Below are 68040 nucleotides of genomic sequence, written 5' to 3' on the forward strand. Positions count from 1 at the left end.
TCACTTTAGTATTAAATCTTTCCACCTTACTATTTACATTATCCTCACTATTATAGCTGGCACTATAAACGGACTGATTGCTTAGGTCGATGTATTCGTTCCAATCTGCCAATAAAAGATGATCTTTTGAGCACACAGGATGGTGAGGAGATGAGAAGGTTTAAAGAACAACAACAAACTAAACAAAAGATGTATTTTGACAGAGGCACACAACAGTTGCCAGAGCTATGTGAAAGAGACAGTGTAAGATTCAAAGATAACACAATTACATGGACACAAAAGGGATTGTAATAAAACAAGCGCAACCCAGATATTACCATATACAAACAGAAGGAGGTAGAGTAATACGGAGGAATCGACAGCATCTTCCAAAGGAAAAAAAATTGAATTAGCAGGAATATTCTAACAATGAGCAGGAGAATGTTGTGGAAGAAAATTTAAAGGAACAACAACTACAACTCAGGAAATCTGCTCATCACAGGAAATGCCCTGAAAGACTGATTGAGTCATGTTAAAACAATTAGAAAATATGAAAATTCTTGGGTATTGGCTATTGTACATAATTTGAAATAGTAAAATTTAAAATACTAAAAATATGTTGATACCAAGTTTTAAGAAATTACAGTCTTTTGAGTTATAAAGAAAGATGTAATGATAGTTGATGTTGATCTGTGAACTCGACAGCTAATAGTAATGTCTTAATTTACATACAGGAAGTTGTAAGAGGATTTAGTGTTTTGGAAGAGGTTGTTGTACATGTTTAGGACTGTTCAAGTAAAGAGTTACTCTTTTCCAAACAATGTGTCGCTGAGTTATTGGAACCCGCAATAAAAACAATACATCTGGCGGGCTAGCTTCTTTGTTCGTGAGACTTGTGGTCCGCAGCGAAAGACAAAATTCAAAAACCCGCGCAGACATTTCCTGTTCTGTTTTCGATCCGGTCGTCGTTTCGATCATATCAGGCGAGGATCCACGCGTTGTCGTGTTAATTAGTTGAAATCTAGAACGAGTTAAACATGTCTGGTCGTGGTAAAGGTGGAAAGGGACTTGGTAAGGGTGGCGCAAAGCGTCATCGTAAAGTTTTGCGAGACAACATTCAAGGTATTACAAAGCCTGCTATCCGTCGTTTGGCTCGTAGAGGTGGTGTGAAGCGAATTTCTGGCTTGATCTATGAAGAAACCCGTGGAGTGCTGAAAGTGTTCTTGGAGAATGTCATTCGGGATGCTGTCACCTATACTGAGCATGCTAAGAGAAAAACTGTCACCGCCATGGATGTGGTATACGCTTTAAAGAGGCAGGGTCGTACTCTGTATGGCTTCGGAGGTTAAGCAATAGTCGAGACTTAAAAAATAATCCAAAGGCTCTTTTTAGAGCCGCCCACGCTTTCTATTTGGAGAGCTTTCCTTTTGCGGTTCTGTAATGTCCATTAAAATGGCAAAGTTCCTTCCACCGTAGTAAGGATGGAGTTACACTACTTGGCAAAGGTGTTATCTAAGGAAGCGGATACTTTGCGAGCGATTCAGTTAGTTTATAGTAGTCCCGGCCATTTTAAACGTTTTAATTGTTAAGGAAAACCTCCACCCACCCCCAGATTTGTAACGTTTTAACCCATTTCTGGAACTTGGAGTAATTGCGATCTTTTTCTACCCAATCCTTGTGGCAATTTTCTGCCTTCAAACCATTCCTACTCTGCGGCGTTTGACAACTATAGTGGTCAAGAACAGACTGGTCTGTACAATTTCAGGCTCATTGCCATAAACGGGACTGTGGTTCTGAGAGAATAAAATGCATCAACCTCACAATTCTGTAAAGATTAATGGAGCGCTTTTGAGAAAATGTGGGTGGCTCTGAAAAGAGCCGTTGGTTTTAAGCAGAATTCAGGCAGTTTATTTGGAGCTGGTATACTTGGTAACTGCTTTGGTGCCCTCGGACACAGCGTGCTTGGCCAACTCACCAGGTAACAGGAGCCTCACAGCAGTTTGGATCTCCCGGGAAGAAATAGTGGAGCGCTTGTTATAATGAGCCAACCGAGAAGACTCTCCGGCAATGCGCTCGAAGATGTCGTTCACAAACGAATTCATGATTCCCATTGCCTTAGAAGAAATGCCCGTATCGGGATGAACTTGCTTCAGTACCTTGTACACATAGATGGAATAACTTTCCTTCCTGGACTTTCTGCGTTTCTTTCCTCCCTTCGCCTGGCTCTTAGAAACGGCTTTCTTAGAGCCCTTCTTAGGAGCAGGAGCAGCTTTCGGCTCAGGCATTGCTGTTAAAGCGTAGCGATGAGAAACTAAACAGCGAAACTCCCCGGGTTCCTCATTTTAAAGGCGGCCATGCAAATAGCAAGCGCCGCAGAGTTAAAACGTGGCCACCAACGACATACGAGCCGCTGTTTCCTTCATTTCAGACACGACCGTTAAGTTATGAATGAGTCAAAATTCGCGCGCACTTTTTTATTGGGCTCTGTGTTTTAAAAAGTAGGCTACATGTTAAGTTTGTTCTTTCTATTCTTTTTTCTTTTCTATAACGTTTCAGTATCCCTGTCAGCTTTACGGCAATCGTGGCAGGTAACAATACATGTTGTAAGCCCATCAGAAGAGACGAAACAAAGTAACTTGAACGTAATCGCGAGGCATACAATTAGTAGAGAGGAAGGGAAAAGGGTCAATAGCTTGGTAATCCGTACGCGAATGGGAATTCCTGGCATTTGAAAAAACGATTTTGAGTTTAACAATGTAGGAAAGTAAACTTTTTTTTTTTACTAAAGTAATATGTGCCCTCTTTTACCGTTTCAACAATAGCTGTGTAGCTCTACTCCTCTATTTATTTTTGTGCCCTGAGAAATCGCGAAAATCGTTCACGTGGGGACTACGTAAGTGCAGAATAAGGCAATGTGTATGCAGCACTTCGTGTGTTATGTTCCTCTGTGTTCCGCCTTGAACAAAATATATTTTATCATTTTTACATATAAAATTAAAATATCAGTTCAATAAAATCTACATTATGAGAGATATAAGGTGTTAAAGAAAATTGTGTGTATGTACATACCTGTATGTAGAACACAGGTATGATCAAAACAATAAAAACAATAATACTCTTTGATCGGAGATGTTATTTTTGCACTGGAGGCGTCGTCCAAAGGGTAGGACGTCCCTGGACCCCCCCTTAACCAAATGACGTAAGAGCAAATGCAAATGAGCGGTCCGTTTGTTCAGCTCGTCGCGCCCGAAGGAAGCCTTAATAAAAGCGCAACGTTGGCTACTGCGACCATTCCGTTGTAAGTAATTACTGTGTACAAGTCAAGATGTCTGGAAGAGGAAAGACTGGCGGTAAGGCACGTGCTAAGGCTAAGACTCGCTCTTCTCGAGCTGGTTTGCAGTTCCCTGTCGGCCGTGTTCACAGGCTCCTACGGAAAGGCAACTATGCTGAGCGGGTGGGCGCTGGTGCTCCCGTTTACTTGGCTGCCGTGCTCGAGTACCTGACCGCTGAAATTCTCGAGTTGGCCGGGAATGCTGCCCGTGATAACAAGAAAACCAGAATCATCCCTCGCCATCTTCAGCTGGCTGTGCGTAACGATGAGGAGCTCAATAAGTTGTTAGGTGGCGTGACCATCGCTCAGGGTGGTGTGCTGCCCAACATTCAGGCCGTGCTTCTGCCCAAGAAGACCGAGAAACCAGCTAAGAGCAAGTAGATGAGGGCGACTCGTTCATTAACACCAACGGTTCTTTTCAGAGCCACCTATCCGTTCAGACTGGAGCCTTTTCCATTCAGATTGTTTCTTGGTCGTTCAGCACTTTTTTTTAATGGGCTGTATATTGTAATCATTGGTATTTTATTTTATATTGCTTTATCTGAAGGGTTTCTTTAGCAAGTAGGTACTTGCCTTGTACTGTATAACTCCCATTTTATGTTTCGAGAATAAATCCACATCATCCATCTGTTCATGCTGGAGCCCTCTCCGTTAAGATTACTTAATGTAACAGCAACTTTTTATAGACTGTTCTCACTGGTAGTTTATCATGGACGTGGGCGCCTGTTTCTCTGTTGTTAATTGCTGTGTAAAACTTGCTTTTTCTTTTTGTAATCCTTTTTAAGGACTTGATCTGAAGGACCTCATGGTCCAGCCTTGGAAATCTTAACAGTATTGCAGTAGTGTAGCTTGGACTAAAGCTTGTAAGTGAACACTTTAAGTCCTTAGCACATTAAAGATACAGTTGTCCTTTACTAATGCGTTGTTCCACTTGTTTGGAACGCTTGTCTTTGAAACATATCTAAATGAAAGGTAAGTCTTTCATTCAGTTGTTTACTGTAGTAAAGGGTAGCCATTTTGGGATAAATGGCTGGCTGAGTTTCTAAAGGTGAATATTTTTCATTTTTTGGTGTGGCAGTGATTTTCATGTAATTTCCATTTTGTAGAAAACATACCTTGCCAAAGACAAAAACACCTGCTGTCCTCAGTCATGGATTGCAGTCTTCCTAGTCATTAGCTGTGTTTTCTCTTTGGCCCTTGGACAAAAGGAGCAGGGCCATATAGACTGGGACTTTCTAGCCCTAAAACAGATCTACTGATAATATGTTGATTAGCTAGAATATCTGACTTTTTTTGGTATATGGGAGTCTCATGTTGCGGGTTGGCTACACGTTTCCACTTGTCTTTTGGAAGCCTCTTCAACCTGCCACCTTTGATAATGTAACCAAGATAAGCAGCGTAAATGAGGACACGTGCATCCATGTTATGAGTTGTATATATATGGTGCTTTGTATGCAGTAACCCGTTTGAGTCTTGACTTTCTTTAATCAAGTAAGACCAAGGTGGCATGACAATCCAAGACTGCATAACTGATTAGCCAGACTGGGAACAGCAGAACAGTTTGATGTAAGTTTCTTGTAGTTAGTGACCTGTTTAAGGCTTCTCCAGAATGATGCATTGCATTTGCTGACAATTGTTCTTGCAGATGGTCAGAGGACTTTCTTTTGGCACATTTGATCCCTTTGTCCACTATATACTTGTGATGATCACAGTTCTCTTTCCAACTGTCCATCCATCCATTTCCGTAACCTTCTTATTCAAATCAGGGAAGCAGGGCAGCTTGTGCTTATCCCAGCAGCCGTGGGTGACAAGGCACGAACAAGTCTTGGACTGGGTTCCAGTCCATTGCAGGGCAAATACAGGCATTCTCCCAGTCAGTAGAACCAATTGAACCTCTCAAATTAACTGAAAGGGCACACCTTGGCACTGTGAGAGGAAACCGGAGCACCCATGAAGAAACAGAGAGAAAATGAAAACTCTGGATGGGGAACAAGAACAACTAGGGCTAGAACTTCCAGAAAAACAGCCTCCTAAGGAAAAACGTCTGCTCTGTCCTTGCATATACGGTTCCTCTGTATTATGAGACCAGTCCACCATGCCATTAATGTGAATCCACAAGTTTTTGTAGCTTTGTAGCACCCCCTCATACACTTCCTGAATAGTGCTCTGGTCGTTCAGCCTCTTTGATGCAACCAACGTCAATAAACTGTTCCTTGGTTTTGTTGATGTCAAGTCAAAAACAATTCTCTTTGCCTCATGAAACATGACCTGGTATTATATGTATAGTCCGAGGTGTCCACTGGGAAGAGATAAGGACATAGGACTGTTCCTTGTCGGCTCCACTCATGCTCTCATCTGCATCAGTGACACTGTTCCTCATTGTTACAAACTGTATTCTGTTGGACAGATAATCCATTTTCCAGCACCATTCAAGATTTCCCATGTGTACAATTGAAACAAATGTTAGTTTCACATTGTTTTCTTTTTTCCCTTTAACTGTATTTCAGAGGAGCAATACAATGTTCAGTATTGCAAAACAACACCTGCTACTTTACTCCTATTCATGCAATAATCCCATGCCGAACTGCAAGAGTGTGGAGCAGTACAGTGATATATACTTCTACGGTACATGGTTCAAATGTTGCTCCAAACACAGTCAGTACAGAGGTGACACAAGTCCTTCATGTCTTATTCATTATTTGGTCCTAGTTTTCAGGCTGTCCCTGCATGTCAATCTGAGTGTGGCTTGCAATTGAGTATCGCCTGGCAAACTTTCTATTTTCACCTTATGCTTGAAGCTCCAGGACACAGCCTCTGTCTTTACTCTCTCCATAACCGTCAAGTTGCACTAAAGGTGGTCAGGAAACTGCAGTTTAGATTATAATTGATCTCCAAGGTAATTGGATTGTGTGACTGTCTTCAATCCTATCTTTACACTTTCTTATCTTAAGTTAAAACAGATGGACCAATCTATCTATTTAATGGAAAAGCTGAACATGGAAGCAGGAAGCCTGAAATAAATTTAGTCATCTAAAATGTTGAGGTGTCTTTCATTTTAAAAATGCAATTGTCATTTTCAGTAATCAGAGCTAAATTATGGTTATCTGTAGCTGACTGGATCCGTCTAAAGATAAAATTTTCTATAGGCTATTTTATTATCAGAAGTGTAATACAGTTTTATGCCCAGGAATTTTGAAAGGAAGTTATTTTCTTTACAAGTGTCTGAAATAAGCCTGACAAAAATTAGGCAAACTACTCTTGTCGGTGTGTTAATTTGATCTTGTAGAGACCTCGGATTTTAAGTGGATTTCTGGATAAATTACATAAACACTTCTCGACATCAACATTAGATCTCTCTATTTTCAATCCAGTGCGCCTCCAGTTTAAAAGAAGGTGCAGTTACCGAGTATTCGAAAGGAAATCATTGTTTGTCTTGTAAAGAGTGACAGCTCGTCCTTTACGCGGTGCCTTTTTCAACTTCTGACCATTTAGCGGTACCTTCTTTTTAAATGATAGCACCAGATCTGCTAACAACACGTTTCTCTCGGTGTCTCGTGGTTGATCTTTCCGATTTTTTCCTCCTAAATTAGGGGGATTTTGTGAAAACAGAAAGCACACTCGTCAGGTCTCTTGTTACGTGAAACGCGCTGCTTGAGTCTGCACGGTTCTCACCAGTCTAATATGAGCGGCTGAGACGCGTCTCACTGGAGACTTTTACAGAGAAATCTTAGTGTGTTTGTTTGCAATGGCAGAAACTGCTCCAGCAGCGCCCGCTCCGGCTAAAGCGCCCAAGAAGAAAGCGAGCTCGAAGCCAAAAAAGACTGGTCCTAGCGTCTCTGATTTGATCGTCAAGGCTGTGTCGGCTTCAAAAGAGCGTCACGGACTCTCGTTGGCTGGGCTCAAGAAGGCTCTTGTCGCCGGTGGCTACGATGTGGAGAAAAATAACGCCCGCGTGAAACTGTCCGTAAAAAGCCTTGTGAGTAAAGGCTCTCTCGTGCAGACAAAAGGTACCGGGGCTTCCGGATCCTTTAAAATCAATAAGAAACAGTCAGAACCCAAGGTGAAGTCCACCAAGAGAAAGGCGACACCGAAAAAGAAGCCAGCGGCGAAAAAGCCCACTGCCGCCAAGAAAGTGAAGAAACCGGCAGCGAAGAAATCCGCGGCAGCCAAGAAAACTGCGAAGAAGCCTGCGGCAGCCAAGAAAACTGCGAAGAAGCCTGCAGCAGCAAAGAAAGCCACCAAGAGCCCCAAGAAAGCGAAGCCGGCTACAAAGCCCAAAAAGGCTGTTAAGAGCCCGAAGAAGGTCAAAGCAGCAAAGCCTAAGGTGGCCAAAGCAAAGACTGCAAAGAAGGCAGCACCCAAAAAGAAGTGATCCGTTTGCATGGCCCGATAGTTGTACACAAACGGCTCTTTTAAGAGCCCCCACACTTTCGAGAAGAGCAGATCTATTTTTAATGCGTTTTTGATCCATTTTAAAGGTCTGATGGCGTTTTTGCCGCTCTTGTGAAATGGCTGTAGCTTTTTTAGGGTTTGATTATTCTTCACTTGCACTAGCGTCGAGACGGCAGGTTTCAGCGTTTCAAATAGTTGCATACAGTTTACGTAAAACGCCGAGAATGCGCATAAGGCAAGGAGTGTGGATGGTGGGGTTCCTTTAACACTAAAGCAGGCTTTATCACTTGTATGTAGAAATACTCCCATCTTGCGTGTGCACTAAAAGCAGGGCCTCTCTATTACTTGGTAGTTATACATGCAACTTGCTTGTGCAACGCAAGAATGGCAGGTTTACCGTAGGGCACATTAAGAGGACTTTGTCTCTTAGTAAAGAGTTGTGGTGGCTCTTAAAAGAGCCTTTGTTGTTTGTGGACTTCTGTAAATAGATGTTCATATTTAAGCGCGTTCTCCGCGAATGCGGCGAGCCAGCTGGATGTCCTTCGGCATTATGGTCACCCTCTTGGCGTGGATGGCACACAAGTTGGTGTCTTCGAACAGACCGACCAAGTACGCCTCACTGGCCTCCTGCAGAGCCATGACGGCGGAGCTCTGGAAACGGAGATCAGTCTTGAAATCCTGAGCGATTTCTCTTACCAATCTCTGGAAGGGCAGCTTGCGGATGAGCAACTCGGTGGACTTCTGGTAGCGACGAATCTCTCTCAGAGCTACAGTGCCGGGCCTGTAACGGTGAGGCTTCTTCACGCCACCGGTAGCAGGAGCGCTCTTACGAGCTGCTTTAGTGGCGAGCTGTTTACGGGGAGCTTTACCTCCAGTAGACTTACGGGCTGTCTGCTTCGTTCTTGCCATTTCGACAACTTCAACACAATTACGCACTCTATAGGAACAGAAAATGAATAGAGAAACACTTGCACGAAGCGCTTTATATTAAGATCCTCTCGTCTTCTGATTGGGTGAAACGTATAGGGGCCGGGTTCTCTTTTAGGCTCTGCCCAGAAGTCTCCTTTCGACAGTCCATTTTAAAAGCTCGGCGCGCAATTTGAACGGTGCTTTTGTTTCCGTCTCTTCATTTTTTAACGGCTTTTGCAGTCAGCTCTTCATAGAAAGCCAGCGTATTGAACGCCTTTTACTCGCCTTTATCACTGTGATGTTTTTTGCCAGCCAACCTTAATTGGAATGTCTTCCCATACATTTTGTTACGGATATAACGCACTCAAAGAGCGCAGTCGAGAGAGAAAGTGAACACAATTGAGTACAGTTGTTAGATTAGTAGCAATTTCTGAATATGAATGTAGGAAAGGAATGTGAAAACGATTCAGAAATACGCAAAGTACACAGTGTTCTCCTATAATGCTGGAGCACGGGAAAGGCGCTATATGAATAAAATGTATTATTAAGAAATGGACAATCTGAAGCTTAAATCAATGTTGTATTAAAAAAAGAAAGCGTTTAAAACCTTTTCTTCTTAATCCTTTCACAGAATGAGTGCTAGAAACTATTTTCAACATCACTTTCAATAAGGGAAGAACATCCATCCATTTTTCAAACCCTCTTAACAAGGGCAGGGTTTAGCCATCGGCTGGAGCCTATCCCAGCCGTCATCAGGCACAAGTCAGGATAAACACCTGGGGCCTCAGGTATAGAACCTGGGGGCTGTTCCACGAAGCGAGCTTATAAAATCGAGGATTATTTGTAATAGCCTCGCTTGAGTTAGCCTAACGGTTCACTTCAGGCTCATTGAGTTCCACGAACAAAATTCAGGTGTATTTAATCTCCGCTAATTCAAGCCAAGCTTGATAAGCGAGGCTCGTGCGCGTCCACGCGATATAAAAGGCAGCCTTGTTAATCGATGCTGGATAAGTAAGAATGGAAACTAAGGAAAGAGCTGCGTTTTTTTTGCAGGCGGAGCAATAATTATTATTACAAGCCTATGAGGACTACAAAGCTATAATAACTAGAAAGGGGAACACGAGCTGTATTATCAAAGCTCGTGAGGCTGCATGGCAGAAAATAGCTGACAAGTTAAATGCGTAAGAACATGATTTTAGTAACCTTTGTGTTAAGGATGTCAAACTATTTAACAACTAAATGAGAACAGTTTCAAGCCTTCAAAATGTATAGTCATTAAAATTTCCTTTTACATATGCATTTTGTTACCAGTTGTAAGGTACTTTAAGGTTATTTTAACACATTGATAAACAGGACAGCATGTTAATTATATGGGTTCATCTTGGATAAAAAGTGATATATAATTGTAATTATTAATATAATTATTAATAATGCTTGGTTTCAGGAGCAACATGAGTGGAACGAAAAGGTCCTGGCAGCAAGCGAAGAATGCGTCATTATTGGCATACGCTCCTGCTGCAGTATTGCCACATTATGCAAAACTGCACAGGCTACTACAATGTCACACGCTCTGTCTGGTGTAACTCTGAGATGCCGCAGGCAGTTAAACCTGGATTTTAACTGTCCAAATGTTATTTCAATGCGTGCCCTTGTCTTACAATGGGCATGGTTGAAATGTCTTTCTGCTTGTGTTGCAGGATTTGTATGGGGTGTGAGAAGAAACGGTAGACATGGGTATCCTCTGTCACCAAGCAGCACACCAGGAAAAATTCCTATAATGGAAAGTAGACACATTAGACTGTAATTTAATAAACTATAGTATATTTGTGAATTTTAGTTGACTTGCCTTGTCTGAGGCTTTGAGCCAGTGAAGACTCATGAAAAATTCTGGCATCATGTACTGATCCTGGCCATTTTGCCACAATGTTTGAAATTAGATGTTCAGCAGTGCATACCATCTGAAACATTTTAGGAAATGGTAATGACATACATTGCTAATGTTGGACGACTACACTTTCACCTCTTGTATATAAATGTGAGATATTATCAGTACTTACCTGTACATTAATACTGTGATCTGATTTGCGGTTTATGTAATCAGGCTCTGTTGGACCTGCTGGAGCCTTTATCCTCACGTGTGTACAGTCAATGGCTCCAATGACGTTAGGAAAGCCTGACAAATTAAATTCAGTTACTTATCAGGTAATGATTTATGTGCTGTAAATGAGTAGATGTTTAAAGATTAAGCACCATTAATTCCAAAGAAAGTTTCCTTAATGGCAAGAATTCCTCGGTGGCCAGGAAAGGTAATAAATATATTTAAAAAGGACTTTAATGCAACGCAAACCTTCCTGATTTCACGGCACACTGTAGCTTTGCTTAAATGTTCAGCATCCCCCACACTGTACAGAAATGAACCACTGGCAAAATAACATAAGCGATACACAAAGACTGTGCAACCGTAAGGGCTTTAGAGCGACGTGTGTTTTAGAAATGTAAGGTTCCAATAACTGACACAAATATGCAATACTGTGTCTACTAAATCTATAGCGCTCGTATAAATAATCATCCACAAAATGCAACGGATCTATCCTTGGCCGAAGTAATTGTGGAACCTGTTGCCTTAAAGCTCTACGAATGAGCCTCGCTCCCTCATCAACTGGATTATGAATAAATGGGCACGCCATGGTTATTCATGTAAAAGCCTTCAATGCACTCCTTGTCATTTTATACTTTCTAAGTAATTAGAATCGCCTGCATGTAATCTGTAATAATTTTATATTGGAGGGTCGATGTGTGCGAAAGAGGGAGTGAACAGCATCAGAATAATCCCAGCCCCGCAGAATGTCGTGCTGTGACATCACATGGCTTGTCCAATCATATTCATCAAGCTAAGCTAAACTTCACAACTAACCTGCCACGGAGCAGGCTTGTCCAAGAGCATATGTTGGCATAGTAATTAAGCGGAGCTTCAGGTTAGCCTCGTTCGTGGAACCGAATTTCGAGAAATTAAACCGGGATTATCGAAATAAGCCTGGATTTTGAGGTTAGCTCGCTTCGTGGAACAGCCCTCTGGTCACACTCGGCAGCGTGCATAAGATGGGCTTTATAAAACGTGGATTTGGGATTGAAATTGCCTACAGAAGTTACAGAAAGTTTCAACCATCCTTATGTCCTACATGGACTTTTTTTGATTTTGGCATTTTAGTGACTCCAGGCTGTAGAACGATGAAGTTAATCGAAAATCTAATTTCACTGCATTTCAATGTCACATCAGTCATATTCTGATGTCTGTCCATCCATCCATCCTAGGGTTGCCAGATTAGAAGATTAGAAATATGGGACACTTTTAAAATCTCTCTCTATATTACACACCCAGGCCAATATTATATTGTCCCTGAAAGGTCAGTATGGGACAGGGGACAAAATGATCAAATATGGGACATGTCCCGTATATAAGGGACATCTGGCCACCCTAATCCATCTGTCACATTTTCTAAACCTGGTTGTTAAAACCTGATAGGGACCAGCGATTGTGTGATTTCTTCATGATGTACTTTGTAATATCAGCTCAGTTTCAACAAACAACTCCAAGTGGGCAGCTGTAGGATTTCTAAATTGGTGTATAAAACAGTCATCCTCATGAAAAATGAAACAAATAACTTTAATGATATTCAATTGACATATTTAATTGTGGCAAAATAAGGACTTTCTTATTAATAAGAACTTAGGAAATGTACACACAGCATAGCATTTGGGTACAACTCAGTTAACTAATTTCAGAGTTAGTGAATTTTCTGTTATGTATTTCCTTCATCAAAGAGACAGATATCACGTTTGTTTTTTTAAATATTTATTAAGAAAGATATGTGTGACGTGAAGGAGATTTGCTCAGCCTGCCAAACACGCTGCAGCCATGTGCACTGCCGTTTAGAATCGCTCATTGCAATACTGACGATCTGTTTGCTGATAGGAACTTCGTTCATGTGTGTAACAGAGGAGAATACCTTACACCAGTGTTACTCAGCCCTGTTGGTGTCGCTACCCATCAGGTTCTGCCTTGGTGAATTGTGCACCATCGTCAGAGCAGGGGGGGTTGATCGAGCACGAATATTGAAGTGATGATCCTCCTCAATCCACTACAACCTAATTCCATTATAAACAACAGCAACTTGTGACCTGTCGGTAGAGAAACATAGCTGTACTGTAGACAACATAATCAAGTTGAAATAACCTCTTTCATGCTAAATTTGAAACCGTGAACTAACCTGTATTTGAAATTGTTTAGAGTATTCCTGTATCTGTTTAAAGGATTGACAACGTGCAAGTGAAAATTGTTTTGGGAAAACAGATTATAATGTTTGTGGATTTATCCATCCATCCATCCATCCATCCATCCTCTAAGCACACTTATTCAGGGCAGTGAGTTTCAGGAGCCTAACCTAGAAAGAAAATGGACATAAACAGGAACGTCCCCTGGACAGGGTGTCATTTCATCACAGGACAAACACACACACACACATTCATTTGGGCCAATTTAGCAATGTCACTTCACCTAAACCGCATGTCTTTGGTTTGTGGTAACAAGCCCGCACCAACACGGGGAACACCCGGTACACTCTGCCACTCCAGGGATAGAGCAGCTGATTGTTTTCCTGTTGTGGAGGACACAGTGGTTACTGTTTGGTGACTTACATCTCCAGGCATGAGAATTCTATTTTGATGATCTTCTGATGCCCTCTTCTGGACATTCAAATGAAGACTTATTGTCATTGGATGCGTTTACATGAACTCACAAAACAAGGATGAGGTGAATAACCCAGTTAAAGTAGAAACCTGGTTTCTTAAAAACGTCTTTATATGCATGACTTACAGACTTCTTCTTTGGCAAAATGCTCTGATGTCATCAAAATGTCTCTCTATTATAAAAGAAAATCTTGAGACGAGTCTAGACTATTGCCAAGATATTTTATTAAGTCCCGCCCACCTCTGAACCATTTCCGGTTAATGGCCCATGCCCACAGTCCTCTCACCTCTCATCCATATGAATGCTTTTGTCAGACACTGCTCTTGCGCTCTTATAAATTTTTACGTTTTCCTCACTTTAAGTTCCCTATTAAAGAAGACTTATTATTGTCCAAATCTTATTGAGGAATTTCAAGCCAAAGGTTTATCAACATTAAAAATGAGTACATGGGCAATCCTAGCAGCTAGAAACGATAAAGTCAAACAAATTTATGTGAAAATTGTTGATTGGTTACACTGCAATTGGTTAAATGCTTATAAATGGACTATGCTGACACAGTTGGTGGGGATGGTGCTGAAGATGAAAACATCAACTTAAAATATCACGAAGAATATTTATAACCGTTAACACCGTCTGGTATTCCACCGACCAAATTACTATTGAAAGAAGGATGTATCGTAATGTTATTGTGTAATTTATTTTTAAGTAATGGGCTATGCAATAAGCCAAGATTAGTTGTATTCATAATTGGTCGAACAATTCTGACATGTAAAATTTTAACAGGTGCTTTTTAAAATGGCAAAACTGCAGTGCCACAAACTGTCCATATTCAATGTTTCGAAAGAGCAGAGCTGAATTTTATGTGCATTAAGTGTATTCGAGATCGAGATTAAGTTATTTTTATAAGCACCGCTCTGTGCATATTTTTTATTTAATCTATAATCTGTTTTTATAGATTTAATACATTGTTCATCTAAAGGTGTAATTGTAATTAAATTATTCGTATTTATGCCCCACTGCCTAGATTTTTTACATGCATTGAGGTTAGTTATTAGAGTAGTAATGCAGTGCACTTTTGCGGAAGACTTTGTTAAAGAATTACCATGTCCTAGTACAGCATTAAGGAAAGGGTGAGGAGTAGAAATAGCGAGTCAAGAGAGACAAATTACTTTAGAGATGTTTTTGGAGAGGACACTGGCACCAAATCTATTTGTATGCAGACCATCCCGCTTGAAGAAACGTGGCCTCTCTCAGAAGAGGTCCCAGTTGTCTATGAACCCGATGTTTTGATTCTCATAGAAGCCTTTCAGCCAGGTGTTTAATCCCAGCAGACGACTTTAATACTCATTTGATTTTCAAACAAGAGGTAAGGGACCCGAGATGAAGATTCTTGCAGACGGGGTCCTCTCCTTCGTGGCTTTGATTACTGCCTTGAGATTGTCTGACTGTCGGTGTCTCACATCATTTACCCCGGTGTGTATTACAATGGATCACACTGCCCTGTTCCTGTGCTTCTTGAAGACTGTTGGCGCACGTCTCATAACGTCTCGGACACGAGCACCGGGATAACAAGAAACAAAAGATTTCTGATTAGGGCATGCAATGTTTAGATTTCTTACGATTGAATCACCAATCACAAATACATAATGCAGGGTTGAAGGCAAACTGGGGGTGTGGAGAAGGTCGAACCGGTTCTGGGTAGAGATGCTTGCCTGTGCAGATGGAGGTGTTCTAGCTTTAAACCCCCACCTGCATAACTGAAACAAGCCAAGGTCTTCATTGTTGGTGTCGATGCTCTTACGACGAGGTGCAGGGGTGAAGCTCACTTGGCCTTGGAGGTGAACAGTACAGCATGGAGTCGATTTTACCGAAACTCGATGTGTTGTGTCGATTTCAGATGACGGAGATGATTTTTGCAGCAGCCGAGCCTTCAAATCCCTCAGGTACCTCCGTCTGGACTGGACTTTCTGGATCTGGTCGTCGAGAGCCTGGAGTTATTCGATGATGTGATTTATCTCACTGTCGGCCATTGTCTGCTTCTGCTTGCACTTCTGCTTCGTGCCCTAGGAAAGAATGAGAGACAGAAGTTACTATAGGACTACAAATGAGGCTTCACCAGTGTGTTATAAAGCCTGAGCAGAACCTCCATGGACTTGCACTCCACACATCAAGGCGCTATATAACCTGACATTCTGCTACCTTTCTTAATGGCTTCTTTACGTGGTCTGGAAGTTGATAATGATGAGTTCACTATGACTCCAAAATCCTTCTCATAAGGTGGACTCTAAATTTTCAGACCTCTAATTGTGTATTCAAACCTCACATTTTAACTTCCTACATATAATACTTGACATTTACTGACATTAAATTTCATCTGCCAACAATCTGCTGAAGACTGTCTGCTGTCCAAGTCCCTCTGCATTCATTAAATGGTTCTAGATTATCTGCCAAAATACCCAGCTTGGTTTAATTTGCAAACTTCATCAGCTTGGTATGTATATTCATATCCAAATCATTTATACAGTATATATTAACAATAGCAGTGGCCCCAGCACTGCTCTCTGCTGGTCACCACTATTAACATCAGCCAATTCTGATGAGATTCCTCACACCATCAACCTCTTCTTCCTGTGTCTGACCAAATTCTGTACCCATCTGCAAACATCACCCTTTACTACCATTTTTTTATTTTGATTCCCAAAGTCTCATGTGGTGCCTTATCAAATGCTTTCTGAAAATTAAGATAATAATAATAATAAAGAGTCAGTTTACTTTTAATTCAACTTTTTGTTAAAGATATGTTGAAACAGTATGTCCAGATGACACAATGCACATACTGCAGATCTTTGGTGGCTCAGGTCAGGAAGGTAAAAGGAGGATGGATGTTATTTTAACAGCACTTGTAGGACTAAACATAATGTAGCGTGGACTGCCAGAATGGATTCTATTGCTCCTTCCATGGATCTTTTACGAGGCTTGGTATCCTTAAAAAGGAAGCTTACTTTGGCCACACTAAATGGAATTCTGGAATCTTTCTTCTTTCATGGAGAACCGAAGTTCTGCCTTTCACACTCTTTCATCTCTATGTTTTTAACCTTTTTTGATTCATGTTAATTTGTGTCATGGTCATCAGCTTTGGCTTTTTGGGCAGGTTTTGTATGAGTTACGGCTGCTGAATTACTGGCTGGTTTAGCTGATTAGTCTTCCAATATTGCCTCAGGACTATTGCATTTCTTGAAGTGGCATTTATCATATTGGAGAGTCCCTTGAAGGGTTTTTTGTTTGGGTGAGTTTCTAGTTGGGAGAAAAGTTTGATGGAGTTCTTCTGAATGAGCTGTGCTGTTGAATTGGTGTGGATTTTGTGCCTTGGTGTGTCAGGTTGTTGGTTACACACCATGGTGAGTTGAGTGTCATTCTTAAGGCTTTGTTTTGAAGGCACTGACTCTGTCAGATGAGTTCTTTGGAAGTGTATCCCCATAATGGTGCTACATACAGTAAATTAGTTCTAATTATGCTTCTGTACAGAAGTATTTTATTTGTGGTGTTCAGGTTACTTTTACTACTCATTAGTGGGTCCAGTAGGTTTAGTGATCTTCTTGCTTTGGAGATGGTTTCTCCACATAAGACCTTGCCTAATATAACTCCCAGATATTTTTCTTTATCTTGCTATGGAGTGGGACTACCAAACATTATGGTACCAAGTGGTGATTTATGTCTTCTACTAAACAGAATTGCTGTTTTTCTTTCTGGCTTGATGCTGACTCTCCATTTTTGAAACCATTGCTCCAGGGCTGTGACTGCCTCTTGTAGTGACAACTCAAGTTTGGGTTGACTTGTAGAGGACTGTAGTATCATCTGCGTATTGAGCCAGTGTTGCGCTGATTGTCTTTGGCATATCACTGACAAAGAGGTTGAAGAAAAATAATGAAAGTAGTGAGCCTTGTGGAGCTCTGGCAGTTACTTTCTTGGTTGATAATCTGATGCCATTCAGCTTTACCTAGAATTTTCTTCATTTAAGATAATAGGCTGTGAAGTGAATTAGGTAACCTGGAACACCTGTTTTAATCATTTTGTAGATAAGTTCTTTGTGCCACACTTTATCAAACACTGTGGATACATCAAGGAAGATTGCCCCAGTAGATCTGTTAGTGTTGAAACTTTCAGTGATGTATTCCAATACTCTCAGTATCTGGTGACTGGTACTGTATCCTGTTCTGAAGCCATGTTGTTCTTCAATGATTATCTGTAGCTGTTCTGTATATTTCTGAAGTCTTTTCAGTATTATCCTTTCAACTGTAATCCATACCACATGCACTTGAGTGCGAGTCATCCAACTGAAGATAAACATGTCTGGGCTGGCCAGTACTTGGATGGGAGACCATCTACTAAAAAGCTTGAGTTGCTGCTGGAAGGGTTGTTGGTGAGACCAGCAGGGGGCTGATCTTACATTGTGGTTTGTATGTGGATACCAATGCCCCAGTGCAGTGATCAGGTCACCGTGCTGTAAAAATGGCACCAACCTTCAGATGAGATGTAACTCTGAGTTTCTGACTCTCTTTGGTCATTCAAGATTCCTGTGCTCAAGATCTTTCGAAAAGAGCAGAGTGTATCACGATGTTCAAGGCTAAATTGCCCTCCATGACCTAGTCATTCAGGACCCCTAATTATCCCCTGTCTCTAATTGGCTATCTCTCAAATGATGTGGCCTATGTGCCGCTCCAGTTTAAGGGCTGGAAGATGAAAGACACTTCAGATGATTGTACATTTTCCCCATAATAAAAATATTTCTCATTGCTAATCTTTCCATTCACTTTACAAACCGTTAATCCAGTTTGGGGTCATTGAGTGCCAGAAAGTAGCCTGGCAGCACTGGTCAGAAGATGTGATCCCTGGACGGGTTATAAGTTCATTCAGTTTGGAGTTTTCGATGAACCTACCATACATGACTTTTGAATGGAGAAATAAAATAAAAATATGTAGTGCACTCAGAGAAAAAGATGCAACTCCATTCAAGTAATTCCCACCTGTCTGGGTTTTGAGCCCACCCATGAGCCTGGAGATGTAAGTCACCAAACAGTAACCACTGTGTCCTCCACAACAGGAAAACAATCAGCTGCTCTATCCCTGGAGTGGCAGAGTGTACCGGGTGTTCCCCGTGTTGGTGCGGGCTTGTTACCACAAACCAAAGACATGCGGTTTAGGTGAAGTGACATTGCTAAATTGGCCCAAATGAATGTGTGTGTGTGTGTTTGTCCTGTGATGAAATGACACCCTGTCCAGGGGACGTTCCTGTTTATGTCCATTTTCTTTCTAGGTTAGGCTCCTGAAACTCACTGCCCTGAATAAGTGTGCTTAGAGGATGGATGGATGGATGGATGGATGGATAAATCCACAAACATTATAATCTGTTTTCCCAAAACAATTTTCACTTGCACGTTGTCAATCCTTTAAACAGATACAGGAATACTCTAAACAATTTCAAATACAGGTTAGTTCACGGTTTCAAATTTAGCATGAAAGAGGTTATTTCAACTTGATTATGTTGTCTACAGTACAGCTATGTTTCTCTACCGCCGACAGGTCACAAGTTGCTGTTGTTTATAATGGAATTAGGTTGTAGTGGATTGAGGAGGATCATCACTTCAATATTCGTGCTCGATCAACCCCCCCTGCTCTGACGATGGTGCACAATTCACCAAGGCAGAACCTGATGGGTAGCGACACCAACAGGGCTGAGTAACACTGGTGTAAGGTATTCTCCTCTGTTACACACATGAACGAAGTTCCTATCAGCAAACAGATCGTCAGTATTGCAATGAGCGATTCTAAACGGCAGTGCACATGGCTGCAGCGTGTTTGGCAGGCTGAGCAAATCTCCTTCACGTCACACATATCTTTCTTAATAAATATTTAAAAAAACAAACGTGATATCTGTCTCTTTGATGAAGGAAATACATAACAGAAAATTCACTAACTCTGAAATTAGTTAACTGAGTTGTACCCAAATGCTATGCTGTGTGTACATTTCCTAAGTTCTTATTAATAAGAAAGTCCTTATTTTGCCACAATTAAATATGTCAATTGAATATCATTAAAGTTATTTGTTTCATTTTTCATGAGGATGACTGTTTTATACACCAATTTAGAAATCCTACAGCTGCCCACTTGGAGTTGTTTGTTGAAACTGAGCTGATATTACAAAGTACATCATGAAGAAATCACACAATCGCTGGTCCCTATCAGGTTTTAACAACCAGGTTTAGAAAATGTGACAGATGGATTAGGGTGGCCAGATGTCCCTTATATACGGGACATGTCCCATATTTGATCATTTTGTCCCCTGTCCCATACTGACCTTTCAGGGACAATATAATATTGGCCTGGGTGTGTAATATAGAGAGAGATTTTAAAAGTGTCCCATATTTCTAATCTTCTAATCTGGCAACCCTAGGATGGATGGATGGACAGACATCAGAATATGACTGATGTGACATTGAAATGCAGTGAAATTAGATTTTCGATTAACTTCATCGTTCTACAGCCTGGAGTCACTAAAATGCCAAAATCAAAAAAAGTCCATGTAGGACATAAGGATGGTTGAAACTTTCTGTAACTTCTGTAGGCAATTTCAATCCCAAATCCACGTTTTATAAAGCCCATCTTATGCACGCTGCCGAGTGTGACCAGAGGGCTGTTCCACGAAGCGAGCTAACCTCAAAATCCAGGCTTATTTCGATAATCCCGGTTTAATTTCTCGAAATTCGGTTCCACGAACGAGGCTAACCTGAAGCTCCGCTTAATTACTATGCCAACATATGCTCTTGGACAAGCCTGCTCCGTGGCAGGTTAGTTGTGAAGTTTAGCTTAGCTTGATGAATATGATTGGACAAGCCATGTGATGTCACAGCACGACATTCTGGGGGCTGGGATTATTCTGATGCTGTTCACTCCCTCTTTGCACACATCGACCCTCCAATATAAAATTATTACAGATTACATGCAGGCGATTCTAATTACTTAGAAAGTATAAAATGACAAGGAGTGCATTGAAGGCTTTTACATGAATAACCATGGCGTGCCCATTTATTCATAATCCAGTTGATGAGGGAGCGAGGCTCATTCGTAGAGCTTTAAGGCAACAGGTTCCACAATTACTTGCCAAGGATAGATCCGTTGCATTTTGTGGATGATTATTTATCTGGCTATAGATTTAGTAGACACAGTATTGCATATTTGTGTCAGTTATTGGAACCTTACATTTCTAAAAACACACGTCGCTCTAAAGCCCTTACGGTTGCACAGTCTTTGTGTATCGCTTTGCGTTACTTTGCCAGTGGTTCATTTCTGTACAGTGTGGGGGATGCTGAACATTTAAGCAAAGCTACAGTGTGCCGTGAAATCAGGAAGGTTTGCGTTGCATTAAAGTCCTTTTTAAATATATTTATTACCTTTCCTGGCCACCGAGGAATTCTTGCCATTAAGGAAACTTTCTTTGGAATTAATGGTGCTTAATCTTTAAACATCTACTCATTTACAGCACATAAATCATTACCTGATAAGTAACTGAATTTAATTTGTCAGGCTTTCCTAACGTCATTGGAGCCATTGACTGTACACACGTGAGGATAAAGGCTCCAGCAGGTCCAACAGAGCCTGATTACATAAACCGCAAATCAGATCACAGTATTAATGTACAGGTAAGTACTGATAATATCTCACATTTATATACAAGAGGTGAAAGTGTAGTCGTCCAACATTAGCAATGTATGTCATTACCATTTCCTAAAATGTTTCAGATGGTATGCACTGCTGAACATCTAATTTCAAACATTGTGGCAAAATGGCCAGGATCAGTACATGATGCCAGAATTTTTCGCGAGTCTTCACTGGCTCAAAGCCTCAGACAAGGCGAGTCAACTAAAATTCACAAATATACTATAGTTTATTAAATTACAGTCTAATGTGTCTACTTTCCATTATAGGAATTTTTCCTGGTGTGCTGCTTGGTGACAGAGGATACCCATGTCTACCGTTTCTTCTCACACCCCATACAAATCCTGCAACACAAGCAGAAAGACATTTCAACCATGCCCATTGTAAGACAAGGGCACGCATTGAAATAACATTTGGACAGTTAAAATCCAGGTTTAACTGCCTGCGGCATCTCAGAGTTACACCAGACAGAGCGTGTGACATTGTAGTAGCCTGTGCAGTTTTGCATAATGTGGCAATACTGCAGCAGGAGCGTATGCCAATAATGACGCATTCTTCGCTTGCTGCCAGGACCTTTTCGTTCCACTCATGTTGCTCCTGAAACCAAGCATTATTAATAATTATATTAATAATTACAATTATATATCACTTTTTATCCAAGATGAACCCATATAATTAACATGCTGTCCTGTTTATCAATGTGTTAAAATAACCTTAAAGTACCTTACAACTGGTAACAAAATGCATATGTAAAAGGAAATTTTAATGACTATACATTTTGAAGGCTTGAAACTGTTCTCATTTAGTTGTTAAATAGTTTGACATCCTTAACACAAAGGTTACTAAAATCATGTTCTTACGCATTTAACTTGTCAGCTATTTTCTGCCATGCAGCCTCACGAGCTTTGATAATACAGCTCGTGTTCCCCTTTCTAGTTATTATAGCTTTGTAGTCCTCATAGGCTTGTAATAATAATTATTGCTCCGCCTGCAAAAAAAACGCAGCTCTTTCCTTAGTTTCCATTCTTACTTATCCAGCATCGATTAACAAGGCTGCCTTTTATATCGCGTGGACGCGCACGAGCCTCGCTTATCAAGCTTGGCTTGAATTAGCGGAGATTAAATACACCTGAATTTTGTTCGTGGAACTCAATGAGCCTGAAGTGAACCGTTAGGCTAACTCAAGCGAGGCTATTACAAATAATCCTCGATTTTATAAGCTCGCTTCGTGGAACAGCCCCCAGGTTCTATACCTGAGGCCCCAGGTGTTTATCCTGACTTGTGCCTGATGACGGCTGGGATAGGCTCCAGCCGATGGCTAAACCCTGCCCTTGTTAAGAGGGTTTGAAAAATGGATGGATGTTCTTCCCCTTATTGAAAGTGATGTTGAAAATAGTTTCTAGCACTCATTCTGTGAAAGGATTAAGAAGAAAAGGTTTTAAACGCTTTCTTTTTTTTTTTTAATACAACATTGATTTAAGCTTCAGATTGTCCATTTCTTAATAATACATTTTATTCATATAGCGCCTTTCCCGTGCTCCAGCATTATAGGAGAACACTGTGTACTTTGCGTATTTCTGAATCGTTTTCACATTCCTTTCCTACATTCATATTCAGAAATTGCTACTAATCTAACAACTGTACTCAATTGTGTTCACTTTCTCTCTCGACTGCGCTCTTTGAGTGCGTTATATCCGTAACAAAATGTATGGGAAGACATTCCAATTAAGGTTGGCTGGCAAAAAACATCACAGTGATAAAGGCGAGTAAAAGGCGTTCAATACGCTGGCTTTCTATGAAGAGCTGACTGCAAAAGCCGTTAAAAAATGAAGAGACGGAAACAAAAGCACCGTTCAAATTGCGCGCCGAGCTTTTAAAATGGACTGTCGAAAGGAGACTTCTGGGCAGAGCCTAAAAGAGAACCCGGCCCCTATACGTTTCACCCAATCAGAAGACGAGAGGATCTTAATATAAAGCGCTTCGTGCAAGTGTTTCTCTATTCATTTTCTGTTCCTATAGAGTGCGTAATTGTGTTGAAGTTGTCGAAATGGCAAGAACGAAGCAGACAGCCCGTAAGTCTACTGGAGGTAAAGCTCCCCGTAAACAGCTCGCCACTAAAGCAGCTCGTAAGAGCGCTCCTGCTACCGGTGGCGTGAAGAAGCCTCACCGTTACAGGCCCGGCACTGTAGCTCTGAGAGAGATTCGTCGCTACCAGAAGTCCACCGAGTTGCTCATCCGCAAGCTGCCCTTCCAGAGATTGGTAAGAGAAATCGCTCAGGATTTCAAGACTGATCTCCGTTTCCAGAGCTCCGCCGTCATGGCTCTGCAGGAGGCCAGTGAGGCGTACTTGGTCGGTCTGTTCGAAGACACCAACTTGTGTGCCATCCACGCCAAGAGGGTGACCATAATGCCGAAGGACATCCAGCTGGCTCGCCGCATTCGCGGAGAACGCGCTTAAATATGAACATCTATTTACAGAAGTCCACAAACAACAAAGGCTCTTTTAAGAGCCACCACAAGCTCTTTACTAAGAGACAAAGTCCTCTTAATGTGCCCTACGGTAAACCTGCCATTCTTGCGTTGCACAAGCAAGTTGCATGTATAACTACCAAGTAATAGAGAGGCCCTGCTTTTAGTGCACACGCAAGATGGGAGTATTTCTACATACAAGTGATAAAGCCTGCTTTAGTGTTAAAGGAACCCCACCATCCACACTCCTTGCCTTATGCGCATTCTCGGCGTTTTACGTAAACTGTATGCAACTATTTGAAACGCTGAAACCTGCCGTCTCGACGCTAGTGCAAGTGAAGAATAATCAAACCCTAAAAAAGCTACAGCCATTTCACAAGAGCGGCAAAAACGCCATCAGACCTTTAAAATGGATCAAAAACGCATTAAAAATAGATCTGCTCTTCTCGAAAGTGTGGGGGCTCTTAAAAGAGCCGTTTGTGTACAACTATCGGGCCATGCAAACGGATCACTTCTTTTTGGGTGCTGCCTTCTTTGCAGTCTTTGCTTTGGCCACCTTAGGCTTTGCTGCTTTGACCTTCTTCGGGCTCTTAACAGCCTTTTTGGGCTTTGTAGCCGGCTTCGCTTTCTTGGGGCTCTTGGTGGCTTTCTTTGCTGCTGCAGGCTTCTTCGCAGTTTTCTTGGCTGCCGCAGGCTTCTTCGCAGTTTTCTTGGCTGCCGCGGATTTCTTCGCTGCCGGTTTCTTCACTTTCTTGGCGGCAGTGGGCTTTTTCGCCGCTGGCTTCTTTTTCGGTGTCGCCTTTCTCTTGGTGGACTTCACCTTGGGTTCTGACTGTTTCTTATTGATTTTAAAGGATCCGGAAGCCCCGGTACCTTTTGTCTGCACGAGAGAGCCTTTACTCACAAGGCTTTTTACGGACAGTTTCACGCGGGCGTTATTTTTCTCCACATCGTAGCCACCGGCGACAAGAGCCTTCTTGAGCCCAGCCAACGAGAGTCCGTGACGCTCTTTTGAAGCCGACACAGCCTTGACGATCAAATCAGAGACGCTAGGACCAGTCTTTTTTGGCTTCGAGCTCGCTTTCTTCTTGGGCGCTTTAGCCGGAGCGGGCGCTGCTGGAGCAGTTTCTGCCATTGCAAACAAACACACTAAGATTTCTCTGTAAAGTCTCCAGTGAGACGCGTCTCAGCCGCTCATATTAGACTGGTGAGAACCGTGCAGACTCAAGCAGCGCGTTTCACGTAACAAGAGACCTGACGAGTGTGCTTTCTGTTTTCACAAAATCCCCCTAATTTAGGAGGAAAAAATCGGAAAGATCAACCACGAGACACCGAGAGAAACGTGTTGTTAGCAGATCTGGTGCTATCATTTAAAAAGAAGGTACCGCTAAATGGTCAGAAGTTGAAAAAGGCACCGCGTAAAGGACGAGCTGTCACTCTTTACAAGACAAACAATGATTTCCTTTCGAATACTCGGTAACTGCACCTTCTTTTAAACTGGAGGCGCACTGGATTGAAAATAGAGAGATCTAATGTTGATGTCGAGAAGTGTTTATGTAATTTATCCAGAAATCCACTTAAAATCCGAGGTCTCTACAAGATCAAATTAACACACCGACAAGAGTAGTTTGCCTAATTTTTGTCAGGCTTATTTCAGACACTTGTAAAGAAAATAACTTCCTTTCAAAATTCCTGGGCATAAAACTGTATTACACTTCTGATAATAAAATAGCCTATAGAAAATTTTATCTTTAGACGGATCCAGTCAGCTACAGATAACCATAATTTAGCTCTGATTACTGAAAATGACAATTGCATTTTTAAAATGAAAGACACCTCAACATTTTAGATGACTAAATTTATTTCAGGCTTCCTGCTTCCATGTTCAGCTTTTCCATTAAATAGATAGATTGGTCCATCTGTTTTAACTTAAGATAAGAAAGTGTAAAGATAGGATTGAAGACAGTCACACAATCCAATTACCTTGGAGATCAATTATAATCTAAACTGCAGTTTCCTGACCACCTTTAGTGCAACTTGACGGTTATGGAGAGAGTAAAGACAGAGGCTGTGTCCTGGAGCTTCAAGCATAAGGTGAAAATAGAAAGTTTGCCAGACGATACTCAATTGCAAGCCACACTCAGATTGACATGCAGGGACAGCCTGAAAACTAGGACCAAATAATGAATAAGACATGAAGGACTTGTGTCACCTCTGTACTGACTGTGTTTGGAGCAACATTTGAACCATGTACCGTAGAAGTATATATCACTGTACTGCTCCACACTCTTGCAGTTCGGCATGGGATTATTGCATGAATAGGAGTAAAGTAGCAGGTGTTGTTTTGCAATACTGAACATTGTATTGCTCCTCTGAAATACAGTTAAAGGGAAAAAAGAAAACAATGTGAAACTAACATTTGTTTCAATTGTACACATGGGAAATCTTGAATGGTGCTGGAAAATGGATTATCTGTCCAACAGAATACAGTTTGTAACAATGAGGAACAGTGTCACTGATGCAGATGAGAGCATGAGTGGAGCCGCACAAGGAACAGTCCTATGTCCTTATCTCTTCCCAGTGGACACCTCGGACTATACATATAATACCAGGTCATGTTTCATGAGGCAAAGAGAATTGTTTTTGACTTGACATCAACAAAACCAAGGAACAGTTTATTGACGTTGGTTGCATCAAAGAGGCTGAACGACCAGAGCACTATTCAGGAAGTGTATGAGGGGGTGCTACAAAGCTACAAAAACTTGTGGATTCACATTAATGGCATGGTGGACTGGTCTCATAATACAGAGGAACCGTATATGCAAGGACAGAGCAGACGTTTTTCCTTAGGAGGCTGTTTTTCTGGAAGTTCTAGCCCTAGTTGTTCTTGTTCCCCATCCAGAGTTTTCATTTTCTCTCTGTTTCTTCATGGGTGCTCCGGTTTCCTCTCACAGTGCCAAGGTGTGCCCTTTCAGTTAATTTGAGAGGTTCAATTGGTTCTACTGACTGGGAGAATGCCTGTATTTGCCCTGCAATGGACTGGAACCCAGTCCAAGACTTGTTCGTGCCTTGTCACCCACGGCTGCTGGGATAAGCACAAGCTGCCCTGCTTCCCTGATTTGAATAAGAAGGTTACGGAAATGGATGGATGGACAGTTGGAAAGAGAACTGTGATCATCACAAGTATATAGTGGACAAAGGGATCAAATGTGCCAAAAGAAAGTCCTCTGACCATCTGCAAGAACAATTGTCAGCAAATGCAATGCATCATTCTGGAGAAGCCTTAAACAGGTCACTAACTACAAGAAACTTACATCAAACTGTTCTGCTGTTCCCAGTCTGGCTAATCAGTTATGCAGTCTTGGATTGTCATGCCACCTTGGTCTTACTTGATTAAAGAAAGTCAAGACTCAAACGGGTTACTGCATACAAAGCACCATATATATACAACTCATAACATGGATGCACGTGTCCTCATTTACGCTGCTTATCTTGGTTACATTATCAAAGGTGGCAGGTTGAAGAGGCTTCCAAAAGACAAGTGGAAACGTGTAGCCAACCCGCAACATGAGACTCCCATATACCAAAAAAAGTCAGATATTCTAGCTAATCAACATATTATCAGTAGATCTGTTTTAGGGCTAGAAAGTCCCAGTCTATATGGCCCTGCTCCTTTTGTCCAAGGGCCAAAGAGAAAACACAGCTAATGACTAGGAAGACTGCAATCCATGACTGAGGACAGCAGGTGTTTTTGTCTTTGGCAAGGTATGTTTTCTACAAAATGGAAATTACATGAAAATCACTGCCACACCAAAAAATGAAAAATATTCACCTTTAGAAACTCAGCCAGCCATTTATCCCAAAATGGCTACCCTTTACTACAGTAAACAACTGAATGAAAGACTTACCTTTCATTTAGATATGTTTCAAAGACAAGCGTTCCAAACAAGTGGAACAACGCATTAGTAAAGGACAACTGTATCTTTAATGTGCTAAGGACTTAAAGTGTTCACTTACAAGCTTTAGTCCAAGCTACACTACTGCAATACTGTTAAGATTTCCAAGGCTGGACCATGAGGTCCTTCAGATCAAGTCCTTAAAAAGGATTACAAAAAGAAAAAGCAAGTTTTACACAGCAATTAACAACAGAGAAACAGGCGCCCACGTCCATGATAAACTACCAGTGAGAACAGTCTATAAAAAGTTGCTGTTACATTAAGTAATCTTAACGGAGAGGGCTCCAGCATGAACAGATGGATGATGTGGATTTATTCTCGAAACATAAAATGGGAGTTATACAGTACAAGGCAAGTACCTACTTGCTAAAGAAACCCTTCAGATAAAGCAATATAAAATAAAATACCAATGATTACAATATACAGCCCATTAAAAAAAAGTGCTGAACGACCAAGAAACAATCTGAATGGAAAAGGCTCCAGTCTGAACGGATAGGTGGCTCTGAAAAGAACCGTTGGTGTTAATGAACGAGTCGCCCTCATCTACTTGCTCTTAGCTGGTTTCTCGGTCTTCTTGGGCAGAAGCACGGCCTGAATGTTGGGCAGCACACCACCCTGAGCGATGGTCACGCCACCTAACAACTTATTGAGCTCCTCATCGTTACGCACAGCCAGCTGAAGATGGCGAGGGATGATTCTGGTTTTCTTGTTATCACGGGCAGCATTCCCGGCCAACTCGAGAATTTCAGCGGTCAGGTACTCGAGCACGGCAGCCAAGTAAACGGGAGCACCAGCGCCCACCCGCTCAGCATAGTTGCCTTTCCGTAGGAGCCTGTGAACACGGCCGACAGGGAACTGCAAACCAGCTCGAGAAGAGCGAGTCTTAGCCTTAGCACGTGCCTTACCGCCAGTCTTTCCTCTTCCAGACATCTTGACTTGTACACAGTAATTACTTACAACGGAATGGTCGCAGTAGCCAACGTTGCGCTTTTATTAAGGCTTCCTTCGGGCGCGACGAGCTGAACAAACGGACCGCTCATTTGCATTTGCTCTTACGTCATTTGGTTAAGGGGGGGTCCAGGGACGTCCTACCCCTTTGGACGACGCCTCCAGTGCAAAAATAACATCTCCGATCAAAGAGTATTATTGTTTTTATTGTTTTGATCATACCTGTGTTCTACATACAGGTATGTACATACACACAATTTTCTTTAACACCTTATATCTCTCATAATGTAGATTTTATTGAACTGATATTTTAATTTTATATGTAAAATGATAAAATATATTTTGTTCAAGGCGGAACACAGAGGAACATAACACACGAAGTGCTGCATACACATTGCCTTATTCTGCACTTACGTAGTCCCCACGTGAACGATTTTCGCGATTTCTCAGGGCACAAAAATAAATAGAGGAGTAGAGCTACACAGCTATTGTTGAAACGGTAAAAGAGGGCACATATTACTTTAGTAAAAAAAAAAAGTTTACTTTCCTACATTGTTAAACTCAAAATCGTTTTTTCAAATGCCAGGAATTCCCATTCGCGTACGGATTACCAAGCTATTGACCCTTTTCCCTTCCTCTCTACTAATTGTATGCCTCGCGATTACGTTCAAGTTACTTTGTTTCGTCTCTTCTGATGGGCTTACAACATGTATTGTTACCTGCCACGATTGCCGTAAAGCTGACAGGGATACTGAAACGTTATAGAAAAGAAAAAAGAATAGAAAGAACAAACTTAACATGTAGCCTACTTTTTAAAACACAGAGCCCAATAAAAAAGTGCGCGCGAATTTTGACTCATTCATAACTTAACGGTCGTGTCTGAAATGAAGGAAACAGCGGCTCGTATGTCGTTGGTGGCCACGCCTTAACTCTGCGGCGCTTGCTATTTGCATGGCCGCCTTTAAAATGAGGAACCCGGGGAGTTTCGCTGTTTAGTTTCTCATCGCTACGCTTTAACAGCAATGCCTGAGCCGAAAGCTGCTCCTGCTCCTAAGAAGGGCTCTAAGAAAGCCGTTTCTAAGAGCCAGGCGAAGGGAGGAAAGAAACGCAGAAAGTCCAGGAAGGAAAGTTATTCCATCTATGTGTACAAGGTACTGAAGCAAGTTCATCCCGATACGGGCATTTCTTCTAAGGCAATGGGAATCATGAATTCGTTTGTGAACGACATCTTCGAGCGCATTGCCGGAGAGTCTTCTCGGTTGGCTCATTATAACAAGCGCTCCACTATTTCTTCCCGGGAGATCCAAACTGCTGTGAGGCTCCTGTTACCTGGTGAGTTGGCCAAGCACGCTGTGTCCGAGGGCACCAAAGCAGTTACCAAGTATACCAGCTCCAAATAAACTGCCTGAATTCTGCTTAAAACCAACGGCTCTTTTCAGAGCCACCCACATTTTCTCAAAAGCGCTCCATTAATCTTTACAGAATTGTGAGGTTGATGCATTTTATTCTCTCAGAACCACAGTCCCGTTTATGGCAATGAGCCTGAAATTGTACAGACCAGTCTGTTCTTGACCACTATAGTTGTCAAACGCCGCAGAGTAGGAATGGTTTGAAGGCAGAAAATTGCCACAAGGATTGGGTAGAAAAAGATCGCAATTACTCCAAGTTCCAGAAATGGGTTAAAACGTTACAAATCTGGGGGTGGGTGGAGGTTTTCCTTAACAATTAAAACGTTTAAAATGGCCGGGACTACTATAAACTAACTGAATCGCTCGCAAAGTATCCGCTTCCTTAGATAACACCTTTGCCAAGTAGTGTAACTCCATCCTTACTACGGTGGAAGGAACTTTGCCATTTTAATGGACATTACAGAACCGCAAAAGGAAAGCTCTCCAAATAGAAAGCGTGGGCGGCTCTAAAAAGAGCCTTTGGATTATTTTTTAAGTCTCGACTATTGCTTAACCTCCGAAGCCATACAGAGTACGACCCTGCCTCTTTAAAGCGTATACCACATCCATGGCGGTGACAGTTTTTCTCTTAGCATGCTCAGTATAGGTGACAGCATCCCGAATGACATTCTCCAAGAACACTTTCAGCACTCCACGGGTTTCTTCATAGATCAAGCCAGAAATTCGCTTCACACCACCTCTACGAGCCAAACGACGGATAGCAGGCTTTGTAATACCTTGAATGTTGTCTCGCAAAACTTTACGATGACGCTTTGCGCCACCCTTACCAAGTCCCTTTCCACCTTTACCACGACCAGACATGTTTAACTCGTTCTAGATTTCAACTAATTAACACGACAACGCGTGGATCCTCGCCTGATATGATCGAAACGACGACCGGATCGAAAACAGAACAGGAAATGTCTGCGCGGGTTTTTGAATTTTGTCTTTCGCTGCGGACCACAAGTCTCACGAACAAAGAAGCTAGCCCGCCAGATGTATTGTTTTTATTGCGGGTTCCAATAACTCAGCGACACATTGTTTGGAAAAGAGTAACTCTTTACTTGAACAGTCCTAAACATGTACAACAACCTCTTCCAAAACACTAAATCCTCTTACAACTTCCTGTATGTAAATTAAGACATTACTATTAGCTGTCGAGTTCACAGATCAACATCAACTATCATTACATCTTTCTTTATAACTCAAAAGACTGTAATTTCTTAAAACTTGGTATCAACATATTTTTAGTATTTTAAATTTTACTATTTCAAATTATGTACAATAGCCAATACCCAAGAATTTTCATATTTTCTAATTGTTTTAACATGACTCAATCAGTCTTTCAGGGCATTTCCTGTGATGAGCAGATTTCCTGAGTTGTAGTTGTTGTTCCTTTAAATTTTCTTCCACAACATTCTCCTGCTCATTGTTAGAATATTCCTGCTAATTCAATTTTTTTTCCTTTGGAAGATGCTGTCGATTCCTCCGTATTACTCTACCTCCTTCTGTTTGTATATGGTAATATCTGGGTTGCGCTTGTTTTATTACAATCCCTTTTGTGTCCATGTAATTGTGTTATCTTTGAATCTTACACTGTCTCTTTCACATAGCTCTGGCAACTGTTGTGTGCCTCTGTCAAAATACATCTTTTGTTTAGTTTGTTGTTGTTCTTTAAACCTTCTCATCTCCTCACCATCCTGTGTGCTCAAAAGATCATCTTTTATTGGCAGATTGGAACGAATACATCGACCTAAGCAATCAGTCCGTTTATAGTGCCAGCTATAATAGTGAGGATAATGTAAATAGTAAGGTGGAAAGATTTAATACTAAAGTGAGAGCTGCTGTTGACATAGTTGCACCTGAAAAGACAGTTAAAAAATCTTCTAGCATTGGTATACCATGGAAGACCAAAAGAGTGTCTGATTTAAAGAGAACATGCCGCAGAGCTGAGCGTCAATGGAGGAAGACTAAACTTACTATCCACCATGAAATATTAAAAGTCAAAATAACAGAATACAATAACACTGTCCGTCTTGAGAGACGCTGCTATTTCTCCAAGATTATAAATAACAATGCTAGTAATCCCAGAGTCTTATTTTCTACAATTGGTCGCCCACTAAACCCAGGTAACTCAAAGGAATGCCTCCAAAGTTCTTCCAGTAAAACCTGTGAGGCTATCACTGTATTTTTCAATCAAAAAATGAATGATATTAGAAATAACATAGTATATCCCTCCAACACTAAGGATCCTCCTATACCCCAGCATCCTGTTATAAACAAATTAAACTCTTTCACTAGGATAGATTTACCTGATTTACAAAAAATAATCTCTCAATTAAAACCCTCCACCTGCGTCCTTGACCCGATACCAACCATGTTTTTCAAAGAAGTATCAGGTGTGCTAATTAAAAATATTCTGGACATAATTAATTCGTCATTAGATACGGGGGTCTTCCCAGACTGCCTTAAGACTACTGTAGTTAAACCCCTTCTTAAGAAACATAATCTTGACCCCTCGGCTCTTGAAAATCTTAGACCCATCTCTAACCTGCCTTTCTTAAGTAAAGTTCTAGAGAAGGCAGTCATTATGCAGTTAAATGACCACCTCAATAAACCTGCTATTCTTGATAAATTTCAGTCGGGTTTTAGAACAAATCACAGCACAGAAACTGCACTCGTTAAAGTAGTAAATGATTTGCGTGAATGCAGACAGAGGCCATTTATCTGTTCTCATCCTCTTAGATCTGAGTGCCGCATTTGACACCATTGATCACAATATTCGTAGAAATCGCCTTAGTCAATGGGTGGGCCTCTCTGGCAGGGTCTTAAATTGGTTTGAATCCTACCTGACAGGGAGAAAATTCTTTGTTAGTTGTGGTAATTACAACTCGAAGACACATGATATCTGATATGGTGTTCCACAAGGCTCTATCCTGGGTCCGCTGTTATTCTCAATCTACATGCTTCCGTTAGGTCAGATTATCTCAGGTTACAACGTGAGCTACCACAGCTATGCTGATGACACACAGCTGTACTTATCAATAGCACCTGATGACCCCGATTCTCTTGATTCACTAACACAATGTCTGACTTGTATCTCAGAATGGATGAATAGTAACTTTCTCAAGTTAAATAAAGAGAAAACTGAAATCTTAGTGATTAGCAATAATGGATACAATGAGGCTGTTATGAAGAAAGGCAGAAGGCAGACTTGCAATACGCTGTAGTCGCTGTGGTGTGTCGGTTAAAACCCAGGAACTAATCCAACCATTTCAGGAACATCACTTTAATGTTGAGATGCCAAAATTTCACATGAAGTAGAACAACCGTACAGGTAGGTGAGTAGGTGTATGTGTGGTTATTTGGTCAACAACGCACAAACTTAAACTTTCTCTAGTGGCTCCAGTAGTTCCGGCTCTCACGAGGTACATCTAACAAACGCACATGCTCACTGCACACGCCACGGTTTTCACGTGATCATGCTTCAGTGCCTTAAAGGCACAGGAGCCTTTTTTACAGCCGCCCCCAAATTTGGTATACCAAATTTGACCTCTTACGTCATTCTGAAGGTTTGTCACTGGAAGGCTCATCGTCAGATATTTCTGGAAGTTCTATAAGTCGGGTCACAGGTCGAGTATACACTCTTCCATTAATCCTTACTTCAGCTGTTCGAACTCGTCCATCAGCTCCTGGTATGACGCGCAGCACTCTACCTACAGGCCATGAAGCTCTGGGTAACTGTGGATCAAGAAGCATTACTACCTTTCCATCAGCTAGATTAGCTGCCTCTTTCAGCCACTTCTGACATGTCTGAAGATTCGGTGGGTAATACTTAAGAAAGCATGACCAAAAACGATCTGCCAGCACATGGCTGTGTCTCCATCTCCTTCTAGTCAAGAGATCTGATTCAGGATAGACAACCTGAGGAAGAGATGAGTCAGGCCACCCCATAAGCAGATAGTTGGGGTCACTGGGTCAAGATCAGCTAAATTGGAAGAAACGTACCCCAAAGGTTTTGCGTTTAAGATCCCTTCTACTTCCACTAGAATTGTCCTCAGCACCTCTTCAGTAACTGTTTGGGACCCCAAGGTTATGTTAAGTGCAGTCTTTATCGAACGAATCTCCCGCTCCCAAGCACCACCAAAATGTGGTGCACCTGGTGGATTGAACTGGAACCTAATTTTTTGTTAGGCCAGAAGCAACTTAAGATCATTTGTTAAACTTGCAAAGGCCTCACACAACTTTCGATTACTTCCACGGAAATTTGTACCTTGATCACAAAGCAGTTCATAGGGTTTTCCCCGTCGTGGAATAAAGCGTCGAAGGGTCATTAAGAAAGAGTCTGCATCCATGCTATTAAATATGTCCAAATAGACACACCTGGTTCTAAGACATTTAAATACTACTCCCCATCTCTTTTCATTACGACGGCCGACCTTCACAATAAAAGGCCCAAAGCAATCCACTCCAGTACTATAGAATGCTGGCTTAAATAAACGGAGCCGGGCTAGTGGCAGATCGGCCATCTTAGGCATTTGAGGTTTAGCTCGCCATCTTTGACACTCTCTGCAAACATGCTGATGTTTCCTAATTGCCTCTCTTCCTCTCAGGATCCAGTATGTGCGCCTAATTTCAGCAAATAAACGTTCTGGTCCTGGGTGACTAAGTTGTTCATCATATCTTTGAATCAGTAATTTTGTCACAGGGTGAGTAGGATCCAATATAATAGGATGCATTGCATCACATTCCAACAGCTCAGCTCGTCGCAGCCTACCACCAACTCTGATAATTTCACTGGAATGGTCAAATTCTGGAGATAAGGTTATCAGTCTGCTACTAGAAGAAACAGGTTTACCTTCTTGTAGTTGATTGAACTCATCAGGAAACTATCTATCTGAGCCCTTCGTACAAGTAGCAATTCAGCCTTTTGGTAATCAGAGGCACAAGGTTGATGATCTTGCTCAGCTCCTTTAACTAATCTCACAGTGGCTTCCAACAACTCACCATAGGTGCGAAACTGACTAATATCTGGAATAGCTGGTACTAAAAGTAGGAGGACTGTACAGGGTTTAGGAGGCTTTAATTCAGCTATATCTTCAGCAACATTGGTGCAAGTCATTTCAGGTGATTTAAATGTGGTTTCTGTATATTTATTATGTGTTTTTGACTTAACGATCCATTGAGATTTTGTATCAATGTGCACTCTGCATTGTTTGTCATGCTCAGTAAATTAAACTTGGCATAGACTTTGCGTAAAACGCATAGGTTTGCATAAAACACAATAAAGAGAAGTTAAATATACCGTACCATCTCATTTAATTTATCTGACTTTCCAATCCAGATATCAGATTCAAGTCAATCACAAATCAGCCTTTATTTCATTTTTATAGAACAATGTAAAAATGTGGCCCTAGTGTATACACTGAATAAAGAATAGCATTCCTTGAATCCACAAAAACCATGCAAGGATGCTTGCTTCAGTGTTGCCACCCCTCATAATTTTAATGCCACCCCCTTGCCACCCCATGAATAATTTTCTATATCCGCCCCTGCTACACACAACACCCCATGCAACACCCGGGACCGCCTTGTTGTGAGGCAGTTGTGAAGTGCAACCACCACACCACACCACACCACCGTGCCCCCGAATGCCTTAATACATTTCATCATGAAAATGATATCAAGTTTTTATCTTAGCATTCTAAATGTTCAGAGAGCAGGGAAATCATGAAGTGAATGTATTCTGTGCGGCGATCGCTGCCTTCGCATCCTTTTAGTGCAAGAGGAAATCAGTTTAAGATGCGTGTACCGATTAACATGGGTCGAGGAACACTTAACACACAGCATTTAATGGGCTACTTAATTTATAACGGGGTTTGAGAAAATATAGTAAATTAAAAATTCATTTTAAGATGAAGTTTAGTTTGCGACATTCTACTGACAAACGCTACGAGAATAAAGTGGAAATGTCGACTTTAATCTCAAGATAAATGTCGAGAATAAAGTGGAAATGTCGAGAATAAAGTCAACATGTCGACTTTAATCTCGACGTTTTCTTTTTTTTTCACCGTGGCCCTAATACGCTTCAGTACAGAATAATCAAACAAAACTTGATTGTATTTTGAATTAACTTGTGCATAAAAATCTTTGTTTATGTAACTTAAAACGGCACACAGAGTGGACAGCGATATATAAGAATATAGGCTACTTTCAGGCTTTTTTTATTATTATTTTCTCAACAGAAAACAACCAAACGCACCGTTTTCTCACATGAATGAAAGGATGCGAGGTACTATTTACACCAAAGAGTAGCACCAGAAAAGAAGTAAGGTTCTGGAAAGCCTAAGTGTATCACTCAATTAGCTGCTTCTATAAACTCTCACTCAAATTCGATTCCATATGGCGGGCTAGCGTCTTTGTTCATGAGACTTGTGCTCGGATACAAAAGAGAAAATTCAAAGCGCGATTTCCTGAAAGCCCGCGCAAACATTTCCAGTGCTGCGTTCGAGTAGGTCGTCGTTGTACTCATATCAGGCGAAGACCCGCACATTCTGCTGTTAATTAGCTGAAGTTTAGAACGAGGTAAATATGTCTGGTCGTGGTAAAGGTGGAAAGGGACTTGGCAAGGGTGGCGCAAAGCGTCATCGTAAAGTTCTGCGAGATAACATTCAAGGTATTACAAAGCCTGCTATCCGTCGTTTGGCTCGGAGAGGTGGAGTGAAGCGAATTTCTGGGTTGATCTATGAAGAAACCCGTGGAGTGCTGAAAGTGTTCTTGGAGAATGTCATTCGGGATGCTGTCACCTATACTGAGCATGCCAAGAGAAAAACTGTCACTGCCATGGATGTGGTATACGCTTTGAAGAGGCAGGGTCGTACTCTGTATGGCTTCGGAGGTTAAGCAATAATTGAGATTTAAAAGAAATAATCCAAAGGCTCTTTTCAGAGCCGCCCACGTTTTCTATTTGGAGAGCTTTCCTTCTGCTATTGTGAAATAGTTGGCGAGGTCCTTTCCACAGTAGTAAGAATGGAGTACTTGGCAAAATGTGTTCCCGTTACCGATTGAAACGGATACTTTAAGAGCTATTCAGTTGCTTTGTAACAGTCAAGGCCCCTTTGGTGGTTCTTTCATTGCTAGAGCTAGTGATGTGTCGTTCGCGAACGAGCCGGCTCTAAGAACCGATGCTTTGAAGCGAACGAGAGGAGCCGATGCCCGTCGAGCAGAGCCGAACCTTCAGCCGCTCCTGCTCCGCTGCAAATCCATTCGGTTGGGACGGGACTTTATTTATATGGGCGCACAGAACATTTGCTCATAATGCCGGCTCGTTCACAAACGACACATCGGACTAGGATCGTACCACTATGTGAAAGGGGGGCAGATGCTCCGAAGTCAGCGAGTGTTGGTACAGGCCAGGTACACTGTACCTGTCGATGCGACAGACGAGGAGCCAGATTTAAATGCAAGCGCATCGTGAAGAAATGAGTGAAAGCCGAAAAAGCAGCAGCATCTGGCTGCAAAACTAAGTGCAGAATTTGTAATATGAAAATATCCGTTAGAGCAGCAGGGTCAACAACAAACCTGCACAGACATAGGCTATAAGATCCACCCACCCATCCGTGCAACTGGAGGAGAGCGTGCCCTCTCTCCTGCCATCCACTGTCTTACCGAAAACTGCAGGTATAACACGGTCTTCAGTTCAAACCAAAATAAGCACATTTATTTCAAAACAAATGACGCCAGACAAACAAAGAAGTGCCGATGAGGAGCTGGCTAAAATGATAGCTAGCGACTTTCAACCATTTTCCATTGTGGAGGACATTGGATTTACAACTTTTGTACAGGCCTTAAACCCCATGTATGTTCCTGGCCTAAAACTTTTATTCAAAGAGTCATATTGTTGTTGAGATTGGCCTTTGTTTGTTTAAGTTGTGTTAAGTTGTTCATCTTATTTTTAATTTAATTTTGAATAATAGTAACGGTGCATTTTTTGTAATGGAAAAAATGCATAAAAATAGGTAATGTCTGAAAACAATGAATAAGAAATTGCTTATACACAAACCATTCATAATTGCTTAATTAGGCTAAAATATAAGCATCCAAGTGATACTAAACGAAGAGCCATTTGGGAGCCGATCCAAAACAGGCGAAGCTTTGAAAAGAGCCGGAGTTCCCATCACTAGCTAGAGCAACTCTCTTCCCCTCCCCGATTAAGTTCCATTTTAGCAGCGTTTGTTCCCATTTCTTGTACTTGGAGAAATCCTAATCAGTTTCACCCCCTATAATTTCCTGCCTTCTAACCATTCCTACTCTGCGGTGTTTTGGCTGACTCGATTTTACATACCAATTTTGTACTCGTCCGCTGTAACATAGGACAGACTTATTGCCATAAACGGGATTGTGGTTCCGAGTCGCTATAAAATGTAAAGCAGCGGGCGCAGGAAAAGCATGCCAAAGCGTGTGGGGGAGGGAGATATTTAATGCATCAACCTCACAATTCTGTACAGGCTAAATTGAGCTCTTTTGAGAAAATGTGGGTGGCTCCGAAAAGAGCCGTTGGTTTTAAGCAGAAATCGGGCAGTTTACTTAGAGCTGGTATACTTAGTAACTGCTTTGGTGCCCTCGGACACAGCGTGCTTGGCCAACTCTCCAGGTAACAGGAGCCTCACAGCAGTTTGGATCTCCCGGGAAGAAATAGTGGAGCGCTTGTTATAATGAGCCAACCGAGAAGACTCTCCGGCAATGCGCTCGAAGATGTCGTTCACAAACGAATTCATGATTCCCATTGCCTTTGAAGAAATGCCCGTATCGGGATGAACTTGCTTCAGTACCTTGTACACATAGATGGAATAACTTTCCTTCCTGGACTTTCTGCGTTTCTTTCCTCCCTTCGCCTGGCTCTTAGAAACGGCTTTCTTAGAGCCCTTCTTAGGAGCAGGAGCAGGAGCAGCTTTAGGTTCAGGCATTGCTATTAGACCGTAGCGATGAAAAACTGAATAGCGCAACTTCCCGGGTTCCTCATTTTAAAGGCAGGCATGCAAATCGCAAGCGCCGCAGAGTTAAGGCGTGGCCACCAACAACATACGAGCCGCTGTTTCCTTCATTTCAGACACGACCGTTAAGTTATGAATGAGTCAAAATTCGCGCGCACTTTTCTATTGGGCTATGTGTTTTAAAAACTACATGTTAAGTTTGTTCTTTCTAATTTTTTTTCTTTTCTATAACCTTTCAGTATCCCTGTCATCTTTACGGCAATCGTGGCAGGTAACAATATATGGTATAAGCCCATCAGAAGAGACGAAACAAAGTAACTTGAACGTAATCGCGAGGCATATTATTAGTAGAGATGAAGGGAAAAGGGTCAATAGCTCGGTAATCCGTACGCGAATGGGGTTCTTGGCAATTGGAACAACGATTTTGTGCTTACTAATGTAGGAAACTAAACCTTTTTTTTTAAACTAAAGTAATATGTGCCCTCTTTTACCGTTTCAACAATAGTTCTGTAGCTCTACTCATCTATTTATTTTAGCGCCCTGATATATCGTTCACGTGGGGACTACGTAAGTGCAGAATAAGGCAATGTGCATACAGCCCTTCGTGCGTTATGTTTCTCTGTATACCGCCTTGAACAATACATATTTTATCATTTATATATATATATATATAAAATTAAAATAATCGGTTCAATAAAATCCACATTATGAGAGATATAAGGTGTTAAAGAAAATATGTGTGTGTACATATGTAGAACACAGGAAGGATCAAAACAATAAAAAGGCACGATGTATTCTTTGATCGGAGATGTAATTTTTGCACTGGAGGCGTCGTCCAAAGGGGAAGGACAGTCGTGCCCTGGACCGACCCCCCCCACCACCACCACCACCAAATGACGTAAAAGCAAATGCAAATGAGCGGTCCGTTTGTTCAGATCGTCGCGCCCGAAGGAAGCCTTAATAAAAGCGCAACGTTGGCTACTGCGACCATTCCGTTGTAAGTAATTACTGTGTACAAGTCAAGATGTCTGGAAGAGGAAAGACTGGCGGTAAGGCACGTGCTAAGGCTAAGACTCGCTCTTCTCGAGCTGGTTTGCAGTTCCCTGTCGGCCGTGTTCACAGGCTCCTACGGAAAGGCAACTATGCTGAGCGGGTGGGCGCTGGTGCTCCCGTTTACTTGGCTGCCGTGCTCGAGTACCTGACCGCTGAAATTCTCGAGTTGGCCGGGAATGCTGCCCGTGATAACAAGAAAACCAGAATCATCCCTCGCCATCTTCAGCTGGCTGTGCGTAACGATGAGGAGCTCAATAAGTTGTTAGGTGGCGTGACCATCGCTCAGGGTGGTGTGCTGCCCAACATTCAGGCCGTGCTTCTGCCCAAGAAGACCGAGAAACCAGCTAAGAGCAAGTAGATGAGGGCGACTCGTTCATTAACACCAACGGCTCTTTTCAGAGCCACCCATCTGTTCAGACTGGAGCCTTTTCCATTAGATTGTTTCTTGGTCTTTCAGAACTTTTTTTTTTTTTTTTAATAGGCTGTATATTGTAATCACTAGTATTTTATTTTATATTACTTGATCTAAAGGGTTTCTTTAGCAAGTAGGGACTTGCCTTGTACTCCCATTTGTTTCAAGAATAAATCCATCTGTTTGTGCTGATTCTTCTGCACAACACTGCTTTTTCTAGAGAGACATGGCTCACATTTATTTATTATTTTTGTGTCAGATTTTCAATACCAACACCGATATTTTTTAAAAAAGCATAGGAATTTGTTTTCAAATGATCATATTCTTTAGAATGGCTACCATTAATCGGCCAGTCTGTATTTAAATGAACTAATATCACAACACAGTATTAAGTTCTCCATAACAAATGTATTACGAAAATTAATAGAATGAACATGGCATGTCATTTTCTAACCTGCTTACTCCAGACCAGGATTATGCGAGGGTGCTAGAGCCGATCCCAGCTACCATAGGGTACAAGGCAGGAGCAAACTCTGGACAGGATGCCCATCCATTACAGGGCAAACACACAAAGCACACTCTATGGCCAAGTTAGCTTTGCTAGTTCACCTAATCTACACATCCTTGGGCTGTGAGATGAAATTTACACAGCCATAGGGACAACATGCAAACTCCACGCAGGAAGGACCTGGGTAGCAAAGAAGGAAAATACATTAATTAAGATAATACTAATATTTATGTCTTCGTAAAGATTTGGTTATTCACTAATGTACTTAAACTGATCCCCTTCTAACACAAAAAAAATAAAATTCCCACATTTGCATCTTCTATTATATTCTGCCCTTCTGTTTCACTGAGAAAGATTTTGCCGTATTAGCTTAACATTTAGTTAAGTTTCAAATTTTTATTTAGATCAAATAATGCTGACATTTTTACACTTTATCCTATTTTGTCTCTGCAGTTGCAAGGCAGGAACAATCCCTGGACAGGGCGAGAGGCCATCACAGAGTGAACACACACACACCAAATCAGGGAAGCAGGACAGCTTGTGCTTATCCCAGCAGCCTTGGGTGACAAGGCACGAACAAGTCTTGGACTGGGTTCCAGTCCATTGCAGGGTAAACACCGACATTCTCCCAGTCAGTAAACCAATTTAACCTCTCAAATTAACTGAAACGGCACGCCTTTGCACTGTGAGAGGAAACCGGAGGACCCATGAAGAAATTGAGAGAAATTGAAAACTCTGGTTGTGGAACAAGAACAATTAGGGCCAAAACTTCCAGAAAAACGTCTTCTCTGCCCTTGCATATACGGTTCCTCTGTATTACGAGACCAGTCCACCATGCCATTAATGTGAATCCACAAGTTTTTGTAGCTTTGTAGCACCCCCTCATACACTTCCTGAATAGTGCTCTGGTCGTTCAGCCTCTTTGATGCAACCAACGTCAATAAACTGTTCCTTGGTTTTGTTGATGTCAAGTCAAAAACAATCCTCTTTGCCTGATGAAACATGAACTGGTCTTACATGTATAGTCTGAGGTGTCCACTGGGAAGAGATAAGAACACAGGACTGTTCCTTGTGCGGCTCCACTGATGCTCTCATCCGCATCAGTGACACTGTTCCTCGTTGTCACAAACTGTATTCTGTCGGACAGATAATCCATTTTCCAGCACCAAGATTTCCCATGTGTACAATTGAAACAAATGTTAGTTTCACATTGTTTTCTTTTTTCCCTTTAACTGTATTTCAGAGGAGCAATACAATGTTCAGTATTGCAAAACAACACCTGCTACTTTATATTCGTATATTCTATTCATGCAATAATCCCATGCCGAACTGCGAGAGTGTGGAGCAGTACAGTGATATATAATTCTACGGTACATGGTTCAAATGTTGCTCCAAACACAGTCAGTACAGAGGTCACACAAGTCCTTCATGTCTTATTAATTTTTTGGTCCTAGTTTTCAGGCTGTCCCTGCATGTCAATCTGAGTGTGGCTTACAACTGAGTATCTTCTGGCAAAGTTTCTATTATCATCTTATGCTTGAAGCTCCAGGACACAGCCTCTGTCTTTAGTTTCTCCATAACCGTCAAGTTGCACTAAAGGTGGTAAGAACACTGAAGTTTAGATTATAATTGATCTCCAAGGTAATTGGATTATGTGACTGTCTTCAATCCCATCTTTACACTTTCTTATCTTAAATTAAAACAGATGGACCAATCTATCTATCTATCTATCTACCTATCTATCTTCTATGGAAAAGCTGAACATGGAAGCAGGGATTGAAATGAATTTAGTCATCTAAACTTTGGAGATGTCTTTCAAATGCAATTTTCATTTTCAGTAATCACAGCTAAATTATGGTTATCTGTAGCTGACTGGATCCGTCTAAAGATAGAATTTTCTATGGGCTATTTTATTATCAGAAGTGTAATACGGTTTTATTCCCAGGGGTTTTGAAAGGAAGTTATTTTTCTTTACAAGTGTCTGAAATAAGCCTGACAAAAATTAGGTAAACTACTCTTGTTGGTGTGTTAATTTGATCTTGTAGAGACCTCGGATTTTAAATGGATTTCTGGATAAATTACATAAACACTTCTCGACATCAATATTCGATCTGTCTATTTTCAATCCAGCGCGCTTCCAGTTTGAAAGAACGTGCAGTCACCGAGTATTCGAAAGGAAATCATTGTTTGTCTTGTAAAGAGTGACAGCTCGTCCTTTACGCGGTGCCTTTTCTCCTTCTGACCGTTTAGCGGTACCTTCTTTTTAAATGATAGCACCAGATCTGGTAACAACATGTTTCCCTCGACATCTCGTGGTCTCAGGGTTGATCTTTCCGATTTTTTCCTCCTAAATTAGGGGGATTTTGTGAAAACCGAAAGCACACTCGTCAGGTCTCTTGTTACGTGAAACGCGCTGCTTGAGTCTGCACGGTTCTCACCAGTCTAATATGAGCGGCTGAGACGCGTCTCACTGGAGACTTTTACAGAGAAATCCAAGTGTGTTTGTTTGAAATGGCAGAAACCGCGCCAGCAGCACCCGCTCCGGCTAAAGCGCCAAAGAAGAAAGCGAGCTCGAAGCCCAAAAAGACCGGCCCTAGCGTCTCTGATTTGATCGTCAAGGCTGTGTCGGCTTCAAAAGAGCGTCACGGGCTCTCGTTGGCTGGGCTCAAGAAGGCTCTTGTCGCCGGTGGCTACGATGTGGAGAAGAATAACGCCCGCGTGAAACTGTCCGTAAAAAGCCTTGTGAGTAAAGGCTCTCTCGTGCAGACAAAAGGTACCGGGGCTTCCGGATCCTTTAAAATCAATAAGAAACAGTCAGAACCCAAGGTGAAGTCCACCAAGAAAAAGGCGACACCGAAAAAGAAGCCAGCGGCGAAAAAGCCCGCTGCCGCCAAGAAAGTGAAGAAACCGGCAGCGAAGAAACCCGCGGCAGCCAAGAAAACTGCTAAGAAGCCTGCAGCAGCAAAGAAAGCCACCAAGAGCCCTAAGAAAGCGAAGCCGGCTGCAAAGCCCAAAAAGGCTGTTAAGAGCCCGAAGAAGGCCAAAGCAGCAAAGCCTAAGGTGGCCAAAGCGAAGACTGTAAAGAAGGCAGCACCCAAAAAGAAGTGATCCGTTTGCATGGCCCGATAGTTATACACAAACGGCTCTTTTAAGAGCCCCCCACACTTTCGAGAAGAGCAGACCCATTTCTAATGCGTTTTAAGGGCTGATGGCGTTTTTGCCGTTCCTGCGAAATGGCTGTGGCTTTTTTTTAGGGTTTGGTTATTCATTTGCACTGGCGTGGAGACGGCAGGTTCCAGTGTTTCAAATAGTTGCATGCATACAGTTTACGTAAAACGCCCGGAATGCGCATTAAGGCAAGGAGGGTGGATGGAGTGGTTCCCTCTACACTAAAAGCAGGGCGTATCTCTTACTTGGGAGTATTTATACACGCATCTTCTAATCTTGTGCAATGTGACAATGGCAAGTTTACCGTAGGGCACATTAAGAGGACTTTGTCTCTTAGTAAAGAACTTGTGGTGGCTCTTAAAAGAGCCTTTGTTGTTTATGGACTTCTGTAAGTAGATGTTCATACTTAAGCGCGTTCTCCACGAATGCGGCGAGCCAGCTGGATGTCCTTCGGCATTATGGTCACCCTCTTGGCGTGGATGGCACACAAGTTGGTGTCTTCGAACAGACCGACCAAGTACGCCTCACTGGCCTCCTGTAGAGCCATGACGGCGGAGCTCTGGAAACGGAGATCAGTCTTGAAATCCTGAGCGATTTCTCTTACCAATCTCTGGAAGGGCAGCTTGCGGATGAGCAACTCAGTGGACTTCTGGTAGCGACGAATCTCTCTCAGAGCTACAGTGCCGGGCCTGTAACGGTGAGGCTTCTTCACGCCACCGGTAGCAGGAGCGCTCTTACGAGCCGCTTTAGTGGCGAGCTGTTTTCGGGGAGCTTTACCTCCAGTAGATTTACGGGCTGTCTGCTTCGTTCTTGCCATTTCGACAACTTAACACAATTACGCACTCTATAGGAACAGAAGATGAATAGAGAAACACTTGCACGAAGCGCTTTATATTTAGACCCTCTCGTCTTCTGATTGGGTGAAACGTATGGGGGCCGGGTTCTCTTTTAGGCTCTGCCCAGAAGTCTCCTTTCGATGGTCCATTTTAAAAGCTCGGCGCGCATTTTGAACGGTGCTTTTGTTTCCGTCTCTTCATCTTTTAACGGCTTCTGCTGTCAGCTCTCCTTAGAAAGCCAGCGTAGTAAACGCCTTTTACTCGCCTTTATCACTGTGATGTTTCCTTGCCAGTCAACCTTAGTTGGAATGTCTTCCCATACATTTTGTTACGGATATAACGCATTCAAAGAGCGCAGTCGAGAGAGAGAAAGTGAACACAATTGAGTACAGTTGTTAGATTAGTAATAATTTCTGAATATGAATTTAGGAAAGATCTTTGGAAAGGAATGTGGAAAAGATTCAGAAATACGCAAAGTACACAGTGTTCTCCTATAATGCTGGAGCATGGAAAAGGCGCTATATGAATAAAATGTATGATTAAGCAAAGGACTATCTGAAGCTTAAATCAATGTTGTATTAAAAAAAAAAAAAAAGAATGTGTTTGAAACTTTTTCTTCTTAATCCTTTCACATTACGGGTACTAGAAACTATTTTCAACATCACTTTCAATAAGGGGAAGAACATCCATCCATTTTTCAAACCCTCTTAATAAGGGCAGGGTTTAGCCATAGGCTGGAGCCTATCCCAGCAGTCATCAGGCACAAGTCAGGAAAAACACCTGGGGCCTCAGGTACAGACCCTGGTCACACTCGGGATCGTGCATATAATGGGCTTTATAAAACATGAACTTGGGATTGAAATTGCCTACAGAAGTTACAGAAGGTTTCAACCATCTTTATGTCCTACATGAACTTTTTTGATTTTGGCATTTTAGTGACTCCAGGCTGTAGGACGATGAAGTTAATCGAAAATCTAATTTCACTGCATTTCAATGACACATCAGTCATATTCTGATGTCTGTCCATCCATCCATCCTAGGGTTGCCAGATTAGAAAATTAGAAATTTGGGACACTCTTAAAAATCTCTCTCTATATTACACACCCAGACCAATATTACATTGTCCCTGAAAGGTCAGTATGGGACAGGGTTGTTAATACCTGAAGGGGGCCTGCGGTTGTGTGATTTCTTCATGATGTACTTTGTAATATCAGCTCAGTTTCAACAAACAACTCCAAGTGGGCAGCTGTAGGACTTCTAAATTGGTGTATAAAATAGTCATCCTCGTGAAAAATGAAACAAATCCCTTTAATAATATTCAATTGACATATAACATTGTGTTTTAAGCGTGCTTGTCTGCATATTTAATTGTGGCAAAATAAGGACTTTCTTATTTTTTAGAATTTAGGAAATGTACACACAGCATAGCATTTGGGTACAACTCAGTTAACAGAGTTCAGAGTTAGCGAGTTTTCTGTTATGTATTTCCTTCATCAAAGAGACAGATATCACGCTTTGTTTTAAAATATTTATTAAGAAGGATATGTGTGACGTGAAGGAGATTTGCTCAATCTGCCAAACACGCCGCAACCATGTGCACTGCCGTTTAGAATCGCTCATTGCATTACTGACGATCTGTATGCTGACAGGAGCTTCATTCATGTGTGTAACAGAGGAGAATACCTTACACCAGTGTTACTCAGCCCTGTTGGTGTCGCTACCCATCAAGTTCTGCCTTGGTGAAACATAGCTATACTGTACACAACATATTCAAGTTGAAATAACCTCGATCCATCTTCTTCCGCTTATCCGAGGTCAGGTCGCGGGGGCAGCAGCTTAAGCAGAGAGGCCCAGACTTCCCTCTCCCCGGCCACTTCTTGTAGCTCTTCCGGGAGAATCCCAAGGCATTCCTAGGCCAGCCGGGAGACATACTTCCTCCAGCGTGTCCTGGGTCTTCCCCGGGTCCTCCTCCCGGTTGGATGTGCCCAGAACACCTCACCAGGGAGGCGTCCAGGAGGCATCCTGATCAGATGCCCGAGCCACCTCATCTGACTCCTCTCGATGCGGAGGAGCAGCGGCTCTACTCTGAGCCCCTCCCGGATGACTGAGCTTCTCACCCTATCTTTAAGGGAAAGCCCAGACACCCTGCAGAGGAAACTCATTTCGGTCACTACCCATACCTCATGACCATAGGTGAGGGTAGGAACGTAGATCGACTGGTAAATTGAGAGCTTTGCCTTACGGCTCAGCTCCTTTTTCACCACGACAGACCGATGCAGAGCTTGCATCACTGCGGACGCCGCACCGATCCGCCTGTCGATCTCACGCTCCATTCTTCCCTCACTCGTGAACAAGACCCAGAGATACTTGAACTCCTCCACTTGGGGCAGGACCTCTCCCCCAACCCTGAGAGGGCACTCCACCCTTTTCCGGCTGAGGACCATGGTCTCAGATTTGGAGGTGCTGATTCCCATCCCAGCCGCTTCACACTCAGCTGCGAACCGATTCAGAGAGAGCTGAAGATCACGGCCTGATGAAGCAAACAGGACAACATCATCTGCAAAAAGCAGTGACCCAATCCTGAGTCCACCACACCGGACCCCCTCAGCACCCTGACTGCGCCTAGAAATTCTGTCCATAAAAGTTATGAACAGAATCGGTGACAAAGGGCAGCCCTGGCGGACTCCAACTCTCACTAGAAACGGGCTCGACTTACTGCTGGCAATGCGGACCAAGCCCTGACACCGGTTGTACAGGGACAGAACAGCTCTTATCAAGGGGTCCGGTACCCTATACTCCCGGAGCACCCCCCACAGGATTCCCCGAGGGACATGGTCAAACGCCTTTTCCAAGTCCACAAAACACATGTAGACTGGTTGGGCAAACTCCCATGCACCCTCCAGGTTTCTGCTAAGGGTGTAGAGCTTGTCCACTGTTCCGCAGCCAGGATGAAAACCACACTGTTCCTCCTGAATCCGAGGTTCGACTATCCGACGGATCCTCCTCTCCAGAACCCCCGAATAGACTTTTCCAGGGAGGCTGAGGAGTGTGATCCCTCTGTAGTTGGAACACACCCTCCGGTCCCCCTTTGGGGACCACCACCCCAGTATGCCAATCCAGAGGCACTGTCCCCGATGTCCATGCGATGTTGCAGAGACGTCTCAACCAAGACAGTCCTACAACATCCAGAGCCTTGAGGAACTCCGGGCGTATCTCATCCACCCCCGGGGCCCTGCCACCAAGGAGTTTTTTGACCACCTCGGTGACCTCCGCCCCAGAGATGGGGGAGCCCACCTCCGAGTCCCCAGGCTCATTGGAAGGCATGTTAGTGGGATTGAGGAGGTCTTCGAAGTACTACCCACACCGACCCACAATGTCCCGAGTCGAGGTCAGCAGCGCACCATCCCCACCATATACGGTGTTGACACTGCACTGCTTCCCCCTCCTGAGACATCGGATGGTGGACCAGAATCTCCTTGAAGCCGTCCGAAAGTTGTTCTCCATGGCCTCCCCAAACTCCTCCCATGCCCGAGTTTGTGCGTCAGCAACCACAGAAGCCGCATTCCTCTTGGCCTGTCGGTACCTATTAGCTGCCTCCAGAGTCCCACAGGACAAAAGGGTCCAGTAGGACTCCTTCTTCAGCTCGACCCCTCCTCGAACCGCCACCTTATCGTGGTGGAGGGGTTTGCGTGTCCCAATGATCTTTGGAGCTCTGTTGTCCTGGGCTTTATGCCCCTGGTAGGGCCACCCAAGGCAAACTGGTCCTAGGTGAGGGATGAGACAAAGAGCGGTTCAACAGACCTTCTATGACAAATAAAAAATTTGAACGGCGTTTCTCCTCGCCCGGACGTGGGTCACCGGGGCCCCCCTCTAGAGTCAGGCATGGAGGTGGAGCTCGATGGCGAGCGCCTGGTGGCCGGGCATGCACCCAAGGGGCTCGGCTGGGCACAGCCCAAAGAGGCAACGTGGGTCCCCCTTCTCATGGGCTCACCACCTATGGGAGGGGCCAAGAAAATCGGGAGCAGTGTGAGTTGTGTGGTGGCCGAAGGAGGGGACCTTAGCGGTCCGATCCTCGGCTACAGAAGATGAAATAACCTCTTTCATGCTAAATCTGAAACAGTGAACTAACCTGTATTTGAAATTGTTTAGAGTATTCCTGTATCTGTTTTAAGGATTGACAACGTGCAAGTGAGAATTGTTTTGGGAAAACAGATTATAGTTTTTGTGGATTTATCCATCCATCCATCCATGCTCTAAGCACACTTATCCAGGGCAGTGAGTTTCAGGAGACTAACCTAGAAAGAAAATGGGCATAAGCAGGAACATGCCCTGGACAGGGTGCCATTCCATCACAGGACAAACACACACACACACACACACACACACACACACACACACACACACACACACACACACACACATTCATTTGGGCCAATTTAGCAATGTCACTTCACCTAAACCACATGTCTTTGGTTTGTGGGAAGAAGCCCACACGAACACGGGGAACACCCAGGACATTCTGCCACCCCAGGGATAGAGCAGCTGATTGTTTCCTGTTGTGGAGGACACAGTGGTTAGTGTTTGCTGACTTACAGCTACAGGCTTATGGGTGTGCTCGAAACCAAGACAGGAGGGAATTATTTGAATGGAGTTGCATCTTTTTCTCTGAGTGCACTACATATTTTTATTTTATTTCTCCATTCAAAAGTCATATATGTTAGGTTCATCGAAAAACTCCAACTGGATGAACTTATAACTCGTCCAGGGATCACATCTTCTGACCGGTGCTGCCAGGCTACTTTCTGGCACTCAATGACCCCAGACTGGATTAAAGGTTAAGTGAATGGAAAGATTAGCAATGAGAAATATTTTTATTATGGAGATAATGTACAATCATCTGAAGTGTCTTTCATCTTCCAGCCCTTAAACTAGAGCAGCACATAGGCCACATCATTTGAGATATTGCCAATGAGAGACAGGAGATAATTAGGGGTCCAGAATGACTAGGTCATGGAGGGCAATTTAGCCTTGAACATCATAATACACTCTGCTCTTTCGAAAGATCTTGGGCACAGGGATGAATGACCACAGATAGTCAGAACCTCGGTTTTACGTCTCATCTGAAAGTCTTTGTCATTTTTACAGCACGGTGAACCAATCAATACACTGGGACATTGGTATCCGCATATAGACCAGAAGGTAAGATCAGCCCCCTGCTGGACTCACCAATTACTCTTCCAGCAGCAACTCAAGCTTTTTTCTAGATGGTCTTCCATCCAAGTACTGGCCAGGCCCAAACATGTGTATCTTCCGGGGGCCACTGCTATTGTTAATATATATAAATGATTTGGATATGAATATACATACCAAGCTGATGCAGTTTGCAGATGATACCAAGCAGGGTTTTTTGGCAGATAATCTAGAAACCATTTAATAAATGCAGAGGGACATGGACAGCAGACAGTCTTCAGCAGATTTTTGGCAGACAAAATTTAATGTCAGTAAATGTCAAGTATTACATGTAGGAAGTTAAAAGGTGAGGTTTGAATACACAATGAGAGGTCTGAAAATTGAGAGCTCACCTTATGAGAAGGATTTTGGAGTCATAATGAACTCATCATTATCATCTTCCAGACCATGTAAAGAAGCCATTAAGAAAGCTAGCAGAACGTTAGGTTATATAGCGCCTAGATATGTGGAGTACAAGTCCAAGGAGGTTCTGCTCAGGCTTTATAACACACAGGTGAGGCCTCATTTGGAGTCCTTTAGTAACTTCTCTCTCTCATTCTTTCCTAGGGCACGAAGCAGAAGTGGAAGCAGAAGCAGACAATAGCCAACAGTGAGATGAATCACGTCATCGAAGAACTCCAGGCTCTCAACATCCAGATCCATAAAGTCCTGTACAGAAGGAGGTACCTGAGGGATTGGAAGGCTCGGCTGCTGAAAAAATCATCCCCATCATCTGAAATCGAGTTTCAAGTCACATTGACTCCACGCTGTGTCGTTCACCTCCAAGGCCAAGCCTCAAACCCACACCTTCAATAATGAAGACCTTGGCTTGTTTTAGCTGTGCAGGTGGGGGTTTAAGGCTAGAACACCTCTATCGGCACAGGCAAGCATCTCCACCCAGAACCAGTTCGACCCTCTCCACACCCCCAGTTTGCCTTCAACCCCGCGTGATGTATTTGTGATTGGCGATTCAATCGTAAGAAATCTAAACATTGCATGACCTAATCAAAAATCTTTTGTTTTCTTGTTATCCCGGTGCTTGTGTCCGAGATGTGCGCCGACAGTCTTCGAGAAGCACAAGAACAGGGCAGTGTGATCCATTGTAATCACCCCGGGGTAAATGACGTGAGACACTGACAGTCGGAGATTCTCAAGGCAGACTTCGCAACACTAATCAAAGCCACGAATGAGAGGACCCAGTCTGCAAGAATCTTCATCTTGGGTCCCTTACCTCTCGTTTGAAAATCAAATGAGTATTAAAGTCATCTGCTGGGATTAAACACCTGGCTGAAAGGCTTCTACGAGAATCAAAACATCGGGTTCATAGACAACTAGGACCTCTTCTGGGAGAGGCGGATGGTCTACATACAAATAGATTTGGCGCCCGGGTCCTCTCCGAAAACATCGCTAAGGTATTTTGTCTCTCTTGACTCACTATTTCTACTTCTAACCCTTTCCTTAATGCTTTGCTAGGACATGGTAATTCTTTAACAAAGTCTTCCGCAAAAGTGCACTGCATTACTACTCTAATAACTAACCTCAATGCATGTAAAAAATCTAGGAAGTGGGGCATAAATACAAATAATTTAATTACGATTACACCTTTAGATGAACAATGTATTAAATCTATAAAAACAGATTATAGATTAAATAAAAAATATGCACAGAGCGACGCTTTTAAAAATAACTTAATCTCTATCTCAAATACCCATAATGCACATAACATTCAGCTCTGCTCTTTTGAAACATTGAATATGGACGGTTTGTGGCACTGCAGTTTTGCCATTTTAAAAAGAACCTGTTAAAATTTTACATGTCAGAATTGTTCGACAAATTATAAATACAACTAATCCTGTCCTATTGCATAGCCCATCACTTAAAAAGAAATTACGCAATAACATTATGATACATCCTTCTACCAATAGTAATTCAGCCGGTGGAATACCAGACAGTGTTAACGGTTGTAGATTTTCTTCGTTATTTTAAGTTAATGTTTTCATCTTCAGCACAATCCCCACCAACTGTTTTAGCATAGTCCATTTATACGCATTTAACCAATTTGCAGTTTAACCGATCGACAATTTTCGCATTAATTCATTTGACTTCATCGTTTCTAGCTGCTAGGATTGCCCGTGTACTCATTTTTAATGTTGATAACCCTTTTGGTTGACATTCCTCAATAAGATTTGGACAATAACACGTCTTCTTTAATTGGGAACTTAAAGTGAGGAAAACATAAAATTTATAAGAGCTCAGGAGCTGTGTCTGACAAAAGCATTCATATGAATGAGAGGTGAGAGGACTGTGGGCATGGGCCATTAACTGTAAATGGTTGAGAGAAGGGCGGGACTTGATAAAATATCTTGACAATAGTCTCATCTCGTCTCAAGATTTTCTTTTATAATAGAGAGACATTTTGATGACATCAGAGCATTTTGCCAAAGGAGAACTCTGTAAGTCATGCATATAAAGAGGTTTTTAAAAACCAGTGTGGACGCTGGCCCGGACACACACAGACGGACATTGTAAGTTCCACCACACACTCTTTATTCACACAATATTTACAGTTTTAATGTGCTCTCAAACCCCAGTGCCTCTTGCACCGATCCCCCAAAGTCCAGACCACACAGTTCTCCGTGCCTCTCTCCTGGCCGCCTCCAGTCCTCACTCTAGCTCCATCCTCTTCCACCCGACATCCACCAATGACTGGAGGGAGGCTGCCCCTTAAATAGGAACCCAGATGGGCTCCAGCTGCTTCCCGACATTCCTCTGAAGACACGCCCCAGTGTGGCGGAAATGCCGGCTGCGCACCCGGAAGCCCTCCGGGTGTCCCCTGTCGTCTTCCCCCCAGCACTTCCTGGTGTGGCGGAAGTGCTGGGCTCCAGACTTCTACAGGCACCGGGGCGCCGCCTGGCGGTGGCCACGGGTCCCTACAGGGCTGGGCTTCCAAGCCCTTTACCCGAGGCCCCCAACATAACCAGGGCGGACGCCCCCTCGCGGTTTGGAGGAGGCACAAGCCCTCCTCCGGTCCTCCTGGGCGTCCCGGCCAGGCTCCAGCCCCGGCCGGATGCCACACCAGGTTTCTTCTTTAACTGGGTTATTAACCTCATCCTTGTTTTGTGAGTTCATGTAAACGCATCCAATGGCAATAAGTCTTCATTTGATTGTCCAGGAGAGGGTATCAGAAGATCATTAAAATAGAATTCCCGTGCAATGTTTCCTTTCCCCTTCAGGGTGAAATAGAAGGCAGTTGGTACGGCCGTTCCTGTGACATTAATGAAACATGGATCAATCACGTGGACGCAACACAATTCAGAATGTAAAACTCTTCAGAGTTGAGAAAATGAGCACTCTGACATATTGAGGTGGTCCTTTAACTGCAAGGTCATTTAGTAAAATTTACGAAAGATGTAAGTCAGCAAACACTAACCACTGTGTCCTCCACAACAGGAAACAATCAGCTGCTCTATCCCTGGGGTGGCAGAATGTCCTGGGTGTTCCCCGTGTTCGTGTGGGCTTCTTCCCACAAACCAAAGACATGTGGTTTAGGTGAAGTGACATTGCTAAATTGGCCCAAATGAATGTGTGTGTGTGTGTGTGTGTGTGTGTGTGTGTGTGTGTGTGTGTGTGTGTGTGTGTGTGTTTGTCCTGTGATGGAATGGCACCCTGTCCAGGGCATGTTCCTGCTTATGCCCATTTTCTTTCTAGGTTAGTCTCCTGAAACTCACTGCCCTGGATAAGTGTGCTTAGAGCATGGATGGATGGATGGATAAATCCACAAAAACTATAATCTGTTTTCCCAAAACAATTCTCACTTGCACGTTGTCAATCCTTAAAACAGATACAGGAATACTCTAAACAATTTCAAATACAGGTTAGTTCACTGTTTCAGATTTAGCATGAAAGAGGTTATTTCATCTTCTGTAGCCGAGGATCGGACCGCTAAGGTCCCCTCCTTCGGCCACCACACAACTCACACTGCTCCCGATTTTCTTGGCCCCTCCCATAGGTGGTGAGCCCATGAGAAGGGGGACCCACGTTGCCTCTTTGGGCTGTGCCCAGCCGAGCCCCTTGGGTGCATGCCCGGCCACCAGGCGCTCGCCATCGAGCTCCACCTCCATGCCTGACTCTAGAGGGGGGCCCCGGTGACCCACGTCCGGGCGAGGAGAAACGCCGTTCAAATTTTTTATTTGTCATAGAAGGTCTGTTGAACCGCTCTTTGTCTCATCCCTCACCTAGGACCAGTTTGCCTTGGGTGGCCCTACCAGGGGCATAAAGCCCAGGACAACAGAGCTCCAAAGATCATTGGGACACGCAAACCCCTCCACCACGATAAGGTGGCGGTTCGAGGAGGGGTCGAGCTGAAGAAGGAGTCCTACTGGACCCTTTTGTCCTGTGGGACTCTGGAGGCAGCTAATAGGTACCGACAGGCCAAGAGGAATGCGGCTTCTGTGGTTGCTGACGCAAAACTCGGGCATGGGAGGAGTTGGGGAGGCCATGGAGAACAACTTTCGGACGGCTTCAAGGAGATTCTGGTCCACCATCCGATGTCTCAGGAGGGGGAAGCAGTGCAGTGTCAACACCGTATATGGTGGGGATGGTGCGCTGCTGACCTCGACTTCGGGACATTGTGGGTCGGTGTGGGTAGTACTTCGAAGACCTCCTCAATCCCACTAACATGCCTTCCAATGAGCCTGGGGACTCGGAGGTGGGCTCCCCCATCTCTGGGGCTGAGGTCACCGAGGTGGTCAAAAAACTCCTTGGTGGCAGTGCCCCAGGGGTGGATGAGATACGCCCGGAGTTCCTCAAGGCTCTGGATGTTGTAGGACTGTCTTGGTTGAGACGTCTCTGCAACATCGCATGGACATCGGGGACAGTGCCTCTGGATTGGCATACTGGGGTGGTGGTCCCCAAAGGGGGACCGGAGGGTGTGTTCCAACTACAGAGGGATCACACTCCTCAGCCTCCCTGGAAAAGTCTATTCGGGGGTTCTGGAGAGGAGGATCCGTCGGATAGTCGAACCTCGGATTCAGGAGGAACAGTGTGGTTTTCATCCTGGCTGCGGAACAGTGGACAAGCTCTACACCCTTAGCAGAAACCTGGAGGGTGCATGGGAGTTTGCCCAACCAGTCTACATGTGTTTTGTGGACTTGGAAAAGGCGTTTGACCATGTCCCTCGGGGAATCCTGTGGGGGGTGCTCCGGGAGTATAGGGTACCGGACCCCTTGATAAGAGCTGTTCTGTCCCTGTACAACCGGTGTCAGGGCTTGGTCCGCATTGCCAGCAGTAAGTCGAGCCCGTTTCTAGTGAGAGTTGGAGTCCGCCAGGGCTGCCCTTTGTCACCGATTCTGTTCATAACTTTTATGGACAGAATTTCTAGGCGCAGTCAGGGTGCTGAGGGGGTCCGGTGTGGTGGACTCAGGATTGGGTCACTGCTTTTTGCAGATGATGTTGTCCTGTTTGCTTCATCAGGCCGTGATCTTCAGCTCTCTCTGAATCGGTTCGCAGCTGAGTGTGAAGCGGCTGGGATGGGAATCAGCACCTCCAAATCTGAGACCATGGTCCTCAGCCGGAAAAGGGTGGAGTGCCCTCTCAGGGTTGGGGGAGAGGTCCTGCCCCAAGTGGAGGAGTTCAAGTATCTCTGGGTCTTGTTCACGAGTGAGGGAAGAATGGAGCGTGAGATCGACAGGCGGATCGGTGCGGCGTCCGCAGTGATGCAAGCTCTGCATCGGTCTGTCGTGGTGAAAAAGGAGCTGAGCCGTAAGGCAAAGCTCTCAATTTACCAGTCGATCTACGTTCCTACCCTCACCTATGGTCATGAGGTATGGGTAGTGACCGAAATGAGTTTCCTCTGCAGGGTGTCTGGGCTTTCCCTTAAAGATAGGGTGAGAAGCTCAGTCATCCGGGAGGGGCTCAGAGTAGAGCCGCTGCTCCTCCGCATCGAGAGGAGTCAGATGAGGTGGCTCGGGCATCTGATCAGGATGCCTCCTGGACGCCTCCCTGGTGAGGTGTTCTGGGCACATCCAACCGGGAGGAGGACCCGGGGAAGACCCAGGACACGCTGGAGGAAGTATGTCTCCCGGCTGGCCTAGGAATGCCTTGGGATTCTCCCGGAAGAGCTACAAGAAGTGGCCGGGGAGAGGGAAGTCTGGGCCTCTCTGCTTAAGCTGCTGCCCCGCGACCTGACCTCGGATAAGCGGAAGAAGATGGATCGAGGTTATTTCAACTTGAATATGTTGTGTACAGTATAGCTATGTTTCACCAAGGCAGAACTTGATGGGTAGCGACACCAACAGGGCTGAGTAACACTGGTGTAAGGTATTCTCCTCTGTTACACACATGAATGAAGCTCCTGTCAGCATACAGATCGTCAGTAATGCAATGAGCGATTCTAAACGGCAGTGCACATGGTTGCGGCGTGTTTGGCAGATTGAGCAAATCTCCTTCACGTCACACATATCCTTCTTAATAAATATTTTAAAAACAAACGTGATATCTGTCTCTTTGATGAAGGAAATACATAACAGAAAACTCGCTAACTCTGAACTCTGTTAACTGAGTTGTACCCAAATGCTATGCTGTGTGTACATTTCCTAAATTCTAAAAAATAAGAAAGTCCTTATTTTGCCACAATTAAATATGCAGACAAGCACGCTTAAAAACACAATGTTATATGTCAATTGAATATTATTAAAGGGATTTGTTTCATTTTTCACGAGGATGACTATTTTATACACCAATTTAGAAGTCCTACAGCTGCCCACTTGGAGTTGTTTGTTGAAACTGAGCTGATATTACAAAGTACATCATGAAGAAATCACACAACCGCAGGCCCCCTTCAGGTATTAACAACCCTGTCCCATACTGACCTTTCAGGGACAATGTAATATTGGTCTGGGTGTGTAATATAGAGAGAGATTTTTAAGAGTGTCCCAAATTTCTAATTTTCTAATCTGGCAACCCTAGGATGGATGGATGGACAGACATCAGAATATGACTGATGTGTCATTGAAATGCAGTGAAATTAGATTTTCGATTAACTTCATCGTCCTACAGCCTGGAGTCACTAAAATGCCAAAATCAAAAAAGTTCATGTAGGACATAAAGATGGTTGAAACCTTCTGTAACTTCTGTAGGCAATTTCAATCCCAAGTTCATGTTTTATAAAGCCCATTATATGCACGATCCCGAGTGTGACCAGGGTCTGTACCTGAGGCCCCAGGTGTTTTTCCTGACTTGTGCCTGATGACTGCTGGGATAGGCTCCAGCCTATGGCTAAACCCTGCCCTTATTAAGAGGGTTTGAAAAATGGATGGATGTTCTTCCCCTTATTGAAAGTGATGTTGAAAATAGTTTCTAGTACCCGTAATGTGAAAGGATTAAGAAGAAAAAGTTTCAAACACATTCTTTTTTTTAATACAACATTGATTTAAGCTTCAGATAGTCCTTTGCTTAATCATACATTTTATTCATATAGCGCCTTTTCCATGCTCCAGCATTATAGGAGAACACTGTGTACTTTGCGTATTTCTGAATCTTTTCCACATTCCTTTCCAAAGATCTTTCCTAAATTCATATTCAGAAATTATTACTAATCTAACAACTGTACTCAATTGTGTTCACTTTCTCTCTCTCGACTGCGCTCTTTGAATGCGTTATATCCGTAACAAAATGTATGGGAAGACATTCCAACTAAGGTTGACTGGCAAGGAAACATCACAGTGATAAAGGCGAGTAAAAGGCGTTTACTACGCTGGCTTTCTAAGGAGAGCTGACAGCAGAAGCCGTTAAAAGATGAAGAGACGGAAACAAAAGCACCGTTCAAAATGCGCGCCGAGCTTTTAAAATGGACCATCGAAAGGAGACTTCTGGGCAGAGCCTAAAGAGAACCCGGCCCCATACGTTTCACCCAATCAGAAGACGAGAGGGTCTAAATATAAAGCGCTTCGTGCAAGTGTTTCTCTATTCATCTTCTGTTCCTATAGAGTGCGTAATTGTGTTAAGTTGTCGAAATGGCAAGAACGAAGCAGACAGCCCGTAAATCTACTGGAGGTAAAGCTCCCCGAAAACAGCTCGCCACTAAAGCGGCTCGTAAGAGCGCTCCTGCTACCGGTGGCGTGAAGAAGCCTCACCGTTACAGGCCCGGCACTGTAGCTCTGAGAGAGATTCGTCGCTACCAGAAGTCCACTGAGTTGCTCATCCGCAAGCTGCCCTTCCAGAGATTGGTAAGAGAAATCGCTCAGGATTTCAAGACTGATCTCCGTTTCCAGAGCTCCGCCGTCATGGCTCTACAGGAGGCCAGTGAGGCGTACTTGGTCGGTCTGTTCGAAGACACCAACTTGTGTGCCATCCACGCCAAGAGGGTGACCATAATGCCGAAGGACATCCAGCTGGCTCGCCGCATTCGTGGAGAACGCGCTTAAGTATGAACATCTACTTACAGAAGTCCATAAACAACAAAGGCTCTTTTAAGAGCCACCACAAGTTCTTTACTAAGAGACAAAGTCCTCTTAATGTGCCCTACGGTAAACTTGCCATTGTCACATTGCACAAGATTAGAAGATGCGTGTATAAATACTCCCCAAGTAAGAGATACGCCCTGCTTTTAGTGTAGAGGGGAACCACTCCATCCACCCTCCTTGCCTTAATGCGCATTCCGGGCGTTTTACGTAAACTGTATGCATGCAACTATTTGAAACACTGGAACCTGCCGTCTCCACGCCAGTGCAAATGAATAACCAAACCCTAAAAAAAAAAAAAGCCACAGCCATTTCGCAGGAACGGCAAAAACGCCATCAGCCCTTAAAACGCATTAGAAATGGGTCTGCTCTTCTCGAAAGTGTGGGGGGCTCTTAAAAGAGCCGTTTGTGTATAACTATCGGGCCATGCAAACGGATCACTTCTTTTTGGGTGCTGCCTTCTTTACAGTCTTCGCTTTGGCCACCTTAGGCTTTGCTGCTTTGGCCTTCTTCGGGCTCTTAACAGCCTTTTTGGGCTTTGCAGCCGGCTTCGCTTTCTTAGGGCTCTTGGTGGCTTTCTTTGCTGCTGCAGGCTTCTTAGCAGTTTTCTTGGCTGCCGCGGGTTTCTTCGCTGCCGGTTTCTTCACTTTCTTGGCGGCAGCGGGCTTTTTCGCCGCTGGCTTCTTTTTCGGTGTCGCCTTTTTCTTGGTGGACTTCACCTTGGGTTCTGACTGTTTCTTATTGATTTTAAAGGATCCGGAAGCCCCGGTACCTTTTGTCTGCACGAGAGAGCCTTTACTCACAAGGCTTTTTACGGACAGTTTCACGCGGGCGTTATTCTTCTCCACATCGTAGCCACCGGCGACAAGAGCCTTCTTGAGCCCAGCCAACGAGAGCCCGTGACGCTCTTTTGAAGCCGACACAGCCTTGACGATCAAATCAGAGACGCTAGGGCCGGTCTTTTTGGGCTTCGAGCTCGCTTTCTTCTTTGGCGCTTTAGCCGGAGCGGGTGCTGCTGGCGCGGTTTCTGCCATTTCAAACAAACACACTTGGATTTCTCTGTAAAAGTCTCCAGTGAGACGCGTCTCAGCCGCTCATATTAGACTGGTGAGAACCGTGCAGACTCAAGCAGCGCGTTTCACGTAACAAGAGACCTGACGAGTGTGCTTTCGGTTTTCACAAAATCCCTAATTTAGGAGGAAAAAATCGGAAAGATCAACCCTGAGACCACGAGATGTCGAGGGAAACATGTTGTTACCAGATCTGGTGCTATCATTTAAAAAGAAGGTACCGCTAAACGGTCAGAAGGAGAAAAGGCACCGCGTAAAGGACGAGCTGTCACTCTTTACAAGACAAACAATGATTTCCTTTCGAATACTCGGTGACTGCACGTTCTTTCAAACTGGAAGCGCGCTGGATTGAAAATAGACAGATCGAATATTGATGTCGAGAAGTGTTTATGTAATTTATCCAGAAATCCATTTAAAATCCGAGGTCTCTACAAGATCAAATTAACACACCAACAAGAGTAGTTTACCTAATTTTTGTCAGGCTTATTTCAGACACTTGTAAAGAAAAATAACTTCCTTTCAAAACCCCTGGGAATAAAACCGTATTACACTTCTGATAATAAAATAGCCCATAGAAAATTCTATCTTTAGACGGATCCAGTCAGCTACAGATAACCATAATTTAGCTGTGATTACTGAAAATGAAAATTGCATTTGAAAGACATCTCCAAAGTTTAGATGACTAAATTCATTTCAATCCCTGCTTCCATGTTCAGCTTTTCCATAGAAGATAGATAGGTAGATAGATAGATAGATAGATTGGTCCATCTGTTTTAATTTAAGATAAGAAAGTGTAAAGATGGGATTGAAGACAGTCACATAATCCAATTACCTTGGAGATCAATTATAATCTAAACTTCAGTGTTCTTACCACCTTTAGTGCAACTTGACGGTTATGGAGAAACTAAAGACAGAGGCTGTGTCCTGGAGCTTCAAGCATAAGATGATAATAGAAACTTTGCCAGAAGATACTCAGTTGTAAGCCACACTCAGATTGACATGCAGGGACAGCCTGAAAACTAGGACCAAAAAATTAATAAGACATGAAGGACTTGTGTGACCTCTGTACTGACTGTGTTTGGAGCAACATTTGAACCATGTACCGTAGAATTATATATCACTGTACTGCTCCACACTCTCGCAGTTCGGCATGGGATTATTGCATGAATAGAATATACGAATATAAAGTAGCAGGTGTTGTTTTGCAATACTGAACATTGTATTGCTCCTCTGAAATACAGTTAAAGGGAAAAAAGAAAACAATGTGAAACTAACATTTGTTTCAATTGTACACATGGGAAATCTTGGTGCTGGAAAATGGATTATCTGTCCGACAGAATACAGTTTGTGACAACGAGGAACAGTGTCACTGATGCGGATGAGAGCATCAGTGGAGCCGCACAAGGAACAGTCCTGTGTTCTTATCTCTTCCCAGTGGACACCTCAGACTATACATGTAAGACCAGTTCATGTTTCATCAGGCAAAGAGGATTGTTTTTGACTTGACATCAACAAAACCAAGGAACAGTTTATTGACGTTGGTTGCATCAAAGAGGCTGAACGACCAGAGCACTATTCAGGAAGTGTATGAGGGGGTGCTACAAAGCTACAAAAACTTGTGGATTCACATTAATGGCATGGTGGACTGGTCTCGTAATACAGAGGAACCGTATATGCAAGGGCAGAGAAGACGTTTTCTGGAAGTTTTGGCCCTAATTGTTCTTGTTCCACAACCAGAGTTTTCAATTTCTCTCAATTTCTTCATGGGTCCTCCGGTTTCCTCTCACAGTGCAAAGGCGTGCCGTTTCAGTTAATTTGAGAGGTTAAATTGGTTTACTGACTGGGAGAATGTCGGTGTTTACCCTGCAATGGACTGGAACCCAGTCCAAGACTTGTTCGTGCCTTGTCACCCAAGGCTGCTGGGATAAGCACAAGCTGTCCTGCTTCCCTGATTTGGTGTGTGTGTGTTCACTCTGTGATGGCCTCTCGCCCTGTCCAGGGATTGTTCCTGCCTTGCAACTGCAGAGACAAAATAGGATAAAGTGTAAAAATGTCAGCATTATTTGATCTAAATAAAAATTTGAAACTTAACTAAATGTTAAGCTAATACGGCAAAATCTTTCTCAGTGAAACAGAAGGGCAGAATATAATAGAAGATGCAAATGTGGGAATTTTATTTTTTTTGTGTTAGAAGGGGATCAGTTTAAGTACATTAGTGAATAACCAAATCTTTACGAAGACATAAATATTAGTATTATCTTAATTAATGTATTTTCCTTCTTTGCTACCCAGGTCCTTCCTGCGTGGAGTTTGCATGTTGTCCCTATGGCTGTGTAAATTTCATCTCACAGCCCAAGGATGTGTAGATTAGGTGAACTAGCAAAGCTAACTTGGCCATAGAGTGTGCTTTGTGTGTTTGCCCTGTAATGGATGGGCATCCTGTCCAGAGTTTGCTCCTGCCTTGTACCCTATGGTAGCTGGGATCGGCTCTAGCACCCTCGCATAATCCTGGTCTGGAGTAAGCAGGTTAGAAAATGACATGCCATGTTCATTCTATTAATTTTCGTAATACATTTGTTATGGAGAACTTAATACTGTGTTGTGATATTAGTTCATTTAAATACAGACTGGCCGATTAATGGTAGCCATTCTAAAGAATATGATCATTTGAAAACAAATTCCTATGCTTTTTTAAAAAATATCGGTGTTGGTATTGAAAATCTGACACAAAAATAATAAATAAATGTGAGCCATGTCTCTCTAGAAAAAGCAGTGTTGTGCAGAAGAATCAGCACAAACAGATGGATTTATTCTTGAAACAAATGGGAGTACAAGGCAAGTCCCTACTTGCTAAAGAAACCCTTTAGATCAAGTAATATAAAATAAAATACTAGTGATTACAATATACAGCCTATTAAAAAAAAAAAGTTCTGAAAGACCAAGAAACAATCTAATGGAAAAGGCTCCAGTCTGAACAGATGGGTGGCTCTGAAAAGAGCCGTTGGTGTTAATGAACGAGTCGCCCTCATCTACTTGCTCTTAGCTGGTTTCTCGGTCTTCTTGGGCAGAAGCACGGCCTGAATGTTGGGCAGCACACCACCCTGAGCGATGGTCACGCCACCTAACAACTTATTGAGCTCCTCATCGTTACGCACAGCCAGCTGAAGATGGCGAGGGATGATTCTGGTTTTCTTGTTATCACGGGCAGCATTCCCGGCCAACTCGAGAATTTCAGCGGTCAGGTACTCGAGCACGGCAGCCAAGTAAACGGGAGCACCAGCGCCCACCCGCTCAGCATAGTTGCCTTTCCGTAGGAGCCTGTGAACACGGCCGACAGGGAACTGCAAACCAGCTCGAGAAGAGCGAGTCTTAGCCTTAGCACGTGCCTTACCGCCAGTCTTTCCTCTTCCAGACATCTTGACTTGTACACAGTAATTACTTACAACGGAATGGTCGCAGTAGCCAACGTTGCGCTTTTATTAAGGCTTCCTTCGGGCGCGACGATCTGAACAAACGGACCGCTCATTTGCATTTGCTTTTACGTCATTTGGTGGTGGTGGTGGTGGGGGGGGTCGGTCCAGGGCACGACTGTCCTTCCCCTTTGGACGACGCCTCCAGTGCAAAAATTACATCTCCGATCAAAGAATACATCGTGCCTTTTTATTGTTTTGATCCTTCCTGTGTTCTACATATGTACACACACATATTTTCTTTAACACCTTATATCTCTCATAATGTGGATTTTATTGAACCGATTATTTTAATTTTATATATATATATATATAAATGATAAAATATGTATTGTTCAAGGCGGTATACAGAGAAACATAACGCACGAAGGGCTGTATGCACATTGCCTTATTCTGCACTTACGTAGTCCCCACGTGAACGATATATCAGGGCGCTAAAATAAATAGATGAGTAGAGCTACAGAACTATTGTTGAAACGGTAAAAGAGGGCACATATTACTTTAGTTTAAAAAAGGTTTAGTTTCCTACATTAGTAAGCACAAAATCGTTGTTCCAATTGCCAAGAACCCCATTCGCGTACGGATTACCGAGCTATTGACCCTTTTCCCTTCATCTCTACTAATAATATGCCTCGCGATTACGTTCAAGTTACTTTGTTTCGTCTCTTCTGATGGGCTTATACCATATATTGTTACCTGCCACGATTGCCGTAAAGATGACAGGGATACTGAAAGGTTATAGAAAAGAAAAAAAATTAGAAAGAACAAACTTAACATGTAGTTTTTAAAACACATAGCCCAATAGAAAAGTGCGCGCGAATTTTGACTCATTCATAACTTAACGGTCGTGTCTGAAATGAAGGAAACAGCGGCTCGTATGTTGTTGGTGGCCACGCCTTAACTCTGCGGCGCTTGCGATTTGCATGCCTGCCTTTAAAATGAGGAACCCGGGAAGTTGCGCTATTCAGTTTTTCATCGCTACGGTCTAATAGCAATGCCTGAACCTAAAGCTGCTCCTGCTCCTGCTCCTAAGAAGGGCTCTAAGAAAGCCGTTTCTAAGAGCCAGGCGAAGGGAGGAAAGAAACGCAGAAAGTCCAGGAAGGAAAGTTATTCCATCTATGTGTACAAGGTACTGAAGCAAGTTCATCCCGATACGGGCATTTCTTCAAAGGCAATGGGAATCATGAATTCGTTTGTGAACGACATCTTCGAGCGCATTGCCGGAGAGTCTTCTCGGTTGGCTCATTATAACAAGCGCTCCACTATTTCTTCCCGGGAGATCCAAACTGCTGTGAGGCTCCTGTTACCTGGAGAGTTGGCCAAGCACGCTGTGTCCGAGGGCACCAAAGCAGTTACTAAGTATACCAGCTCTAAGTAAACTGCCCGATTTCTGCTTAAAACCAACGGCTCTTTTCGGAGCCACCCACATTTTCTCAAAAGAGCTCAATTTAGCCTGTACAGAATTGTGAGGTTGATGCATTAAATATCTCCCTCCCCCACACGCTTTGGCATGCTTTTCCTGCGCCCGCTGCTTTACATTTTATAGCGACTCGGAACCACAATCCCGTTTATGGCAATAAGTCTGTCCTATGTTACAGCGGACGAGTACAAAATTGGTATGTAAAATCGAGTCAGCCAAAACACCGCAGAGTAGGAATGGTTAGAAGGCAGGAAATTATAGGGGGTGAAACTGATTAGGATTTCTCCAAGTACAAGAAATGGGAACAAACGCTGCTAAAATGGAACTTAATCGGGGAGGGGAAGAGAGTTGCTCTAGCTAGTGATGGGAACTCCGGCTCTTTTCAAAGCTTCGCCTGTTTTGGATCGGCTCCCAAATGGCTCTTCGTTTAGTATCACTTGGATGCTTATATTTTAGCCTAATTAAGCAATTATGAATGGTTTGTGTATAAGCAATTTCTTATTCATTGTTTTCAGACATTACCTATTTTTATGCATTTTTTCCATTACAAAAAATGCACCGTTACTATTATTCAAAATTAAATTAAAAATAAGATGAACAACTTAACACAACTTAAACAAACAAAGGCCAATCTCAACAACAATATGACTCTTTGAATAAAAGTTTTAGGCCAGGAACATACATGGGGTTTAAGGCCTGTACAAAAGTTGTAAATCCAATGTCCTCCACAATGGAAAATGGTTGAAAGTCGCTAGCTATCATTTTAGCCAGCTCCTCATCGGCACTTCTTTGTTTGTCTGGCGTCATTTGTTTTGAAATAAATGTGCTTATTTTGGTTTGAACTGAAGACCGTGTTATACCTGCAGTTTTCGGTAAGACAGTGGATGGCAGGAGAGAGGGCACGCTCTCCTCCAGTTGCACGGATGGGTGGGTGGATCTTATAGCCTATGTCTGTGCAGGTTTGTTGTTGACCCTGCTGCTCTAACGGATATTTTCATATTACAAATTCTGCACTTAGTTTTGCAGCCAGATGCTGCTGCTTTTCGGCTTTCACTCATTTCTTCACGATGCGCTTGCATTTAAATCTGGCTCCTCGTCTGTCGCATCGACAGGTACAGTGTACCTGGCCTGTACCAACACTCGCTGACTTCGGAGCATCTGCCCCTTTCACATAGTGGTACGATCCTAGTCCGATGTGTCGTTTGTGAACGAGCCGGCATTATGAGCAAATGTTCTGTGCGCCCATATAAATAAAGTCCCGTCCCAACCGAATGGATTTGCAGCGGAGCAGGAGCGGCTGAAGGTTCGGCTCTGCTCGACGGGCATCGGCTCCTCTCGTTCGCTTCAAAGCATCGGTTCTTAGAGCCGGCTCGTTCGCGAACGACACATCACTAGCTCTAGCAATGAAAGAACCACCAAAGGGGCCTTGACTGTTACAAAGCAACTGAATAGCTCTTAAAGTATCCGTTTCAATCGGTAACGGGAACACATTTTGCCAAGTACTCCATTCTTACTACTGTGGAAAGGACCTCGCCTACTATTTCACAATAGCAGAAGGAAAGCTCTCCAAATAGAAAACGTGGGCGGCTCTGAAAAGAGCCTTTGGATTATTTCTTTTAAATCTCAATTATTGCTTAACCTCCGAAGCCATACAGAGTACGACCCTGCCTCTTCAAAGCGTATACCACATCCATGGCAGTGACAGTTTTTCTCTTGGCATGCTCAGTATAGGTGACAGCATCCCGAATGACATTCTCCAAGAACACTTTCAGCACTCCACGGGTTTCTTCATAGATCAACCCAGAAATTCGCTTCACTCCACCTCTCCGAGCCAAACGACGGATAGCAGGCTTTGTAATACCTTGAATGTTATCTCGCAGAACTTTACGATGACGCTTTGCGCCACCCTTGCCAAGTCCCTTTCCACCTTTACCACGACCAGACATATTTACCTCGTTCTAAACTTCAGCTAATTAACAGCAGAATGTGCGGGTCTTCGCCTGATATGAGTACAACGACGACCTACTCGAACGCAGCACTGGAAATGTTTGCGCGGGCTTTCAGGAAATCGCGCTTTGAATTTTCTCTTTGTATCCGAGCACAAGTCTCATGAACAAAGACGCTAGCCCGCCATATGGAATCGAATTTGAGTGAGAGTTTATAGAAGCAGCTAATTGAGTGATACACTTAGGCTTTCCAGAACCTTACTTCTTTTCTGGTGCTACTCTTTGGTGTAAATAGTACCTCGCATCCTTTCATTCATGTGAGAAAACGGTGCGTTTGGTTGTTTTCTGTTGAGAAAATAATAATAAAAAAAGCCTGAAAGTAGCCTATATTCTTATATATCGCTGTCCACTCTGTGTGCCGTTTTAAGTTACATAAACAAAGATTTTTATGCACAAGTTAATTCAAAATACAATCAAGTTTTGTTTGATTATTCTGTACTGAAGCGTATTAGGGCCACGGTGAAAAAAAAAGAAAACGTCGAGATTAAAGTCGACATGTTGACTTTATTCTCGACATTTCCACTTTATTCTCGACATTTATCTTGAGATTAAAGTCGACATTTCCACTTTATTCTCGTAGCGTTTGTCAGTAGAATGTCGCAAACTAAACTTCATCTTAAAATGAATTTTTAATTTACTATATTTTCTCAAACCCCGTTATAAATTAAGTAGCCCATTAAATGCTGTGTGTTAAGTGTTCCTCGACCCATGTTAATCGGTACACGCATCTTAAACTGATTTCCTCTTGCACTAAAAGGATGCGAAGGCAGCGATCGCCGCACAGAATACATTCACTTCATGATTTCCCTGCTCTCTGAACATTTAGAATGCTAAGATAAAAACTTGATATCATTTTCATGATGAAATGTATTAAGGCATTCGGGGGCACGGTGGTGTGGTGGTTGCACTTCTGCCTCACAACAAGGGGGTCCCGGGTGTTCCCTGCCTTGAGTTTGCATGTTTTTCTGGTGAGTTTACTCGGCGTGCTTCAGTTTCGTTTCAAAGTCGTGTAGGATGCGGGGTTTTGTTATGTTATATTAACCCTGCTATTGTATGTGTTGCTCGTATTCACCCTGTAATGTGCTGGCGCCCCATTCAGGATTTGCTCCTGCCTCGCACACGATGCTTGCTGGGATGGGCGCAACCCTGAATGGATGGCATAATTATAACGAAGTTTTTTTTTTTTTTAAGTTCTAAAAAATCTGAGGTCTAAGTTTATAACTAGTTTTAATTTCACAAAGACGTTTATCGTGTGGGGCGGCACGGTGGCGCAGTGGTAGCGCTGCTGCCTCGCAGTCAGGAGACCCGGGTTCGCTTCCCGGGTCCTCCCTGCGTGGAGTTTGCATGTTCTCCCCGTGTTTGCGTGGGTTTCCTCCGGGCGCTCCGGTTTCCTCCCACAATCCAAAGACATGCAGGTTAGGTGGATTGGCGATTCTGAATTGGCCCTAGTGTGTGCTTGGTGTGTGTGTTTGTGTGTGTCCTGCGGTGGGTTGGCACCCTGCCCAGGATTGGTTCCTGCCTTGT

At 43.2% G+C, this 68040-nt stretch overlaps 18 protein-coding genes across 18 annotated transcripts; 8 read left to right on the forward strand and 10 right to left on the reverse strand.

The window, feature by feature from the left end:
* Positions 1 to 998: 998 nt before the first annotated feature.
* On the forward strand, positions 999 to 1378 carry LOC120543526 (histone H4). The gene has a single exon (XM_039776627.1). The coding sequence runs from the start codon at positions 1017 to 1019 to the stop codon at positions 1326 to 1328; it is 312 nt and encodes a 103-aa protein (XP_039632561.1). The 5' UTR covers positions 999 to 1016; the 3' UTR covers positions 1329 to 1378.
* A 464-nt stretch (positions 1379 to 1842) lies between these two features.
* LOC120543524 (histone H2B 5-like) lies at positions 1843 to 2325 on the reverse strand. The gene has a single exon (XM_039776625.1). It carries the CDS (start codon positions 2262 to 2264, stop codon positions 1887 to 1889), a length of 378 nt encoding a protein of 125 aa, XP_039632559.1. The 5' UTR covers positions 2265 to 2325; the 3' UTR covers positions 1843 to 1886.
* A 919-nt stretch (positions 2326 to 3244) lies between these two features.
* LOC120543518 (histone H2A-like) lies at positions 3245 to 3739 on the forward strand. Its single transcript, XM_039776618.1, has one exon. It carries the CDS (start codon positions 3305 to 3307, stop codon positions 3689 to 3691), a length of 387 nt encoding a protein of 128 aa, XP_039632552.1. The 5' UTR covers positions 3245 to 3304; the 3' UTR covers positions 3692 to 3739.
* Positions 3740 to 6936: 3197 nt separating this feature from the next.
* On the forward strand, positions 6937 to 7733 carry LOC120543511 (histone H1-like). The gene has a single exon (XM_039776610.1). The coding sequence runs from the start codon at positions 7056 to 7058 to the stop codon at positions 7680 to 7682; it is 627 nt and encodes a 208-aa protein (XP_039632544.1). The 5' UTR covers positions 6937 to 7055; the 3' UTR covers positions 7683 to 7733.
* Positions 7734 to 8142: 409 nt separating this feature from the next.
* Positions 8143 to 9116, reverse strand: LOC120543516 (histone H3). The gene has a single exon (XM_039776616.1). It carries the CDS (start codon positions 8609 to 8611, stop codon positions 8201 to 8203), a length of 411 nt encoding a protein of 136 aa, XP_039632550.1. The 5' UTR covers positions 8612 to 9116; the 3' UTR covers positions 8143 to 8200.
* A 14881-nt stretch (positions 9117 to 23997) lies between these two features.
* On the reverse strand, positions 23998 to 24695 carry LOC120543512 (histone H1-like). The gene has a single exon (XM_039776611.1). The coding sequence runs from the start codon at positions 24673 to 24675 to the stop codon at positions 24049 to 24051; it is 627 nt and encodes a 208-aa protein (XP_039632545.1). The 5' UTR covers positions 24676 to 24695; the 3' UTR covers positions 23998 to 24048.
* Positions 24696 to 27991: 3296 nt separating this feature from the next.
* LOC120543517 (histone H2A-like) lies at positions 27992 to 28469 on the reverse strand. The gene has a single exon (XM_039776617.1). It carries the CDS (start codon positions 28424 to 28426, stop codon positions 28040 to 28042), a length of 387 nt encoding a protein of 128 aa, XP_039632551.1. The 5' UTR covers positions 28427 to 28469; the 3' UTR covers positions 27992 to 28039.
* A 791-nt stretch (positions 28470 to 29260) lies between these two features.
* Positions 29261 to 29888, forward strand: LOC120543523 (histone H2B 5-like). The gene has a single exon (XM_039776624.1). The coding sequence runs from the start codon at positions 29467 to 29469 to the stop codon at positions 29842 to 29844; it is 378 nt and encodes a 125-aa protein (XP_039632558.1). The 5' UTR covers positions 29261 to 29466; the 3' UTR covers positions 29845 to 29888.
* A 464-nt stretch (positions 29889 to 30352) lies between these two features.
* Positions 30353 to 30732, reverse strand: LOC120543525 (histone H4). The gene has a single exon (XM_039776626.1). It carries the CDS (start codon positions 30712 to 30714, stop codon positions 30403 to 30405), a length of 312 nt encoding a protein of 103 aa, XP_039632560.1. The 5' UTR covers positions 30715 to 30732; the 3' UTR covers positions 30353 to 30402.
* Positions 30733 to 36441: 5709 nt separating this feature from the next.
* LOC120543529 (histone H4) lies at positions 36442 to 36847 on the forward strand. The gene has a single exon (XM_039776630.1). It carries the CDS (start codon positions 36484 to 36486, stop codon positions 36793 to 36795), a length of 312 nt encoding a protein of 103 aa, XP_039632564.1. The 5' UTR covers positions 36442 to 36483; the 3' UTR covers positions 36796 to 36847.
* A 1570-nt stretch (positions 36848 to 38417) lies between these two features.
* LOC120543522 (histone H2B 5-like) lies at positions 38418 to 38858 on the reverse strand. Its single transcript, XM_039776622.1, has one exon. It carries the CDS (start codon positions 38856 to 38858, stop codon positions 38475 to 38477), a length of 384 nt encoding a protein of 127 aa, XP_039632556.1. The 3' UTR covers positions 38418 to 38474.
* Positions 38859 to 39850: 992 nt separating this feature from the next.
* Positions 39851 to 40347, forward strand: LOC120543520 (histone H2A-like). Its single transcript, XM_039776620.1, has one exon. The coding sequence runs from the start codon at positions 39910 to 39912 to the stop codon at positions 40294 to 40296; it is 387 nt and encodes a 128-aa protein (XP_039632554.1). The 5' UTR covers positions 39851 to 39909; the 3' UTR covers positions 40297 to 40347.
* Positions 40348 to 43325: 2978 nt separating this feature from the next.
* On the forward strand, positions 43326 to 44017 carry LOC120543513 (histone H1-like). Its single transcript, XM_039776612.1, has one exon. It carries the CDS (start codon positions 43370 to 43372, stop codon positions 43964 to 43966), a length of 597 nt encoding a protein of 198 aa, XP_039632546.1. The 5' UTR covers positions 43326 to 43369; the 3' UTR covers positions 43967 to 44017.
* A 357-nt stretch (positions 44018 to 44374) lies between these two features.
* Positions 44375 to 44899, reverse strand: LOC120543515 (histone H3). The gene has a single exon (XM_039776614.1). The coding sequence runs from the start codon at positions 44841 to 44843 to the stop codon at positions 44433 to 44435; it is 411 nt and encodes a 136-aa protein (XP_039632548.1). The 5' UTR covers positions 44844 to 44899; the 3' UTR covers positions 44375 to 44432.
* Positions 44900 to 58936: 14037 nt separating this feature from the next.
* On the reverse strand, positions 58937 to 59626 carry LOC120543514 (histone H1-like). The gene has a single exon (XM_039776613.1). The coding sequence runs from the start codon at positions 59582 to 59584 to the stop codon at positions 58988 to 58990; it is 597 nt and encodes a 198-aa protein (XP_039632547.1). The 5' UTR covers positions 59585 to 59626; the 3' UTR covers positions 58937 to 58987.
* A 2972-nt stretch (positions 59627 to 62598) lies between these two features.
* LOC120543519 (histone H2A-like) lies at positions 62599 to 63079 on the reverse strand. The gene has a single exon (XM_039776619.1). It carries the CDS (start codon positions 63034 to 63036, stop codon positions 62650 to 62652), a length of 387 nt encoding a protein of 128 aa, XP_039632553.1. The 5' UTR covers positions 63037 to 63079; the 3' UTR covers positions 62599 to 62649.
* Positions 63080 to 64084: 1005 nt separating this feature from the next.
* LOC120543521 (histone H2B 5-like) lies at positions 64085 to 64513 on the forward strand. Its single transcript, XM_039776621.1, has one exon. It carries the CDS (start codon positions 64085 to 64087, stop codon positions 64466 to 64468), a length of 384 nt encoding a protein of 127 aa, XP_039632555.1. The 3' UTR covers positions 64469 to 64513.
* A 1579-nt stretch (positions 64514 to 66092) lies between these two features.
* LOC120543528 (histone H4) lies at positions 66093 to 66496 on the reverse strand. Its single transcript, XM_039776629.1, has one exon. It carries the CDS (start codon positions 66454 to 66456, stop codon positions 66145 to 66147), a length of 312 nt encoding a protein of 103 aa, XP_039632563.1. The 5' UTR covers positions 66457 to 66496; the 3' UTR covers positions 66093 to 66144.
* Between the last annotated feature and the right edge of the window lie 1544 nt (positions 66497 to 68040).

Source organism: Polypterus senegalus, chromosome 14 (genome assembly GCF_016835505.1).
Source record: "Polypterus senegalus isolate Bchr_013 chromosome 14, ASM1683550v1, whole genome shotgun sequence".
Lineage (NCBI taxonomy): Eukaryota > Metazoa > Chordata > Cladistia > Polypteriformes > Polypteridae > Polypterus > Polypterus senegalus.

Bases quoted from the DNA above. Each gene is read 5' to 3' on its own strand.
- LOC120543526 (XM_039776627.1), top strand. From the start codon at position 1,017: ATGTCTGGTCGTGGTAAAGGTGGAAAGGGACTTGGTAAGGGTGGCGCA.
- LOC120543524 (XM_039776625.1), bottom strand. From the start codon at position 2,264: ATGCCTGAGCCGAAAGCTGCTCCTGCTCCTAAGAAGGGCTCTAAGAAA.
- LOC120543518 (XM_039776618.1), top strand. From the start codon at position 3,305: ATGTCTGGAAGAGGAAAGACTGGCGGTAAGGCACGTGCTAAGGCTAAG.
- LOC120543511 (XM_039776610.1), top strand. From the start codon at position 7,056: ATGGCAGAAACTGCTCCAGCAGCGCCCGCTCCGGCTAAAGCGCCCAAG.
- LOC120543516 (XM_039776616.1), bottom strand. From the start codon at position 8,611: ATGGCAAGAACGAAGCAGACAGCCCGTAAGTCTACTGGAGGTAAAGCT.
- LOC120543512 (XM_039776611.1), bottom strand. From the start codon at position 24,675: ATGGCAGAAACTGCTCCAGCAGCGCCCGCTCCGGCTAAAGCGCCCAAG.
- LOC120543517 (XM_039776617.1), bottom strand. From the start codon at position 28,426: ATGTCTGGAAGAGGAAAGACTGGCGGTAAGGCACGTGCTAAGGCTAAG.
- LOC120543523 (XM_039776624.1), top strand. From the start codon at position 29,467: ATGCCTGAGCCGAAAGCTGCTCCTGCTCCTAAGAAGGGCTCTAAGAAA.
- LOC120543525 (XM_039776626.1), bottom strand. From the start codon at position 30,714: ATGTCTGGTCGTGGTAAAGGTGGAAAGGGACTTGGTAAGGGTGGCGCA.
- LOC120543529 (XM_039776630.1), top strand. From the start codon at position 36,484: ATGTCTGGTCGTGGTAAAGGTGGAAAGGGACTTGGCAAGGGTGGCGCA.
- LOC120543522 (XM_039776622.1), bottom strand. From the start codon at position 38,858: ATGCCTGAACCTAAAGCTGCTCCTGCTCCTGCTCCTAAGAAGGGCTCT.
- LOC120543520 (XM_039776620.1), top strand. From the start codon at position 39,910: ATGTCTGGAAGAGGAAAGACTGGCGGTAAGGCACGTGCTAAGGCTAAG.
- LOC120543513 (XM_039776612.1), top strand. From the start codon at position 43,370: ATGGCAGAAACCGCGCCAGCAGCACCCGCTCCGGCTAAAGCGCCAAAG.
- LOC120543515 (XM_039776614.1), bottom strand. From the start codon at position 44,843: ATGGCAAGAACGAAGCAGACAGCCCGTAAATCTACTGGAGGTAAAGCT.
- LOC120543514 (XM_039776613.1), bottom strand. From the start codon at position 59,584: ATGGCAGAAACCGCGCCAGCAGCACCCGCTCCGGCTAAAGCGCCAAAG.
- LOC120543519 (XM_039776619.1), bottom strand. From the start codon at position 63,036: ATGTCTGGAAGAGGAAAGACTGGCGGTAAGGCACGTGCTAAGGCTAAG.
- LOC120543521 (XM_039776621.1), top strand. From the start codon at position 64,085: ATGCCTGAACCTAAAGCTGCTCCTGCTCCTGCTCCTAAGAAGGGCTCT.
- LOC120543528 (XM_039776629.1), bottom strand. From the start codon at position 66,456: ATGTCTGGTCGTGGTAAAGGTGGAAAGGGACTTGGCAAGGGTGGCGCA.